The sequence below is a fragment of the Cricetulus griseus genome, chromosome 3 (genome assembly GCF_003668045.3).
Source record: "Cricetulus griseus strain 17A/GY chromosome 3, alternate assembly CriGri-PICRH-1.0, whole genome shotgun sequence".
Taxonomy (NCBI): Eukaryota; Metazoa; Chordata; class Mammalia; order Rodentia; family Cricetidae; genus Cricetulus; species Cricetulus griseus.
Window position 1 is genome coordinate 229,395,566 of NC_048596.1, and position 72,089 is coordinate 229,467,654.

General features: G+C 36.7%; 1 protein-coding gene and 1 pseudogene across 2 annotated transcripts; both read left to right on the plus strand.

The window, feature by feature from the left end:
- Window positions 1–24,890: 24,890 nt before the first annotated feature.
- LOC100770388 (aldo-keto reductase family 1 member C21-like) lies at window positions 24,891–50,616 on the plus strand. Of its 2 annotated transcripts, XM_027405088.2 has the most exons (9): window positions 24,891–24,974; window positions 28,561–28,728; window positions 29,011–29,127; window positions 29,774–29,851; window positions 30,074–30,196; window positions 36,899–37,008; window positions 37,259–37,424; window positions 47,680–47,762; window positions 50,574–50,616. In XM_027405088.2, exons 1-9 carry the CDS (start codon window positions 24,891–24,893, stop codon window positions 50,614–50,616), a joined length of 972 nt encoding a protein of 323 aa, XP_027260889.1. The 2 variants fall into 2 exon arrangements, with proteins under 2 accessions (XP_027260889.1, XP_027260890.1); XM_027405089.2 differs by lacking the exon at window positions 29,774–29,851.
- A 1,124-nt stretch (window positions 50,617–51,740) lies between these two features.
- On the plus strand, window positions 51,741–59,503 carry LOC100756485 (annotated as a pseudogene).
- The last annotated feature ends 12,586 nt before the right edge of the window (window positions 59,504–72,089 follow it).

The window sequence follows — 72,089 nt, forward strand, 5'->3', positions numbered from 1 at the left end:
AACAAAACAAAACAATGAAATCTTGAAATCCACAGGAAAATGGATGGAACAAGAAGAAACAATCCTGAGTGAGGTAACCTAGTCACAAAAAGATAAACATGGTATGTACTCACTCACATATGAATTTTAGACATAGAGCAAAGGATTACCAGCCTACAATCCTCTTCACCAAAGAAACTAGGAAACAAGAAGCACTCTATGGGAAAAATTCATGGACCCCAGGAATGGGAAGGGGCAAGAACTCCTGAGCTAATTGGGAGCATGAGGGTAGGTTAGAGGGACCTGCCAGAATTTGAGGAGAATAGGAGAGAAGAGGAGGAAATAGAGGAGCAGAAATATTGAGTTCGGAGAACAATAGAGGAGAGCAGGATGAGAGATACCATATTAGAGGGAGCCATTATAGGTCCGAGGTGAGATGTGGCACTAGGGAGATTTCCAGAGACCTACAAGGATGATACGAACTGACAATCTAGGCAATGGTGGAGAGGATAACCTAAACACCCTTCTCTATAATGAGAATGATGACTACTTTTTATGCCATCCAGTGGCTGATGGAAGCAGAGGCAGACATTCACAGATATACACTGAACTGAACTCTGGATCTTAGTTGCAGAGAGGGAGGAATGAATATCAAAGGGGTTGGTACCAGGCTGGTGAAACCCACAGAAACTGCTGGCCTGAACAAGGGGGAGCACATCGACCTCAGACTACTGTCTGGGAGGCCAGCATGGGACTGATCCAGATCCCTGAACATGGATGTCAATGAGGAGGCCTCTGCAACTCTAGAAGGCCCCTGGTAGTGGATTGGTATTTTCCCCTGGTGTAAGAAAGGACTTTGAGAGCCCATCCCATGTGAAGGGATGCAGTCTTGGCCTGGACACATGGGGGAGTGCTTAGGCCTGGCCCAGGATGATGTGGTGGACTTTGGGGAGCCCCCCTCGAGAGCCCTACACTGCCTGGGGAGTGGAGGGTGGATGGGGTGGGGGTAGGTCAGGGGTGGGGGAGGGGTGGGGGAGAGGTTGGGAGAGGGAGAAGGGATTGACATGTGAAACAAGCTTGTTCCTAACTTGAACTAATAATAAAAAGGAAAAAAAAAAGAATTTAGTTTTGATGCCTCTGCTTTTTAATGTCTCAGTTTATGCTTATGTCTTAGTTCATAGGAATGTGATGTAACATGGACTTTAGAATATAGTGGAATTGTTTATGTCCAGAAGACCTTTCAAAGCATTCGTACCACTATGAAAATATTTAGTCATTTTTTTATCAATAAGGGAGAATTTTATAAAATGAAACTTTTAGTGATTAGCATGATATAACTGACACTTTAATTTACATAAAATATAACAAAATGTTAAAAATATTTCCCTGCAGTTGTATAAATTAAAGCTACATAAGAAAGAAAGAGATAGAGGTTGACATCTAGGTTCAACATCTGGCTTCCACTTGCACCTGAACCACATAAATAGGAGTGGTTAATAACTAACACATGCGCGCGCACACACACACACATACACACACACACACAAGAGAGAGAGAGAGAGAGAGAGAGAGAGAGAGAGAGAGAGAGAGAGAGAGAGAATAGTTTTCATCATGAGTTTATTAATTCTATGAAACATATTATATTATTTGCCATTGATAAAAATTTTGGGGTCTTGAGCAATGTCTTAGTTAATTCATAATAAACACATATGAGTTTACATAGCTAATTGGATTAAAAGAAATTCAGGAAGAAGTGAAATATTTTCCCATGTGAACTAGTTTTAAATAAATAGAAAAATATCTTTGTATCAGGTGAAGTAAAAAGTGTAATGATTTGTTAGAATTTGTAAAACCAACCTGATTTTCATTACTTAACTTCTGTGGCTTTGGTGTACTTTCCATTGTCTAAAGCTGGTCAAGTCATGTTTGGGGCAAGCACTGAAGAAACTTCAGTTGGACTATTAATTTCCAAATGACTCTGAAGGTAGGTGATTTGCATCATTAAAAATACTTCATCTATGATGTCAGCATGATTGTTTGTGCTCTAAGCTGGTGTAAAATTCTATGAATCTACACAAACTCAATTTTCTTTATTTTAGAAATTGCATTATATTAAGAAAGAGTCCGAAACAATGACTAGATTTGGGCTTTTAATTATAATTGAGAAATGCCTACATTTGTTATTTCTTACCTATATATTACTACATGTTCCTTTAGTTTTTGTGGAATAACTTCCACTGGTGTTGGTTATGTCCTCAATGTAGTTTGCAGCTGTAGGCAATAAGTATTTCTCTAACCCTCTGTGTTTTCAGCAGAATTAATTTTTGAAAGGGTTGTGATCAGATTGTTCCTTTGGTAAAGTACTTTCTGTGCAAGAAAGAGAACATCAATTTGATGTCCACAATCTATGTGTGGATGTTCATGAGTAATCCTAGTGCTGGGGATGTAGAGGATGGGGGGTCTCTATGTCTTACACAAATCAGCCAGCTTAATGAAAATCATGAGTTCAAGGCCAATGAGAAATTGTCTTAAAAATCAAGGTGGGAAGATGGAGTCAGGGCAAGAATAGAGGAGAAAAAGAAGAGATACCATCATAGAGGGAGCCATTATAGGTTTAAAGAGAAATCTGGCACCAGGGAAATGTCCAAAGATCTACAAGTTTGACCCCACCTAGCAATCTAAGCAAAAGAGGAGAGACTATCTTAAATGCTCTTCTCTGATAATGCGATTGATGACTACCTTATATGCCATCCTAGAGCCTTCATCTAGAAGCTGATCAAAGCAGAAGCAGACACACACAGCTAAGCACTGAGCCAATCTCCTGGAACCCAGTTGCTGAGAGGGAGGACTGATGAACAAAGGGGTCAAGACCAGGCTGGAGAAACCCACAGAAACAACTGACCTGAACAAGAGGTTGCTCATGGACTCCAGACTGATAGCTTGGAAACCAGCATAGGAGTATTCCAGACCCCTTGAGCACTAATGCCAGTTTGGAGGTCTGGTTAATCTATGGTGCCTCTGGTAGTGAATCAGTATTTATTCCTAGTACATGAATGGACTTTGAGAACCCACTACACATAGAGGGATACTCTCTCAGCCTAGACACACAGGTTTAGGCCCTGCTCCAAATGATATGACAGACTTTAAGATCCCCCATGGAAGGGTCACCTTCCCTGGGGAGCAGAAAGGCGATGGGATAGGGAGTTGGTGGAGGGCAGGGGAGGAGCAGAGGGAGAGGGAACTGGGATTGACATGTAAATGAAGCTTGTTTCTAATTTAAATAAAAAGGAAAAAAGTCTAGGTGGGTAATTTCTTGAGGAACAATGTCAGACAATGAACACTGACCTCTCATTCATGTACATACTCATACATGAATACCTGCACAAACCTGTATTGTTGTACATACATATGCATATACATATTGAAACCAACAAAAGTAACCTTATTTGACCATTTGTTTCTTCATTGTTTATTATAATCTTTCATGAAGAATATGATGTGAAGAGCATCGATTGTTCCCTTGGGTTAATAGAGAAATTGCTTGTATTCATGGCAATGTTGTTGTCAAAGTGAGAGGCAGTAAACAATTGCACAGATCAACTAGGACACAACACTAAAGACCAAGAGATGTAGTATTTATGAATAACTATAATATATGTATGAATATAGACCCCCACCACATAAGGCCATTCCTTGCAATTCTACATTTACAGCTCATATCAAGTATACTTTCAGAAAACATAATCCATCTGATGGAAGACTATTTCAGGCCTATCTCTACCTGTGATCATTGTTGCTGCTGGGAAATGCATTTGTTAAGAGATTACTTTAATCTTTGTTTCTTTTCAAGCCAGGAGCAGAGTATTTTCCTATATATAAACATGGGAAAGCTATATTTGACACAATGGATTTCTGTGATACCTGGGAAGTGAGTACTAGATTAGGCAATAAAGAAAAAAATGCACAGAGGGAGACACTTGTCAGAACTCCACTTGTGAGAGTGGAGTGTGCCTCCTGGGTTGTAAAACAAATCATCTATATTAGGGTTGATTTCCTTACCATCTGGGGAACATGCATTATTGTGGTGTAATAGTTTGAGGAAGTAGCTTGGAGAAATGATATTATATCAGAGTTTCTGGGTTCCTGAGGAAAGCACAGAGTCCTTTGGTTAATGTTATCTTGTTCTTGTAACTTTGATTCTTCTTATGACTAAATTGCAGTTAGGTTCATTTTCATTTCTTCACAGCGTGATTTCTAACTTTTATATATTGTACATATACAAGTCTGTCTCCAAACAATTATTCTATCTATTCGATCACAATCCATTTCCTTTCCTGGCCATGGAGAAATGTAAGAATGCAGGACTTACCAAGTCCATCAGGGTGTCTAACTTTAACCACAGGCAGCTGGAGATGACCTTGAACAAGCCAGGGCTCAAGTACAAACCTGTGTAAAACCAGGTTAGAACACCCACTCTCCTTGTTTTTCATTCCCCTCCTCCTTTTCCTTTTCCTCCTCCTCCTTTTCTTCCTCCTCTTGTCGCCCTTGTTCTTGTCAATGGTTGATAGGTACAGTTGTATTGTTCATCTTGGTTTCATGGACCATCAGATGCTGACAGCATAGTTTTTATGCATAGGACATAGACAACATTGAATTCTTTGCTCTGTGAAGTCTCGGTGGAATGCATTGACAGATTCTTTCCTTAGTTATATCTAAGGTTTTAGACAGAGATACAGATGATCAAGGTAGACGGTAGTCATTAATCACACTCCAAAAGAAAGATGAACTTATCTCTGGCATATGAAGAGTGAACAAGAGTTAATGGGCTTCTTATCTAGGCACAGTTCTCTAAGGAAGTGTGACTGTGCTTAGATAAGACCTAGAAAGCCTAGGTGATTAGTAAACAATGATGCTGTGACAATAACAGACATGCTGGTCTGGGTTCCTGTGGAGTTCACATGCCTGAAAGATTTTTCTTACCTGGTTTCTGGCTTGTGGACCAGGTTTTAGCTATATTAGAAACTACTGCAGACTTTGAATCTCATGCAGGTTAGAGGCTGGGAGCTTCCTGCTAGTGATGATGTTTTTACATATGTGAATTAACAACCAGGACTTTTGAGCAATACTTCAGCTGGCTTTGTTCTCAAGGATATTTCAATTTCTTCTCACTTGTGGCATTAAATAAATTGAGAAATACATTTGTTTCCGTGATTCCATCCTTTAAGTGCGTCTCAGCAACTTTCATTGGACAAGTAAGAGTTCTATATAGGAAATGAGAACTTATGTCCATACTTGGTATATCATGACTAAGCACTGTATGTCATATTATATTTTAAAAATTAATGTGCTCTATATCAATTATATTTACATAATTTTTATATAAGCAAATTTAGAGCACTTATAAAATTTGAATTTCTGCTACAGATCATTCACATTTCTTCACCCCTCCTTAAAATGTTCACATTTCACCAGGTTGCAAACTACAGGTACATATATACATGAAATATGTTGCTTCTGTTATTCTTTTGTTTAAAAAGAAGAAAAGAGAAATGCTGAGACATGAGACATGTTGACTATAAGTTTATTATAAGGCCAGGCAGAGTAGAGAGTCTAAGAAGAGGAGAAGAACAGGGTAAATGGCTGTCCGCCATGGCCAGTCGCCATAGAGAGGCAGAGAGAGAGCATAGGTGAGAGAGAGAGAGTAGAGAGGAAACAGCGAGGAAGCAGAGAGAGTAAATGGGCAGGGATCTGTCATTTTAAAGGGGTCCTCTGCACCTGCGTGCAGACTCAGTTCCCATGGAACCTTGGGCTGACCAGGGTACTGCCTGTTCTACCAGGTAACAGGGGCAGGCCAGCATAATGCCTGAACCTTTCAACTTAGTCTTTCAAAATTGATCGCACGTATGACTATCAAACTCTGCTTTTTAAGTGTTGTAGGTATCAACATGTGCACTTTATTGAAAGATCCTTGTTTTGTAGCAAACTTGTATAATCATATTATGTCTGAATGTTTTATTGTACTGATATTAAACATTTTTAACTACAAATGTCATTACTATTCTATGACCCTTAAATTGATGTGATGCCCCACCGTTGATGACCATTTGACTATGTGGTAATGCTAATGTCAGGCAGATCTCTTCTGTTAAAAATATAGTAATCACTGTGACATAGCTGTATAACAGGAATTCATATATCATGGTCCGTTTTTACATACTATTTGGTAACTCATCAGTGATTTTTGCCAGAGTTGGTTATTATCACTCTTACCTACTCTGCTTATATACCTTACTGATTGTCTACTTAAAAAATCATTTGGAAAGTAGAGGTTGACACTCTACAAAATTTTGCTTATTAGATAAAGTTAATAATTTTAGTTAAAATGTTTCAGGAGTTACTATTATAATTACCACCAGTAGATATATAGTTTTATATTTTCTCTCTCTCTCTCATCTCTCTCTCTCTCTCCTCTCTCTCTCTCTCTCTCTTTCTCTCTCTCTCATGCACATTACTATAAAATCATTGATTTTTATTTACTGCATGTATCTGAGTTGTTTATTTTCTGTTACTGCTGTTATCTGCCAAAATATCATTTTTGAGAACTCTACCAAATTAATTGTTTCAGCTTCTAGGCTTTCCCCCAGGAATGTGTATCAAGTTTTTATTTTATTTTACTGTTTAAAGTCAAAACTCTAAAAGCCATTTCCCTGGCCCACATTTAGACTAAATCTTGACTCTTATAGAGAAAACAGTATTGACATCTAAAATTTTTTGACAATTAGTTCATCTCAGGTTTATTACTTTTTATTTTTCCCAGGAACATAGACATATAAAGTTTTTTATTGTTTGATAATTTCATATATGCATGTGAAATATTTTGATTAAACATGCTCCCAACCTCCTTACCCATAATTCCTCCCTTATTTCCTCCATTTTTTTCTCCCAACTCCAAAACCCTGATGGATAAATCACAGTTAGGCAAGGTCCTGAGAGCCTTGGCCCCAGAATGTTTCTTGCTACTGCTGTGTTTTTGCATGTTTGCCATTGACATTTCTTTCCTGGTATCTGGCAAGGTGTGAATGGGTATGGGGAGATTCCCACTGCCTTTAATTTGGTATGATCATCTCTTGGAAATATTTCATTCTACTGGGCACTTTTACTTGTGGATTTTTATGAAGATGATTTCCTCCTCAGTTGTATTGAAGCAATGATTTTATACAATACCAGTGTTAGTTTAGATAGGATTTTGATTATGGGGGATTTTAATAAATATATTAAGGAATTATGATAGAATTTAGCTTATTGGGAAAATTAACATAGGTAAAAGTAAGATAAAATGTTGTCCCTGCCTCTGACAAAGCAGAGGCTGCAGAAGATAAAAAATAAAATAAGAAAGTGTCACACAGCTAAAACACAAGTTTCTATTGAGAATCCATATAGACTGTGGTTTAGATTAATGATTAAGAAAAACAATTGAGCGGGGTGTTGGTGGTGCCACCTTTAATCCCAGCACTTGGGAGGCAGAGGCAGGCAGATCTTTGTGAGTTCGAGGCAAGCCTGGTCTCCAGAGCGAGTGCCAGGATAGGCTCCAAAGCTACACAAAGAAACCCTGTCTCAAAAAACCAAAAAAACAAAAAAACAAAAAAAAAAAACAATTGAGTCTCAGTAGCCTACCTAGGTTAAACTCTTTTAATTTTAATGTCGGAAAATGTATTCACAGATTGTGGCTTATAGCTGAAACAAAGCATTGAAAATAACTTAAAGTTAGACTAAGATGTTTTGTTAAATCGTTTTGAGGTAAAAAAAAAAACAACAACAACAAGAAGACAATCTAAAGTTTTAGAAAGGCACATAGTTGAGCGAGGGAACAAGAACAAAGCAGCTCAATTATTAACTAATGGCCTTTCTTCCTTGGATCGATTGGTGACCAAATGTAATGGTTAATTCCTTATACCCATTTTTCCATCAGTTCCCTGTTATATAAAATATGTTGATGATGGGTATGCACTCAGGGATTTAAATTAGAGCTGATTGGTTCTTTTTCATGTAAAAAAGTTTAGATTTGTGATTCTTCTAAGATTTCTTAGAAGATTAGGTTTGTAGATAAATAAAAAAAAAGATTGGTCCTTTCTTTGTAACTGCAAAATGCAGCCTGCCAAAACAAAACAAAAGAAAAAACCAAAAAAGAATGGCTGAGAAAGATACTGTGCTTGCTCATACTCTGTTCATCTATAACAAGCTGCTTGGACATGAATATATGTGGGTTCTTAGGACAACTTGCTTTTTACGTGTAATATGTAAAATATTTAATAATGTAAGGGCTATGGAAAATATACGAAAGTCAGAAGGAAAGCATCAAGAGAATATGTGTGTTTTCTTTTCCTTATCCCATCTATCATGCACTGATGTCTTCGCGGCTGTGATTGGAACTAGCCAAACAACTCCTCAGTGGGGAGTGTGGGAAAGGAAAGGCTAGCTATCCAATGATGTTAAAGAAAAGACAGAGAGACATCTGATCATAACAGGAGGACAATCAATTAATAATGAAGGTACCCAGTTTATTGATGCATCATTTTAAGTAACCATCCAAAGGTGGGGACGATGGCAGAAGACATCTATTATCATGTATAAAGGTCTGATAGCAATTATTTCTCTTACTCCCAAAGACACTCCTTTGTGGCAATACTCAACCTTCAGGCACCTTCATCCCAGCATGTATCACTAGCCTTCAGGGTGGGTATGTTCACCCTTGGCTGAAGTCTATTGTTATTTGGATAGGAGTCATTCTCCACCAAGACCAGTACATGCATCAGCTATTAGCTGACATCTAAAAGACAAATAGAAATTCTGGGCTCTCCTGAACTCCTGGTAGGGTAGAATAGATTTCCAAAATAGGGGGCCCCAATTCCCCTCAGATAAAAATGTTTTAGTATGCTGACTCTGTGGATTCTCTTTGAGTCCTGCACTGCTGGAGGCTGGCCCTCAAGGCAGTGGTAGAGAGAAAAAGGAAAGGAAATGTTATGGTTAAGTACTTATGTGTTTGTGTGTTAAGCTGATAAAAGATCATTGGGCTGGTTATTTTTTGTCAACTTGTCACAGAAACTAGAATCACCTAAGATAAGGGAATTGCCTCCATCAGATTGGCCTGTGGGCATGTCTGTAGAATATTTTCTTGATCTCTAGTTGCTTAAGGACCCAGAAAACTGGGTGATGCCATCACTGAGAAGGTTATATCTGGGTTAAATAAGCAAGATAGTTGTGCAAGCTAGTAAGTAATGCTAAAAACTGGTCCCTGTCTCTAGGTTTCTGCTTTGGCTTCCATTATTAATGGAATATATGCTATGAGATAATATAAACACTTTCTTCTCCAAGTTGTTTTTGGTCAGTGTTTTATCACAGAAACAGAAGTAAACTAGGTTAGGTCATGACCAAAATGGATGCTTACTTGCTATTTAAGAGTCACTATCACATCAAATTCCTGTCTTAGATTTAAGGTTTACAAGAACTGTAGGCTTACCATGTGGCTTTGGATGAACATATTGATTGCATCAGTGATATTAGGCCTATTTTGTGGTCTCTACTTTACCATCCAGGGGTGAAGGAAGCTGAGGCTGGAGCTGCAGGCTGTTTCCTATACTGATTTCCACAGTTTCTGTTTCTCCATTTTTTCAACTGTCCTGTCATATCTCAGTTTACTTCCTCTCTCTGTTCAGAATATAGTCTGTCCTTTTCCACATGGATTCTTCTTATTCACACATTTACATAGAAGTAGCATGGAGTCCAACTCCTTACAATGGAAAGGCAGCATATTTCTTTTTAAATACTTAAAAGGCAAAGTAAAGAAATTAATTTATTTTGTACAGTTTAGTCCTTTAACAAATACTCCTTACATTCTCTATTCATATTTGGTCAGTATTCCATTGCAGTCTGTTGTGTTGCTGTAAGGGAGTGTAGTAATTTATAAAGGATAGGGTTTTATTTCTTATAAATATGAAAGGCAGAAAGTAAAAATATATGGGATAGCTTCTGACACTGTACTACATGCTAAGTCTATGAAAGAAGAAGCTTCCAGAAGAGAGACAGAACTGCAGAGAGAATGTGGAGACTCAAGCCTTTTTAGCCCTGACATTAATTTATTCATGAAGGTTGAGCCATCATGCATTAGCCATGTCTCCTGAGGCCTCAACTAACAACACTGTTGCATTTGGGAATAACTAGCTCCTGCATGATTTTTAGGGGTAGGAGGTTATATTACTCAGAGTTTTTCAAATTAACAGTACAGACAGAATATTATCTACTTGAAAATGAGTTTATTTGATTGACTTATGGAATAGGGCTGGGTAGTCCAACAATGACTGGGTGCTTACAGGAAAGGTTGAAACTGGTAGCTGCTTAGCCCACAAAGCTCAAGAGACCCAGTTCCAGTCCCAGTCTGGCATTGAAGGCCTGCAGGATTCATGGAGAGCTCACTTTGGAGGACTAAAGAAAATGGGTTCTACCATCAGTGAAGGAGAGCAACAGCAGCAACAGTAAGTGGATAGAGGCACTCACCAGCAAGGACAGAGGCATGCAGGAAAGGGAGCCCTTTGCATTTGTCAAATATGAGAAACTCCTGGAAGATGTAATATGCTCCAGGAAGATCTGCTTCCATCAGCTAACTTTTCCTGGAAATGTCCTCATATACACACCTAGAGGTATGTCTCTTCTTTCAATCAAGTTGCGAACCAAGATTAAGCACCACAGCTTTACATTCATATTCCAGCATCCTTCTGGGTTTCAGAGTTCCCATTTGCACATGTGCAACACTTTGATCCGTTCCAATAACTCAAAGATCTTATCTCAGTTGAGCAATGATGCAAAAGTCCAAAGACCAGAATATCATCTTATAGAAATTATATGATGGTAAAATTCAAAACAAGATTGGTCCCAGGTTGATAGCTTTCTGGCTTATGACATTAGTTAACAAATGATGTGATTTCATAATACAATGCTGAGAGATATAGGGCAGATGTGGTGTTCTAAATGGGAAAATTGTGAAATAGAAAAGAAACTGAACCCATGTACAAGCTTTGACACGAGAAAACACATTGAAGAATAATGGAGAAAATGCTTTGTAACTTGAGCACATTAAGGCAGCAACTGTGCCTCCCAAAGGCAGGAAAAAAGTTTCTGCCACTCTTCTGAGATGGGACTACACAGAACCTCCATGAGATGCTGAGGTTTGGGGACTTTTTGTTGCAGCCCTATGTTAGGTAAGTCATAGAGACACAATTCTCCGAGGACTGTATTTCATTGTTGCTAAGCATTCTAAGTGCTTACAAGCTTTAAGTACTGTTGAAAATGTTAATTTTGTATTGAGATTGTGTTAGGACTTTATTGTATATGCTTACAATTTTCTTCTCCCTGTTGTTTTAATTTGTGTAATCCCTAGAAGCTGGCAATCAAATGGCAACAGAGACTTTCTGCTTATTATTGACAACCTGGAGAAAAGAACTCTCACGCTAGCAGCCACTTCTCAAACAATGAACAAAAGTCCCTTCATGAAAGTTCAACTGATTAGAACAACATATTGTAATCATTCTGAGAATAGTTCAGCTCCAAGGCCTACTGCAACTTAATCCATGACTCTTCACCAGGTAGCCTTTGCTCAATGATAAACACTGAAAACACCTGCACTATCCTCAGAAGGCAGCATCTCAAGCAAGATATGCCCTACAGGCAGAAAAATGAAGGAAGAAGACAGAGATCAACTGACATATTTCTCAGACACAATAAGTACTCTCTTCTTTAGAGGTGCAAAATTACAAGCTGCTTTGGATACCAGGCATTCAGATACTGTGAGGCTAGGAGTTGTGATGCTAACATGCCCTAACTACTGTTATATTTAGCTCCTGCTTAGAGTTAGTGTTTCTTATTTTCATTTTCAATTTAAACAATCACTCCCCTCTTATCTTTCTTCCTTGGCTCTTCCATGTGCCTCCTCTCATATTGATAGCTGCCTTTTTGATTATTATTCATAAATAGTATATATAAAATTTTACATATTTTTCATCTATTTTATACATGGACAAGTATATAAATACAATCCGTTGAATCCATTTATCTTGCTTGTGTATGTATGATTTCAGGGCTAACAACTTTGTATTGAATAACCAGTTAGAGGGATAATCCCTGGGAGAGGTTAACTTTCCATTTCTCAGCAGTTATTAGTGGTTTGTAGTTCTTTGACTGGGCAAGACTGCTGTGAAATTTCCCCCTTTCATGATAGCATGTCAGTTGATATTGCCATTGTTTAAGTTTGTTTGTGCAGCCCTTTCTAAGAGAAATAGTCATACAGAAAACTTGCTGGTATTTTGGCTCTTACTGGTTTTCTTTTCTTTTTATTTTTTGGCCTCCTCAGTTCCCTGAGCCCCAGATGCAGAAGATATTCTGAAGATGTATCCTGTGGGACTGGGCTTCCCACAATCCATAGATCTTTGCATTGGGGGCAGTTGTGTTTTTTCTATAATTTGCCGAGAAAGAGGTTTCCTTAAAGGGCAACTGTACAAAAATTAATCTGAGTGGATATATATCGCTATCTCTATCACTCTCTCTCTCTCTCTCTCTACATATATATATATATGTATATATATACATATATATATATAACTGATATATATATATATATATATATATATATCAGTTTTGATATTAAGCAATAGTGAATGTCTTTATGTATCTTATTTGCTCTCTTTTCCTGGATCTGCTTTATTATGCAGTAACACACTATCTTCTTAAGTTCTAGCATATGGCACATTTTATATTTTTCCTCTTTTGAAATTTTCTCTTAGGAAATATCCTACTTTTAGTCAATTAGACTGAATTGTATCACTGTGATACTTCTCAACAATGGGTCACAGCATTGATAGAGGTTAGCTGATTGGAGACAATTATCACTGTGAATATACTGTAATTTGAGGGCAGTAGTGAAAATGAAATTGTGCCATTTGATAATTTTATGTGAATGAGTAAGTATTTGGGAGAGTCTGATTAACACCCCAGTATTTTGAGTCAACACTGACCTATCTGTGTCCTAAAGACTTTTGTCCCATGAATCAATCAAAAATGTAGTGCTGTACTGATAAGATATGAAGTAAAGGAGATATTTCTGAAGTGAAGTTAGGGTCCTAAAAGCTACTCTGATGGGAGATGCCCTCCTGTATGCTGTGACTATATGTTATTTGTGTTTTTTGTGAATAAATGCTGATTGGTCAGTAGCCAGGCAGGAAGTATAGGTGGGGCTACCAGACTAGGAATGCTGGGAAGAGGAAAAGGGAGAGAGAGTCACAAGAGAGGTGCCATGTATACACTGAAGGAGCAAGAGGGCTGGGCATCACCAGTAACCCAAGACAATGTGGAGATACACAGATTAATAGAAATGGGTTAGTAATTAAGAGAGAGCTAGTCAATAAAAAGCCTGAGCCATCAGCCAAGCAGTTTACAATTAATAGAAGCCTCTGTGTGTTTATTTGGGTATAAACGGCAGTGAGACCTGGAGGGACAGAAACTCCATCTTCAATATAGGACACAAATCCTCTATAATATAGAGTCTATGTAGTTGGCATTTTACATTTCTTACAATTCTATCAACTATCTCTTCAACATTGAGCTTATTTTCTGTGCTGTGTGAAATTTTTAAAATTTCATGTAATCCCCTTTGTCAATTCTTGGGATTTTCTTCTCTCTCTCTCTCTCTCTCTCTCTCTCTCTCTCTCTCTCTCTCTCTCTCTCTCTCTCTCTCTCTCTCCCTCGTATTTTTCTAGACAGGGTTTTTCCATGTAGCTGTGGCTCTCCTGGAAATTCCTCTGTAGACCAGGCTAACCTTAGACTCACAAAGATCCACCAACCTTTGCCTTTGGAATACTGGGATTAAAGTCATGCATCACCACAGCCTTGCAGGGATTATTTCTTATGCAATTGGATTAGTTTTCAGAAGGTCATTATTTATGTTGATATCTGTGCTGATATCGTGACATATTTTCCCTATGATTTCTCTGTAGCAGTTTCAAAACTTGTGCCTTATATTAAAGTCAGTGGATCATTTTGAAATGATATCTTTGTATTGAGACAGAGGGATCTAGTTTGATCCTTTTACATGCAAAAATACAGTTTCCTTAGAAATATTTATTGACGAGACTATCCATTCTGCAATGTACACTTTGATGGCTTTGTAATAATTAGATAGTGGTGATTGTGTGGGTATAATTTTGAGGTTCCTCATCCATTTCAATTATTTAGCTGTCTGGTTTCTTGAGTGCTTACCGATATATATATATATATATATATATATATATATATATATATATGAACTCAATGATATAATTTGATAATAGGCCTTATGATATTGTCACCACAGTTCTTTCTGTAAAAGGGGTTGCTTTAACAGTGGGATTTGTTTGTGGTTACATATGAATTTCAGGATTTTTTTTCTAGTTCCGAGAACAAGGCCATTGGAAATTTTGATCGAGATTGTATTGAATATGTGCATTGCCTTCTGTACAACAGACATTTTCCAATATTAATTTTGCCAAACCATGAGCCCAGGATATCTTCCCATCTTCTGTACTTCAAAATTTTGCTGCAAATTTCTTTCACGTCCTTAAGCTAATTCTGATTTTTTTAAAAAAATATTATAAATGGAATTATTTCTGGTTTCACTCTCTTTAAGTTCTCTGTTGTATATAGAAAAGCTATCAGTTTTTGAATGTTGGATGTATATAAATAGGGCACTCTGCTGAAACTGTATCAAGTAAGAGTTTTCCAACAAAGACCTTAAAGTTTCTGATGTATAAAAATCACACAATCTCCAAATGGCAATTGTTTCTTCCTTTTACATTTTATTACTTTCATGTTTCCCTTTTCTTATTGTTCTAGCTAAGATGTTGGACACTGTCAATAATGAGTGGAAAAACTGTACACTTTTACCTCTTCTATCCTTTTTTTTCTTCCTTTTCACCTATTCTGCATTTTAAAGGAAACACTCTCAGACTTTTCCACTTATGATGTTGCCTATGAGTTGCTATATGTGGCTTGTACTATGTATGTTCCATCTACTTTTACTTTCTTTGGTACTTTTATAATGTAGAGACTTGTTATTCATTGACTTTTATATAATTTATGTTCTTAAATGTATTTGTGTACTAAATTACACTTACTTATTTGCATGTGATGAACCAATTAATCATGTCTAGAAATAAACCATATTCTTCACAGTGTATAATCTTTGTAACAAACATTAAGGGTTTGTTATCAAGAAGTTTTAAAGTATTTGGCATGCATGTTCATCAGAATATAAGTCTATAGTTATCTTTCTTTGTTTTATCTTCATCTAGTTTTGGCATCAAGGTAATACTGGAATCATAGAATGAGTCTTATAATCCTCATTCCATTTCTATTTTATGGACCAGTTTGAGGGATGTAGGTATTACCTCTTCATTACATGTTTAATAGGTCTGCCCTTTGGTTTGTAGTATAGTGTATCTCTTAGGTTTCTTAGGACTTTATTTTAGATGACCTATCTAAACATGACCATGGTTCATAGATATCATCACCATTACTAAATCAAGTTTAGTAATTATTGTCAATGTTTGTTTTGTGAAATTGAGTGTCACAATATTTGACACATTGTAATTTATATTTATGGATGGGACATGGGCATTGCCATGGCACAGTGTAAAGGTCGAAGGATAGTTTGCGGGATTGAGTTCTTTCCTTGTACCATGTGGACGCCAGGGAGGAGCATAGATCGTCAGGCTTGCATGATGGCATCTTATCCATTCACCCACCTCATCTTTCCATGTTTAATCATCTGCTATTATGAAATAACATGTTATTTTATATTACTCTAATTGAAATATACTTCATCAGCCATCTAAATAGCTATGCTAGCCTATTTTATACTTCTGTTTACTTGGAGATTTTCTTTTTAATGCTTTGTCACTTAAGATACAAGAATCTGATCAACAGTATTTATCCCTAGTATACAATTGGAATTTGGGAGCCCATTCCACATAGAGGGATACTCTTTCAACCTAGCACATGTGGGAGGGCCTAGGCCCTGCTCCAAATGATATATCAGACTTTGAAGATTCCCCCATGAAAGTCCTCACCTCCTCAAGAAGCAGAAAGGGGATGAGATAAGGGATTAGTGGGGGCATGGGAGGAGAGAAGGGAGAGGGAACTGGATTGACATGTAAAACAAGTTTGTTTTTCATTTAAATAAAAAATGGAAAAAAATCTGATCAAGAAATTGTTTCTTAGGATGAAAAATATATCCAATCAGTCAGTCTGTCTTTTCATTGATTGATTAAGACCATTTACATTTAAGAATATTCTGGAAAATTTTAATAATTACTGTGTATCTGCTCATTGTTTCTCTTGTTAATTCTTTTATTTATACCTTGTTCATATCATAAGATTTCTAGTTTACTCCATGGGACATGATAAATTTCTCATCGGCTGCCCTTTTTTTCAACCACCCCTCTCATTAAATATATTCTTTCCTCTTCTCTTATGATTGAGACTGTCTTTATTACTCATTCATGTATACATTGCACTCAAGTACCCTATGCAGCATCAGCTTCCTTTCTCAATCATGTATGGCATCTGCTTAATTATCATATGCAGCTTTAACTTGATGCATACAAGCTGCTTGTCCTAGAAACATCTTATTTTTCTGTCAGTCTGAAAAAATATCCTGCTAAAACAGTAATCTTGGCTTACGACAGTTTATTTCTGAGGCTTGAAGTATGTATCTCCATGCTGTCTTGGTGTGGTGCTTTGAAAGAAAATGGCCCCCAAAAGGAGTAGCAGTGAGACAGTCCATTTCTTCTTGCCTTCCCTGCCATGAAGATAATGGACTGAACCTCTAAACTCTAAGCTGCCACCTCAATGAAATGTTTTTCTTTATAAGAGTTGCTATGGACATGGTGTCTCTTCACAACAGTAGAAACCCTAAGGCATTTGGCTTTGATAAGAGAGTTGATGGTATTCTGATAGTTCTGCTTGCATAGGTGAGTTGGTGATTTTTCCTTACATGATAGTGCTGTAATTTTGTTTTGTGTTGTTGGCACCTTGACTATACAATGTCACTGAGAGTTTTCTCTTATTATGTCTATGTGGTGTTTGAAATTATTCACCGGTTTAAATGTCTATTTGTTTCCATAGATCTGGAGAATGTCCAGATAGAGTTTCTTTGATTAATCTTCCCAGGTATCATTTATTTTAACTTTTTCTTTTATCCTATGATTTGGTTTTGTCATCAAAGAAAGTGTGACTATGTTTATTTTTTTCCTTCATCAGTGTTACAATATAATATTTATTTAATTTTGTCCACTTATTCTTTCTTCTTTTGATTAATTGAGTCCATCAGAGATATTGCCCTGTCTATCATCATCATCATCATCATCATCATCATCATCATCATCATCATCATCAATTATTGAGACAAGGTCTTGCTATATATACCTGGATGTTCTAGAACTCATTGTGGAGACGAAGATGACCTCATACTCACAAAGATCTGCTTACCTCTCTCTTCCAAGTGCTTATATTAAAGTTTTAAACCCCCACTTCCTAGATATATATATATATATATATATATATATATATATATATATCCTTTTGAGTTTTTTCTAACATCTTTGGCTTTTTTTCCTCTTAAATTCTCAAAAATTGCTGAAGTCATCTTCCACTTTTTCTGACTTTTCTTATGTTTATTGGCTTGTGACAATGAAATATTATCAAATTATTTCCTACATTTTAAGGAACTGCAACTTTTGCTGGACCTCACAGCCAAAATTAATAATACATCTTAAGGTCACTTAAAGACTCAAGATTGTCATTCTACTATGTAGCCAGACTGTGTGTTTTGACTGCTTTTAAGAGTATAGTATAATTTATCAACTTTACTTGCCTTGGTTTTTCCATGTAATCAACATTTGCAACCTAAGACAGTGTATAGTTACAATCTTTAGTTAGTCTTCCATGAACCTGAGCTAGATAATGCAGTTTTATAATTTTCTTAAAGCAATAAATATGGAAGTTTAAAGAAACTCTTAAGATCTACCATAAAAGTTGAAAGCAACTTTTATGGATATTGATTGATAAATATTGATGTTTGTTATCTGAGTCAGGTAGAATCAGTTGGAGATAGTGATCCCATGTAACTATGTTAAATATTTCTGTCATGTATACCATCCCTTCCCCATGTCATGTATACCATCCCTTCCCCATGAGTTGTTTTTGTGATGTTCAATAAAGAGAATGAAGCCCTCTGTTAAGGGCAGAAAAGATAAATAAAATACACACACGAACATGCACATACACACAAGATATACACAGGCTCACCACAGGCACACAAAGGCAGAATAGATGTTAACACAGGGACAGACTCAACCCTCCGACAGGCACCAATCCAGACTCATGCAATAGAAAGAATGTAGAAGACACAGGGAACATGTTGTAGAGAGTTCAAATCTGGACTCCCTCTTGGTTATATAATCCAAGGGGAACTGCTTTTATTTTTTCCCTTAATATGATACTAATGCATTTTTGGTAACTCAGAGTTAATCACTAATGTGTATAATCCATATAGTTATCATTTAATCCATTAGCAGATATTTTCCCTACAGATAACTTTGTTCTCCATACATGAGAATGAATTCATCTGTTCTTTGTTTCCTAATCACAACAGTGATCCTTATTACCAGAATGATTTAAGCCTTTATCTGGCATTTCATCAGTTGCAATATCAGTAGTTAAGGATTTTCAGTAGTTGAGAAATTGCTTTTGGAAGGGTCATGCTGTCCTGTTCCTGTTTCCTGCACTATCTTCATGTTCAGTAATTAAGGAGGTGTTTTTGGAAGGATCATGCTGCCTTGATTTTCTTTTTCTTGTATTATTGTGGTATATATATATATATATATATATATATATATATATTATATATATATATATGTTACTTATTAATCAATATTTTTTTATTCCAGGAGACCGAGGGCAGAAATGGGTACAAGGAATTATTATCTTTGGTCATCAAGCAACCCTAATAAGAAAGGTACATCAACTACTGATAATTGGTTGCTTTGGCCTTGTCCCTGACCATTAAGAGTTATTCTCAAGTATGTGCCTTTCTAAAACTTTAGATTGCCTTCTTGTTGTTTTTCACCTCAAAGCTATTTAACAAAAACACCTTAGTCTAACTTTAAGCTAATCTCAAAGGTTTGTTTCAACTATGATGCACTCTGAAACCTGTGAACACATTTCCTAAACTTAAGATTAAAATAATTTAAACTAGCTGGCTGCTGGTTCTCATTTTTTAAAAATCATTAGCCTAAGTCACAGTCTATATGGCTTTTCATTAGAAACTCATGTATTATAGCTGTGTGACACTTCCTTATTTTTGGTCATCAAAACTTTATTTAAACTAACATTATTATTATCAATTAGACAGTACCATCCAGTAGGAAGAAATCATCTTCATAATAATCCACAGGTAAATATACCTACTAGAATGGGTTGTTCCCATTCACACCATGCCAGATACTAGAGAAAAATGGCGTTGACAAACAAGTAAAGGCACAGCAGACAGAAAATACATTCTGGAGTTTGTGGTGTTGGGGCCTTGTCTATGTGAGAGTCACCAATCAGGGATTCACCTCCTGGTGGGCTGACACCCTGAAATCAACTTCCATCAACTGCCACTCTGGAATGGCTACCAGCAAGTAAGGTTGCTTACTAGCCTGCCCTCCATTGTTTGCTCATTTTGGTTTCTTATATAATCCAGGATCAACTTCTCTGGGGTGGTACTACCCAAAGTGGGCTGGACTTTCTGTATGGATCACTAATTGAGAAAATGTACACAGACTTGCCTACAGGCCAATTTGATAGAGCCACTTTCTCAATTGAGATTTCCTCTTCCTAGATGATCCAAGGTGGCTTCAAATTGAGAACACACTAACTAGTACAGAGTGTCAGTATGCACTTACCTGCCATGGCTGCCCTGTGAAGATCTGTAGACAACCTGGGAGAGTCCCTTCTCCTCTTCTACCATATGTGTCAGGTGGGGGGCCTGGCAGGTATCACACAGGGAAGTGAACTGAATAAAGAGATAAGAATGCAAAGCTTCTTCATCAACCTGGGTCAGACTTCTGGGAGTCTAATACCAGGCAGTTCATCGTCGGTAAATGTAAAACACGGTGCAACTTAGGGGAAAGATTTCTAGGCAGAAATGAGTCCAATCAGTCCAATTCCAGATGCAAAATAAAGTTTAAGGTGTGACTACATAAGGACTTTTTAACAAAGTACATGTGACCACATACTATACCTAAAAGGCCTGGAACCTAATGTAGTCTCTGACTGATAGCTTCGAGGTCAACAGGCCATAAAGTACATGTGACATCTACCCTAAAGATGTATAATGATCTAGTGAGGGAAGAGTCTGAAACAACAATTTGGGGGAATTAAGGTGATGTCTATCCATTCACATATCGAAAAGGTCACTAGGTTGTTAAGAACATCCATTCTCAACTTTCTGGATGGAATGTAGGTATTGATTTTTATTATTGCTATTGAGGAGACATCCCTGAATGTTTAACATCTTGATTCTTTTAGTGCTTCTCAGTGAGTACAAGGACCTCTGTGCTCCTGGCAGTTTAAAAAATGAAACCCAGGTGACGAGACTGGAAGTAAGCACACCATTACAACTCATCAGCTCAAGGACTGCAAAATTAACACACACAAACAACAAAGTATCTAATAAACAAATTACTAAAATAGGTTAAATTGTTGGATAAATGCAATATTAATATACATGTGTTGAATTACCAGCACAGTTTATTATACAGTTCAGATGTTAAGGACAGATTTCATGGTTTACCATTTCAAATGTTAACATGGGCGCTGGGAGATAGCTTATTTGGTAGAGTACTTATCCTAGAATATGAAGACATGAGTTCCATCTCCAAAATCACATTCTAAAATGTGGGTGTCATGGTTCACCCTTGTAATCTCAGTGCTGGCTAAAGAAAAAGGCAGCTCCGTGGAGTCCATTGGTCATCTTTCCTAGCTTGCATGGAACATTCCAAGCCAGTGAGAGACTTTGTCTCATGCAAAATGAGAGACAGATGACAACTAAGAAAGAACATAAAAGGTTGTGCTCTAGCCTCCAATTGCATGTTCTTGAAGTCGCCAGTACACACACACACACACACACACACACACACACACACACACACACACACACACACACTCACACACACACTCACATTTGTGAATACCTGTACATATTTACATCTGCCCACAAATGAGTCTCCAGTCACATACAAACTAGTAAATAGGCTTCTGTTGTTCATTCTGGCTAAATGTCATCATTTTGACTTTTTGTATAGTGTAGACAATCTGGGGTTTATCATTGTATTAAGGAAGTAGTCTAAGATAAGCGGGTGATTATAAAGTCATAAACTGGAACAGCGTCTTCTGACTTTAGTTTTAATATGTGATTGTGTGTAAAAAAAAAGCTCTGTCAATATGCACAATTAATCTACCCCATGTGCCTTTCACTTTGCTAAATAAACAAGTTCATTTGAAACCATGTTCATAGGCAGTTCATTTGTTTTTGTATAACTTAAAGAAAACCTTAAGAGCTCACATTAGTCTGGTCAACTCATACAAAAGGTCAAAGAGGTAATGTGTTGTATTACGCTTTTATTATTTTTCCAATATGGTGTTGCCTATTTAGCATTAGTATCTTTCTATCTCCTCTACTTCCCATAAGGTTTTTATACAATTATGTTTTCTGAATAAATTTCTAACAGGCACACAACAGCTCATGGTCTATAAAGGACCCCTTAATCATAGAATGTTTTTTCTTGTCACAGCAACATCAATCTTTCCCTGAGTACCTACTCTGTCTACTGTTAACTACCATATTTATAGTATATTTTGTATGGGAAAAGCCAGCATAGGAGACTAATTTATTGGCTTGTTGAACTTTACTCTTTATAATCCAGAACTTGCATAAGAGTACACTTTTGAGGAATGTACCAAGGACTTCAGTACTCTGGGTTTGCAGATGAACATGGAAAGAATACCATACTCACTTTTCTCTAAATGTTCATTGGAATCCACTGGAAAATGTACTGTTCTGAGATCACTGAAAGCATCTGCAAGGGTATATAAATATTAGAAATAGATCAAAGGACTGCCAGCCTACAATCCACACCACCAGAGAAACTAGGAAACAAGGAGGACCCTAAGAGAGAAACACATCCCCCAAAGAAGGGAAAGAGACAAGAACCTCTGAGCAAATTGGGAGCACAGTGGGGAGAGAGGAGGGAGGTAGGAAAAAGAGAAGGGGAGAAAAGGAGGGTGGAGGAGAACAGAGGGATCAGCAAGACTGAGACAGGGGAGGAATAGAGGAGAGCAACAAAAGAGACACCTTAGTAGAGGGAGCCAGTATAGGATTAAAGAGAAATCTGGCACTAGGGAAATGTTCAGTGATCCACAAGGATGACCCCAACTAGGAATCTAGGCAGTAGCGGAGAGGCTGCCTTTGATGTCCTTCCTCTATAATGAGATTGGTGAGTACCTTAGTTGCCATCCTAGAGCTTTCATCCAGCTGATCGAAGCAGAAGCAAGTTCCCACAGCTAAGCACTGAGCCATACTCCCGGAATCCAGTTGTAGAGAGGGAGGAGAGATGAGCAAAGGAGCCAAGATCTTGTTGGAGAAACCTACAGAAACAGTTGACCTGAACTAGTGAGAGCCCAGGGACCCCAGTTGTAAAGCTGGGGAACCAGCATTGGACTGAACCAAGACCTCTGAATGTGGGTGCCAGTTAGGAGGCCTGGGCAGTCTATGGGACCTCTAACAGTGGAGCCAGTGTTTATCCCTAGTGCACAAATGGACTTTGGGAGCCCATTCCCTATGGAGGTATATTATTGCAGCCAAGATACATGGAAGAGAGCCTAGGCCCTCCCCCAAATGATGTGGCAGACTTTTATTATCTCCCGTGGAAGTCCTCACTATCTTTGGGGAGTGGGTAAGGGTTGGTTTTGGGGGGCTTGGTGGGGAGATATGAGAGTATGAGAAGGTGAGGGAATGGGGGATTGATATGTAAAATAAGATTGTTTTTAAAATAAAAAATATGTTTATATATAAAAAAGAAAATGTAATGTCTTGTAAGTCTCTGAAATGAAAATTTTTCTGTTACAAACTTTACCATTTTTCTTGATATTTCTATTCAGATGACTAGAGATTGTATGGAGCAACTCCAAAAGCTGGGAGTGAGATAAATAGCAGTGTCCTCGTTTATTTTATTCTTGCTGTGAGAAAATATTGACCAAAAGCAATTTGAGGACAAAGGGTTTGTTTGACTTATGGGTTATAGTCCATCCTGGGGGAAAGATAAGGCATAAACTGAAGCAGAGGCCATAGCAGATTGCCGATTACTGGAGTGTTTCCATGCATTGTTCAACTACCTTCTTTAACAACCAATGGGCATTTCCCAGGGATGGCACTGCCTACATTGGCTGAGACCTCTAATAGCAACCATTACCCATATAAATAATCTTCCAGCACGCCCACAGGTAAATCTGATAGAGGCAAACCCTTAATTGAGGTTCACACTTTCTAGGTAACTCTGTTTTGTATCAAAACAAAAACAAAAAATAAAATCAGAAAAAAACACTAACTTTTAATGTAGTTGATACCGTCCTTCACTTGGGAATTGATCTACTTCAAGATACTGCTATATCACTTGTGATAGTTATTCTTAGTTTTCAGCTTGAGTACATCTGGAATGAATTAAAACCCAAGTGTCATTGTCAGGGCTTTTCTTTTTCTTTTTTCTTTTTTCATTTTAGCCTATTTTTTATCTTTATTTATTTATTTATTTTTGGTTTTTCGAGACAGTGTTTCTCTGTGTAGCTTTGGAGCCTATCCTGGCACTCGCTCTGGAGACCAGGGTGGCCTCAAACTCACAGAGATCCGCCTGCCTCTGCCTCCTGAGTGCTAGGATTAAAGGCATGAGCCACCAATGCCCAGCTTATTTTTATTTTTATCATAGACACACACGTATCTTTTTTAAAAATATTCATTCCACATTAAGCTTTATTTGATGAGTATTTTATGGTAAGTACAAGTAATTCTTTTTTTCTCCACTTATTTATTTGAATTAGAAACAAGATTATTTTACATGCCAATACCAGTTCCCCCTCCCTCCCTTCCTCTCCTGCCCCCTCCCAACTAACACCCTACCTACCCCATATCTTTTTGCCCTGCAGTTCTTTTGCATATGTATCATGGCTTCCACTTGAGAGTTTTTATAGTATTCCTGAGTGTGCAAGTGAGTGGGTCTCTAGATAGATGTTTCTTGTGCTGTTTTGCACTCTTTTGCTTCTGTTTGTTTTGTCTTATTCCAACATGTTAGTTTTTGTTTTATGTTACGTTGTTATCATATCACATCATTATATTTCTTTGGAAGCTTGTTTATTATCTAATGAGAGACAGAAATGGGGTGGATCTGGATGGGAGAGGAGGTACTGAGGAGTAGAGGGAGGGAAAGAGGATAGCAGGATTAACTGTATAAAAATCTTTTCTCTTTTTTCCTTTTTTAAGATTTATTTTTATAATTTTTTAATTATTTTACATTCCACATTAAAAATCTTTTTTTTTTCAGTAAAAAGGATTCTCTTTTTTATAAATACCTTAAGTGGCTCTCCTTTTAGCCTCACTTATGGAAATCAGCTTAAGTCCTCCCACGTGTCATGGACTATTCTTTAGCCTGGAAGGCAGAGGAGGGACTCCCATTTCTTGAGTGACCTGTGAGAGAGAACACCAGGCAGATCCAGTTTATCCTGAAGAATAAAAGAGGATGAACTCCAAGATTCAATGTATGAAACTCAATGATGGGCACTTCATTCCTGTGCTGGGCTTTGGTACTGCTGTACCTGAAAAGGTAAAAACAGTAATGTTGGAGTCGAGGGTTCTGAAGAAATGGAACCAGAATAAGGGCAAGTGTACCTGACTTGCAAAGTCACTCTCTTCTTAGTGATGCTGGGCTTCCTGGATTCTCACTTCCATTCTGATAGGCTGCCCATTTAAAAATATGGATTATATGGCTTTTGTTAGTCTTTAATTATACACAAAATTCCAACACTAGTTCTGTGTGATAAGAATGGCTCTTCATTTTCTCTTCTCTTGAGTGGCTTTTACCTTTTAATTACAGGGTATGGGCTTTGTGGTGGTGAAGTCTCAAATTTCAATATGATTTTATTTTTTATATTTCTCCTGTTGTTTCTTATGCTTTGAGAGACATATTTAAAAGGCATTGCCTATATAGATGCTATTATCTAATTCTCTTTGTCTGTTGTACCATTTTTATTATATGTGATACATGGAATCCATTAACATGCCCATAATTCTATACATAGATAAAGAAAATATAATATGTCACTCCTGGTTGACTATCCAAGGACATCAAGTAAACTCATTGCAGAAATATTTGTTAACTAGTCTCTGTTGTAACACTGTTCACAATATTTAAGTCATGAATCCAACCTAGGTGCCCAACATCAAAACAAATGTAAAATATACATATACATATGCATTCAACCACAATGATGACTGAGAGTATGTTGTTTTTAAGAAAATGAAAATAATTACATAAAGCAAATAAACCTGGTCTCAAAGGGACTAACATCATTTTCCCTTAATTAACAGCTAATTGATTTTATGAAGATATACATGTTCATGTGTGTATACATGTCTTGCATAAATTGAATTTTTAGGTTAACAAAGTAGATTAATATGGAGAAAAAGAAAAGGAGATAGGAAAGGAGAACACTGTTGTTTGGAGCCCATGCTCAACAACATTATATATACTCGTATGAAAATGTCCCTATTACATGGTACCATATGCAGTGGTTGTACCCATTAAAAGTTATTTTAAAGTATAAATAAGAAAATATATCATCTATTCATTGTGAAAATTTCATTCTTAAAAGAAAATGGTTTTCTTTCATTTGTAGTGATATAGATCTGACTATTGTACCATTCTTATTTCCTGTGAAAGAAAAACAGCTACTTATTCTGCCTTAGAAGAGGAAACTGTAGCAACTCAACTTGAATGATAAACATTTATCACTAGAGACTGAGGCTAGAAATGACAGGGGGTGAACAATGATCAAGAGAATTTGTGGATTAAAAAAGCAATTAGATAGAAAGAGTAAGTTTGTGTGTTTCTCAGTTTGGAGGAAGAATGTGGTTTGCAGTAACTTAACAAGTATGTTTCAATATCCAAAATGGAGGAAAATAAGGAAGGCAAAAGTAAGGAAATTGTGGGGCATTCCAGATGTGCTGTCTCTTTTTATTCAGGGTATATGGTCACTGAACATGATTAGTATATGAAATTAATACATATTAATCAAAACAGAATTTTTAAAAGAATCTAGCTTTAAAGAAACATGCTGATGTTCAATATTTCATACATTCTAACACTTTTTTCCTATTAAGCTACAAATTTGTCTACATAAATTATATATGAAATAGGTAAAAATAAAATTGGCTATAAGCTTCCTCAATAGGAAGTTGATTGTAACTGGAGAGGTTTTTTTTTACTCATTTTTTTTGTTGAAGGTATTTTAAACTTTCATAAAGCCAATTTGTAAAGATATTAGTACAATAAGGTTTCTAAGATGAGATATGTGAGTCATTTAACTTTGGTGTTCTACTTAGAGTTTGACTTTGTATCTCATTTTATTTATAGGATATGGGCTGAGTAGATGTCCCCATGTGTTATTTTTGGGTATCATTCTGCAAACATGCCAGATTTGAACCTTTAATCCCTCTCAGCCATTCTAATGCTGTTGTTATTCATTTTGATTGTGGGACTAACTCCAACTCCAGTAACTATTCCTGGTGCAAGAGAAATAACCAGAAATAAAATTGCACAATGTTCTAGCAGAAATGTGGATTCAACATGTTGGATTTAATACAAAATGGTGCAAACAATTCTTTGTAATGAAAGCATGGAACTGGAGAGTTCACTTGCCTGCAATCAAAGCTGCTTTCCAGGAATTTGCTTAGCCTGACCACAGATGTGTGTCTATGTACTAGTTCCAGAGCTTTGAATTTACTCTTTTGTTCTATATATTTATTCTTTTTAATTTTGCTTGTTCTCTCCCTTCTCTCCTCTTCTTTCTTTTCCCTCATTCTCCCTATCCCCCTCTTTCTCTCTTTGTGAGTGTGTTTGTGTTAGTGCTTGCCATAGTAGCATTGTGGAGGACAGAGACCAAAAGCCTTAGGTCATTTCTTTTCCACCTTGTGGTTCTCAGAGACTGAAAAAATGTCTTCAGGATTGTTGATAAATGTTTAATTTGTTCAGTCATCTCGATAGACTAAAGTCTTTTTTAAAGTTTCCAAAGGACAATGAAGAAGAACAATGGTAAGATTTGGTTAAACTGTGGAGGATAGTAGAATGAAACGCAGGAGAAAATTGGTAGTACCTAAGGCATTCAAAAGAAGCAAAAGGTAGTGTCTAGAAAAGATAGCAGGTGTGCCATTGTGTGTTGTAATTTTATTGATAAAAAGAAGAGCACTGATTTTGTAATATGTGGGTGGCAATTGTACTGTCTGGACAAGTAATTTGATTTGGAGTCAGGATTTGAAGATCTTTGAATGGAGGCTCTAAATAGTATTCATTTGAACATTAGAACACAATTTTTGAAGTATGTATTTAGGGAAATTGATGAGTGCTATCTTGTTTTCTTGAGAGAAGGCTCATAGAGAATATGCAAGATTTAAGTTTGTAGGAAGAAACAAAGGATGAGAATTTAAACTATCTCAAAAGCTAGAGAAAGTTTTATTTGATGCCAGAGAATGTCAGTTCTCAAGTTGTGGCCACACTTTGATCATGGCACAGGACCCAGTCACTCAATCACCAGAATTCAAGAGAACATAGCTGATGTCTTTTAAGCTATATTTTTGTAGCAAATGATAGGGAAGAAGAAAGAGAGGGACATTAGTGACAGACTAGGGAAGTTAGTTATTTTTCCTAAATTAGGTGTTTTTGAAACTGCATGGTCTGTTTGATTTTTGCAATCAGCAATTTTTTAGGGACATGGATAGCTGTTTGTTTTCTGAAATCATCAAATAGCTGACTTGCTAGAACTTTGAACTCAGTTTTATGGCCTTAACTTGGGGGTGATGGGCATTGCCTTACAACACATTTAATTTTTATGTCAATTGTAGCATATTTTCCTGTGTAATTTTTTGTTTTGTTTTTACTGTTCTAATGATTCCCTATGGCAAGTCCTGGGTCCTGTGATAATGAATAACCTATGATTGCCAAAAACGGAAGCAGTTCCCCAATTGCCTTACTCTTGTTACCCCATAGAAAAATGTCACAATGAACTTAGATGGAGTCTGTCTTTACTATAAAAGATGTGGGGAAAAGTTGATACCAGACAGGTTACATTTTCTGCCTGAAAACATTCTGACTTAGGCCTATCTATCTATAAATGGCACCTGTTGTTTCTCCTCAGTTTTCCAAGAGCAAGATTAAGGAGCCCATCAAAATAGCTATAGAAGCTGGCATCTATCATTTTGATTGTGCTTCTATTTATAAAACTGAAGAGTATGTGGGAGAGTCCATCAGGACGAAGATTGCTGATGGCACTCTGAGGAGAGAAGATATATTTTACACATCCAAGGTACTATTTACAGAATGGATCTGTAACATAATATTGATGATGACAATTATTATTGCTTGATTAAAATGTTGGGTATTGAGTATTTTGCAAGATTAAATCTTAATGAAAATGAGATATATGCATGTCTGGATCATAGTAAAGAACATCTGGGAAGAGAAGTGGAGTATTCCCCCTGTGTATATCAATTTCAAATAAGTAGAAAAATGTTTCTGTGTTAGGTAAAGTAAAAGAACAAGTTACTAGAATGTATTGATTCCACCAGAATTCTATCTTCTACTGTAGGTTTGGTGTAATTGCCTTCGTCCAGAATTGGTGAGATCTTCCTTGGAACAGTCACTGAAGAAAGTTCAGTTGGACTATGTGGACCTATATATCATGCATTTCCCAATGGCCCTGAAAGTATGTCATTTGAATCTCCAGAAATACTTGATCTAGAATAGTTTATAATCATGATGGTTTAATATTGTGGTAACTACATGTTCTGTGCATCTAAAATAGAACTTCTGCTAAGGTACAGGGATCATAGTAGAGGATAGGGCAAAATAATTGTAAGATTCAGAGGAGTAGAAAGTTTTCTGTGAGATGGAATCTTCTAGAGATAACAGGGAAGCTATGTTCACAAATTCTTACCACCATGCCAACTAAAGAAGACCTGAACAAGGACCAGGATACAGGTTAATGTGGGAGAGGAAAATCTCATGAGGCCTCCACACTAGACAAAGAACTACAGGCAGCTAAAGAATTAGAGGAAGAGAAATAGTCTTCTACAGGGAAGAAACCTAAATTGGTCATCCATAAACAATTATAAAAGTCAACTAGGACACTCTACATTGACCCAGAGATGCAGTATTTTTGAACATATATAATGCATTAAGAAAAATAGAATTCTAGTATCCAAGGGGATTTCATACACTTTTTCAAGATACATGACAAATATAATTATGATCCACCTATCTTATGGAAGTTTAGTTCTCAGTACCCCCTGTACATTGGTTGGAAAAATGCATTTGTAAAGATGTTACTGTAACATTTTCTTCTCTTCCAGCCAGGAGAAGAGGAGTTTCCAGTGGATGAACATGGAAAATTAATATTTGACACAGTGGATCTCTGTGTCACCTGGGAAGTGAGTACTGGGTTGAGAGAGCACAGGACGGAACGCAATGAGAGTAAAGGTTTAGCCACAATTTCATTCATGGGAGTGGGGTATGTATTATGTGTCAAAAAACTGAGGCTATTTCCAAGGACTGTTTTAAGAGCTAGGGTAGCATGCATGAATTAAATGTAATAGAAACAAAGTGGTAATGCAACCCCATAAAATATTTTGTAACTATGCTTTCTTCTTTAGGCCATGGAGAAGTGTAAGGATGCAGGACTGACCAAGTCCATTGGAGTATCTAACTTTAACCGCAGGCAGCTGGAGATGATCCTTAACAAGCCAGGGCTCAAGTACAAGCCTGTGTGCAATCAGGTGGGAGTCTTCTCCTTGTCCCTTCCTTTGTTACCCTACTGGTCACTGGTTGGTAAGTACTCTTCACATTCATCTCACCTTTGTGGAAGAACAGAAGCTAACAGCAGAGTATTTATGCATAGGATATTTATGACAGTTGATTGTGTTTTACTCTCTTAAGTCTTAGTGGAAAATGTTCAAAGATACTTTTTTAGCAGATTTTAGAGAGGTATGAAATGATCATGATAGACTGTAGTCATTGAGCACACTTAATGAAAGGTGAACTTATACCTCATATATTAAGAATGAACAATGATTAATGTGGGGGCTTCTGTAAGGAACTGTGATTATATAAGACTGAGAAAGCTTAAGACATCCAGCAAACAAGGATTCTGTGAAGTAACAGATGATGATTGTGTTTCTGTATGGTTTATATTCTTTGTTGATTATGGCATAAGACTTGGCTACATTAAGAATTACAGTAGACTACAATTTTCATTCAGGTTAGGAGGAGGATGTTTGTTGTTTGTGGTGATATTAGTTGAGTATGTAAAATTAATATTCAGAAACTTTGAACACTACTTTAGCTGTCTTTGTTCCTGACCATATTTCAATTTGCTTTTTGGGTTTGTGTCATCAAATGAAGTGTGAAGTGCTTCCTTGTACCTGTGGTTCCATTCTCTCAGATATTTATAACAACTTGAAGCAGACAATTTAAAGTCACATATAGGAAATGAGGGTATATATTATTTATGTTCTTGGCATATAAGGAACAAATCACTAGATATTCTAATATTAAAATAAAAAAATAATGTGATGTTAATAATTTTTATGTGATTTTATGATTAAAGCAAGTAAGAAATTTGAATTGATAGTACAAATTTTCTACATTTCTTCATATATGTCCAAAATTGTTGACATTTTGTGAGACTGCCAATCATAATAATGTGTATGTGATTACATACTGATATATGTGTGCAATATGTTACAAAACTTTTCAAAGTTAGATGCAGGTATCATTACCAACCTCTAGTGACTTTATAAAGCTTCTCCTAGGAATGAAGACACATGTTTTTTATGGTTGGATTTGTATCATGAGAACCAAGTTTATAACATTCCATCCTATATGTTTTCTTTTCTTGTGTATGTGCTTATGGTGTACATACAGTATGTGTAAATGCATATATGAAGGCCTAAGGCTGATGTCAGAAGTCTTCTTCTACAGCTTGTTCTTTGAAACGCGATCTCTCATTCAAACCCAATTTTAATAAGGCTAGTTGTAACATGAGTTCTAACAGATCTTAATAATAAAAGCCAGGAGTCACATAGAGGGGTAAAAGCTCAAAGGTCAGAGAGACGAAGGAGTAAGTCACAGCATGTCTTACCTTGCCAACTTCCCAGTTGAAAAGACACTGAGTTCCTGTTTCTTCCTGTCTATATTTCTTTCTCTGCCCAGCCATCTCACTTCTTGCCTATCTGTTACCTAGAGGCAAGCTCCACCCTCTGATCTTCAGACATACTTGATTTGTACAAACAAGATATTATCACAGCTAGTCTTGCTAGCTGTATTCTGTGTCTATGTCCTCAAAGACTAGAAATATGGGCAGAGCAGTCTGCCCATCTCAAGTTTATATACGGCCTTTGGGTCTGAACTCCAGACTTCCTTCTTTGCGTAGCAATTACTTTAACCATTGAGCCATTTCTCTAGATCTCATGCTGCTATTAATTACTAATTCACAGTAACATTTCCATGTTCTCCAAAATCATCTTAGTTAGTTGTTATGATAAGTTTTCTGACTTGCTAAGTCCTGCAGCCGTTGAGCCCCAAGTAAACACACTGATGCTATTTTAGTTAGAAATCTGTTGGTTGGTGATCAGGGTTTCTTATTGTCTAGCTTTGTCTTAATTATTAACCCATTTTTATTAATCCATGTATTTCTATGTGGCCTTGGCTTACCTGAGAATACTAGACCTGTAACTCCTTAGCCTGCTACATAATACTGCTCAGTATCTCTGCAGGGAAGAGAACAATTTCCTGTTTTCCCTGCTTATATCCTGATTCTGCCTAGCTCCATCACTTCCGTTGGGCCAATCAGCCAGTCAGTGTTTTATTCATTAACTGGTAAGAGAAACATGTAGACAGCAGAACATTCCCCATGATCTCATCTTTTCTGTCTAAATAAAAAGGGTATTAACTTTAACATAGTCAAAAATGTAACAAAACAGCTATCAAATAAGAAATATAGTTAACAATATGCAGTCCATTGACATTTAGCAAAATTTAATGAAAATATTCTATCATCTATCCTATCTTTGTGAGTCTAAAGTCTTATATGTAACTTATTTTTTATCATAACTAAGGAAAACCATAATCATAACTATCTATCTTCAACTTTATCAAAGACCACAGGAGGATAATATATAAACTCTAGAATTGACAGAGACATCTCACTGCCTGGTCAGTCACCCAAAGTTCCTCTGGATGTTGGAGCATCCGTCTTCAAGCCCATAGGTCACAGTGTGTCTGCCAGACTTCTCAGTGCAGAAGGAAATTTTAAACTGTTCACCTACATTGGCAGTTTGTCAGTCCTTTTTCTTTGTGTCTTATAAAATATCTGGCAGACACTTCTGTGAAGCAAGAACCCTTCAGGACTGTTCCATTTTGTTTTGCAAGTTCAGCAATCACTTTCCTGCAGGTCCTGTATATCCACTTTATAAAGCATACAGTCAAACAGTCTATAAAAGAGCAGTTTCTTGCCAAAATGGCTAGTCTTGCTATATCAAAAGCAAACTCCATAACAAGTTTCTTTGATGCACATCTTCCTCTCTGACAAAATTGGTGTTTCCAGGAGTAGTTGTCTCACTGTCATGAAAAACCCTCATTTTAAATGCCATTTTCTGAAGGTCTTTGAAAAGATTGAAGACTATCTATTCATCTCAAATATATCTCCATATATCTAAAAAAACCTAACTAAGTTTTTACTATTATAGGTGACTAGATATAATCTGTATTTAATTATACATTGCATTTTAAAAGACCTGTATAAATACAATACCTAAACAGGAGGAGAAATATACATATAGGAAAACTGACCTTAAATTTGTATTGATAAATGAAAACCCATACCAATGCAAAATATTCATTTCTATATCATTTCCCCTTTTATTCTTTAGAAGGAGATTGACTGTGGTCATTAACCATTTATAATCAACCCCATTTAAATGAAAACAAACATTTATAAACAATATTTAGGAATGTGGCTGTCATTCTCTCCAAACTGCTTCCTGCTGTTTGGGGCACTGAAATACCATGGGGATCCCCAGAAAACACAGAAAGCTTTCGAAGTCCTTGTTGTAGTCTGCAAGGCTGCATCATCTCAGCTGTTTTAGATGTTGGTTCACCTGGACCATTGCTTCAGGGAGTCTTGCTTGATCAAACTATATTAGTCTGGAAGGAATCCACACCTTTTGTTTTCTGTGGAAACAAAAATAAAGCCTCTTTTCCAAAGTAACATGTCCTTAAATTTAAATTTGAAGTCAAGGCATTTTTAAAATATATAAGTTGAATAAATCCAGCAGCATTTATAATCAAATATCTGTTACTAGCTTTTGCTCTTTTTTCAGCAACCAAAAAATTCAAACAATACAATAGCATATAGTATCCAGATCCCCTGTGTATTTTCTATCTGTGTGTGGCTTTTATGTATTACTCTCTTTCTTTTCCTTTAGTTGTTTTTTTCATTTTCGGAGACAGGGTTTCTCTGTGTACATTTGTCTGTCCTGGAATTCACTCTGTACACCAGACTGGCCTTGAAATCACAGAGATATGCTTGCCTCTGCCTCCTGAGTGTTGGGATTAAAGGTGTTTGCCACCACCACAGCTAAGTATTTCTTTCTTTCTTTTTAACCACTTTATCCTGTTTCTTTTCTCTCACAGTGTATGTATACTTTTAAACAGAGTGTAAACCCTTTAGAGGTTTTACTATTTCGGAATCTGTTTTTACTGTAAACCTATCTTTTTCTGGGCATGAGTCTTTTATCTGCTAAGCAAAATTGTTAAAATTAAAACAGTGACTGTTTTAGCCTCTGGCTTTCCAACATGTTGGGGTTAAGTTTATTGCCAGCACTGGGAAGTGTCCTCACCACCTTGGTCTATGCTGCTGTCAAGAAGCTTGCTGCTGGCTTGGAGATGTGGTCACTGCCACCGCCAGCTGCCCATACATACCATTAAGTTTTTAGCAGGGCCTCTTAAAAGAGGTGTGCAGTTTTTTCCACTTATGTTAAGTCAGGAAGACTCCCTAAAAGGAGCGAGTGTCTGCTTGTCTCTAGCAAAACAGAATCCACGAGAGAAAATGCTTTAACCAAAAAGCCATGTTTGTCTCTGTTCTTTTGTTTCTAAAATCCGTTTTAAAGCTTTTGTCAGGTTTATATGGCAAGTCATTCCTCATATTAGGCTCCATTTTTTTTACAATAACTTTTCTTGTCCTGCCAAGTCCCACAGTCCTTGAGTGCCAAATAAACACACGGATGCTATATTAATTAAAAATCTGTTGGCTGCTGATAGGGTTTCTTACTGGCTATCTCTGTCTTAATTATTAACCCATTTCTATTAGTTCATGTATTTCCATGTGGTCTTGGCTTACTGGGGAATCCTGGACCTGCAACTCCTTATCCTGCTCTGTGATGACTGCTCAGCATCTCGGCAGAGAAAAGAACAATTTCTTGTTTGTCCTTATTTATATCCTGATTCTACCCAGCTATGTTACTTCCTGTCTGACCAATTGGTAAATCAGTGTTTTATTCATTAACCAATAAGAGAAACATAAACACAGAAGAACATTGCCCATCAGGTAGTTCTTCTCTCATCAAGGTAAAACGATTTTTATACATCTTTCCAAAATATTTTTCCAGCTATTTTATGCATTCATATTGACCAGTGCTTTTTAAAATGATATTTAGGAAGAATATTTAAAGTACTGGATTAATTTCAATATTTATGTTTTACTGAAGGATAGCTTTTCTATCACTATAATCTTGTATGACTAAAAGTTAAGTTTGAATGGCTTATTACACTAACGTTAATTTTTTTTGCCAAGTAACCATCCTCCTGATAGCCAATGTCCATTTGGAAGTCAATAAAGTATCATATAGTGTTACAGTGTCCCATTGTTGGCCATGTTCCATTTGACTGTGTGGTAATGCTAGTCTCATGGATGTCTATTTTTTCATCATTATTACTCCATTGCAATTACTGTGACATGGGGGCATAATTGTTTATAAGAAGGAATTTATACATTATAATGAACTGTCACATAATATTGGAGAATCCATGAAAGATTTTTGCCTAACTCAGTTACTTTGTGTCAGTTTAACAATGCTAATTCTCCCTTTTAGCTGTGCTGTTACTTCTTGTCTCATTAGCTACTGAAGAAAATTCACATAGTAAATCTAGTTCCACCATAGCTATTTGTAAAAGTTATACCTTTAGTTTCCAATATTCTTAGAAAGGAGTTGCTATAGTAACTACAATAGATAGTGACATGGAGTTTATGTTTTCTATGTCCAATTACCTATTTTTGTGTGAGCATTCTTAAGAAATTCTTGATTTCAAATTACTTCATTCATTTGAATAAACTCAAATTGAAGGTCTGTGCCCAACTGGCTATTTCAACCTATAGATTTTATAGTTCATGCTTTATTTACTATTTAATACTCAAAACTTAATATATCTATTCTCTATTGTACAGCTATCCTCTGTCATGATTCTACAAAGAGGAATTGTGTATTTGCACACAGGATTTTGTGCAAAGGTTGATTTAACTCAAAATGATTATTTCAACTCCTCCCAGGAACATAAGACATTAGAATTTTTAAAAATAAAGTTTTGGGGAATTGAATGGAAATTATGGGACTAGGGAGTAATGGGGGCCGAGAGTGAATGGAGTCCATATACAAAGTACAGTTATATAAACGTGGCTTTATGAAGCTCAAATGTGCAATAAATCTATCAATGAAACATATATGTCATGGGGCCAGTGAGATGGATTTGTGAGTAAATGTATTTGTCACCAAGCCTCAAAATCTGAGTGGGATAATTTACATGGTAGAAGTAAAGAATTCATTAGCCCAAGTTGTCCTAGGAGCTCCAAAAATATTCAGTGATGTATGAGAGAGAGACAGAGACAGAGACAGACAGACAGACAGGCAGACAGACAGACAGACAGACAGACACACACACACATACACACACACACACACACACACACACACACACACGAGAGAGAGAGAGAGAGAGAGAGAGAGAGAGAGAGAGAGAGAGAGAGATTCCTCAGTATCCTAAATTCTGGACAGAAATAGAGCCATGCACAAATCCAGTAATTTCTTTTAAACACTGAAAAAATTGTATGTGTTCTGTTGAAAATTTTTATATGCTCCCTGGTTGAAATCCCCTAATTATCCTTTATATTCCTTTGTCCACTCCCACAAAACACCCTCTACTTCTTAACAACCTCTGTTTTCAGTTTTTTAATGACCCACTACAATTAATCAAAGTTTCTTGCATCAGAATGGGTAGGGGGTTATTTCCTTAAGTCTTGATTTTGTTATAGTCAATTCATACGTTGTTATACAGAATTTCCTTTTTAGCTTATTGTATGTTAATATTTTTCTTTATATCAGTGCGGTATTTCATGTAATATGGTATCTTTATTCATTCCTCTTCAGGTAGAATGTCATCCTTATCTCAACCAAATGAAACTTCTGGATTTCTGCAAGTCAAATGACATTGCACTGGTTGCCTATGGTGTTCTGGGAACACAACGATATACAGGCTGGTAATGTGGTCATTAAAAATTAAACAGAAATTAACAATTATTGTTGACATACCTGTAGTCCTACAATTCTAAGTTCATACCCATGTGATCTTGAAGCAGAGATAATTTGTTTTTTGGAGAGAATGAAAGATGATATCAGTGTTACCAGTCCAGGAAGACACTTGGGAAACTCCACATTCCTTCCTGTACATTTGACACTTCTTTACATGCTTTAGATTGAGGAATTTAGCCTTCCTACTTATCATCCCAGGGTGGACCAGAACTCCCCTGTTCTCTTGGATGAACCAGTTCTTCATTGCATGGCAAAAAAATACAATCGAACTCCAGCCTTGATCGCCCTTCGCTACCAGTTGCAGCGTGGGATTGTGGCCCTCAACAGCACTTTCAATGAAGAGCATATCAAAGAAAACATACAGGTGATGCATGAGACTGTGGGCTTCAAAATAGTTCACACTCTTTCTCATATAAACTTCATTGGAAACTCAGGATCCTATATCAACCTAGTCCTTCTACCTTGTTTCCCATGCTTTTTTCTTTTATATATATTTGAATGGTTTTATTCTTTTCTGTGAAATCACCATAGTTTTTGTTGCCTTACAGAATTAGAATTGCATTGAAGACAGATTTGTTTGGGCTTCAACATTGCATTGGCAATATATTTAGTAAACTTTAATGAATGAAATGCCCCTTTGTCTTCTGAAATGCTCACTTGGACCACATAATTTTAGATCTTTAAAGTATTTTTTCTATATTGCATTTTTCTACACACATATATTTTGACACTTAGGTATTTAACCTCTCTAAATTTAATTTTCTGTCAAGTTTCTTCAAACCATGTAGACATTAAATTACTTTTCAAATAGGAGGCCATTTACTTTTATCATGAATATTTTTATGAATTAAAGAAACGACCAATTTCCATGTATAGGCTCCACATATAAAACATTTATGGAACTAATCATTCTGTGGTTAGATTTTTTTGCCTATCTCATCTGACCTCATATAGATTTTTCTGCTCTCGGATGTGTTCTGTCATATCTGCTCCAAGATGTAGATTACATTGTTTGTAGTGGAGCCTGTTTCATCTGCATGTACTCCCTTGACATCTTTCTCATGTAGAACATTTATCTCATCTTAATAGTTCTTAATTCTTCTTCCAATGAGCCTAGGCTTTATTTCATTACTTTGCAAAATTCCATGTTAGTTTTCTATGTTCTTGGCAAAGATTTCATGTGTGGTTATGTTCTAATCTAGATCAGGAATACCATCACTTCTAGCATATTCTACTGGCAAAGTGTACTACAACCAGGGAAGTATCAAAATATGGGAAAAGCTTCTTCCATATCCTAGTGGAAATGGAAGTACATTCACAAATTAGAGTAGACACCGGAACATTATTATTAGGACATTCTTATACTCTTTTATACTATATATATATATATATATATATATATATATATATATATATATTTAATTCAAGTTAGGGAACAGGCTTGTTTCACATGTAAGTCCCTTCTCCCTCTCCATCCCCTCATCCCCATCCTTCCTGTCCCACCTCCAACCTACCCCCAACCCCATCCACCCACCACTCCCCAGGCAGGGTAGGGCCCTCAACAGGGCCTCTGCAAAGTCCACCAAATCTTCCTGTGCTGGGCCTAGGCCCTTCCCCATGTGTCCTGAGACAGAGTGCATCCCTTCCTGTGGGATGGGCTCTCAAAGTCCCTTCTTACACCAGGGAAAAATGCTAATCCATTTCCAGAGGCTCCCTGGAGTGCAGGGGCCTCATTATTGGCATCCATGTTCAGGGGGCTGGATCAGTCTTTTACTAGCCTCCCAGATAGCATCTGGGGTCGATATGCTTTCCCTTGTTCAGGCCAACTGTTTCTGTGGGTTTCTCCAACCTGGTACAGACCCCTTCGATGTTCATTCCTCTCTCTCTTCAACTAGGTTCCAGATTTCAGCTCAGTGTATTTCTGTGGATGTCTGTCTCTGCTTCCATCAGCCACTGGATGAGGGCTCATTTTAGGGGAAGGGCTTTTAGGTTATCCTCTCTTCCATTGCCTGGATTGTCATATCGTGTCATCCTTGTAGGTTTCTGGAGATCTCCCTAGTTCCAGATCTCTTCTCGGACCTATAGTGACTCCCTCTAGTATGGTATCTCTCATCCTGCTCTTCTTCCTCTATTATTCCCCCTACTCAATATCTCTGCTCCTCCATTTCCTCTCCTCTATTCCTCTTCTTGTGCTCTTATTGTGGCAGCACCCTCTCCCCTACCCTCATGCTCCCAATTAGCTCAGGGGTTCATGCCACTTCCCATTCCTGGGGTCTATTTATCCCTTAGAGTCCTTCATGATTCCTAGTTTCTTTGGTGAAGAGGATTATAGGCTGGTAAACCTTTTCTGTATGTCTAAAATTCATATATGAGTGAGTACGTACCATGTTTGTCTTGTGATTGGGTTACCTCACTCAGGATGCTTTCTTCTAGTTCCATCCATTTACCTGCTAATTTCAAGATTCCATTGCTTTTTTCTACTGAGTAGTACTCCATTGTATAAATGTACTACATTTTCTCTATCCATTCTTCAGTTGAGGGGCATCTAGGTTGCTTCCAGGTTCTGGCTATTACAAAAAATCCTACTATGAATATGGTTGAACATATGTCCTTGTTGTATGAACATGCACTATTTGGGTATATACCCAAGAGAGGAATGACTGGATCTTGAGGTAGATTGATTCCCATTTTTCTGAGCAATTGCCATACTGATTTCCAGAATGGTCTTACAAGTTCACACTCCCACCAGCAATGGAGAGTATTCCTTCTTCTCCGAATCCTCTCCAGCGTAGGTTGTCATTGGTATTTTTGATTTTAGCCATTCTGACAGGTGTGAGGTGGTTTCTCAGAGTTGTTTTGAGTTGCATTTCTCTGATGGCCAAGGATTTTGAGCACTTTCTTAAGTGTCTTTCAGCCATTTCAGATTCCTCTGTTGAGAATTCTCTATTTAGTTCTGCACCCCACTTTTTAATTTCATTGTTTGGTGTTTTGGTGGCTAGCTTCTTGAGCTCCTTGTATATTTTGGAAATCAGTCCTCTGTCAGATGTGGGATTGGTGAAGATCTTTTCCCATTCTGTGGGTGGTCGTTTTGTCTTACTAACTGTATCCTTTGCCTTACAGAAGCTTTTCAGTTTCAGGAGGTCCCATTTACTAATTGCAGACCTCAGTGTCTGTGCTCCTGGCGTGATGTTCAGGAATAAGTCTCCTGCGCCAATTTGTTCAAGGGTCATTCCACTTTCTCTTCTAGAAGATTCAGTGTGGCTGGATTTATGGAGAGATCTTTGATCCATTTGCACTTAAGTTTCGTGCATGGTGACAGGTATGGATCAATCTGCAATTTTCTGCATGTCCGAATCCAGTTGTGCCAGCACCATTTGTTGAAGATGCTATCTTTTTTCCATTGTATAGATTTAGCACCTTTGTCAAAAATAAGGTGTTCGTAGGTGTGTGGGTTAATATCTGGGTCTTCAATTTGATTCCATTGGTCTATCTGTCTATTCTTGTGCCAATACCAAGCTGTTTTCAGAACTATGGCTCTATAGTAGAGCTTGAAGTCAGGGATGGTGATGCCTCCAGAAGATCTTTTATTGTAAAGAGTTGTTTTGGCTATCCTGGGTTTTTTATTTTTCCATATAAAGTTGAGTATTGTTCTTTCAATGTCTGTGAAAAACTGTGTTGGGATTTTGCTGGGGATTGCATTGAATCTGTAGATTGCTTTTGGTAGGATTTTCATTTTTACTATGTTAATTCTACCTATCCAGGAGCATGGGAGATCTTTATATTTTCTGGTATCTTCTTTAATTTCTTTCTTTAAAGTCTCAAAGTTCTTATTGTACAGGTCTTTCACTTTTTTGGTTAGTGTTACCCCCAGATATTTTATGTTGCTTGTGGATATTGTGAAAGGTGATGTTTCCATTTCTTTCTCATTGGGTTTATCATCGGTATACAGTAGGGCTACAGATTTTTTTGAGTTAATTTAGTATCCTGCTACATTGCTGAAGGTGTTTATCAACTATAAGAGTTTCTTGGTAGAGTTTTTCGGGTCACAAATGTAGAGTATCATGTCACCTGCAAATAGTGAAAGTTTGACTTCTTCCTTTCCAATTTGTATCCCTTTGATCCCCTATTCTTGTCTTATTGCTCTAGCTAGAACTTCAAGTACAATATTGAACAGGTATGGAGAGAGTGGACAGCCTTGTCTTGTTCCTGATGTTAGAGGAAACGCTTTGAGTTTCTCTCAGTTGTAGTTTGATGTTGGCTATTGGTTTGGTGTATATCGCGTTTATCATGTTTAGATATGTTCCTGTTATTCCTGTTCTCTCCAAGATCTTTATCATGAAGGGATGTTGGATTTTGTCAAAGGCTTTTTCAGCATCTAGTGAGATGATCATGTGGTTTTTCTTTTTCAGTTTGTTTATATGGTGGATTACATTGATGGATTTTCATATGTTGAACCATCCTTGCATCCCTGGGATGAAGCCTACTTGATCATGGTGGATGATTTTTCTGATGTGTTCTTGGATTCGGTTCACCATTATTTTATTGAGTATTTTAGCATCGATGTTCATGAGGGATATCGGTCTGTAGTTCTCTTTCTTATTCTTATCTTTGTGTGGCTTGGATATCAAAGTGATTGTAGCCTTGTAGAAAGAGTTTGGCAATATCCCATCTGATTCTATTGTGCAGAACAGTTTGAGGAGAACTGGTATCAGCTCTTGTTTGAATTTCTGGTAGAATTCTGCAGTGAAGCCATCTGACCCTGGGCTTTTTTTGGTTGGGAGGCTTTTGATGACTGCTTCTATTTCATTAGGGGTTATTAGTCTATTTAAACTGTTTATCTGATCTTGGTTTAATTTTGGTAAGTGATGCTTATCCAGAAAACTGTCCATTTCCATTAGATTTTCGAATATTGTGGAGTACAGGTTTTCAAAGTATGACCTGAAGATTCTCTGGATTTCCTCAGTGTCAGTTGTTATATCCCCCTTTTCATTTCTGATTTTGTTAATTAGCATGCTCTCTCTCTATCTTTTGGTTAGTTTGGCTAGAGGTTTGTCTATCTTGTTGATCTTCTCAAAGAACTAACTCTTTGTTTCATTGATTCTATGTAATGTTTTCCTAGTTTCTACTTTATTGATTTCAGCTCTCAGGTTGATTATTTCCTGGCATCTATTCCTCCTTGTTGAGTTTGCTTTTTTTTGCTCTAATGCTTTCAGTTGTTCTTTCAATTCTCTAATGTGATTTTTCACCAGTTTCTTCATGTGGGCACTCAGTGCTATGAACTTCCCTCTTAGCATTGATTTCAGAGTGTCCCATAAGTTTGGGTATGTTGTGTCTGCATTCTCATTAGATTCCAGGAAGTCTTTAATTCGTTTTTTTGTTTCTTCCTCAACCCAGGAATGGTGCAATTGGGTGTTATTCATTTTCCAAGAGTATGTAAGTTTTCTGCCATTCGTATTGTTGCTGAATTCTAGCTTTAATGCATGGTGATCTGATAAGATACCGGGGGTTATTTCAATTCTTTTGTAGCTATAGAGGTTTGCTTTGTTGCCTACTATGTGGTCAATTTTAGAGAAGGTGCCATGTGGTGCTGAGAAGAAGGTATATTCTTTTGAGTTTGGATGGAATGCTCTATAGATATCCGTTAACACCAGTTGGGTCATAACTTCTTTCAGATGCTTTGTTTCTTTGTTAAGTTTCAGTCTGGTGGTCCTGTCTAGTGGCGCAAGGGGGGGTGTTGAAGTCTCCTACTATAAGTGTGTGTGGTTTTATGTGTGGTTTGAGCTTTTGTAATGTTTCTTTCACAAATGTGGGTGCCTTCGTATTTGGGGCATAGATGTTCAGGATTGAGACTTCATCTTGATGGACTTTTCCTGTGATGAGTATGAAATGCCCTTCTTCATGTCTTTTTATTGATTTTAGATTAAGGTCCAATTTGTTAGATAGTAAGATTGCTACCCCAGCTTGTTTCTTGAGCCCATTTTATTGGAAAATCTTTTCCCATCCTTTTACTCTGAGGTATTGCCTGTCTTTGAAGTTGTGGTGTGTTTCTTGTAAACAGCAGAAGGATGGATTCTGTCTTTGAATCCATTCTGTTAGCCTATATCTTTTTATGGGTAAGTTAAGACCATTGACATTTAGGGATATTAATGTCCATTGTTTGTTGGTTCTTGTTTGTTTTGGATTTATTGTTGGTGGTGTCATTGTGTGTGGATTTTGCCCTCCTACTTCTTTTTGTGTTTGGTAAAATTAGATTATCTATTGCCTGTGTTTTTGTGAGTGTAGTTATATTCGTTGGGTTGTAGTTTTCCTTCCAGAACCTTCTGTACTGCTGGATTTGTGGATATGTATTATTTAAATCTGCTTTTGTCATGGAATATCTTATTTTCTCCATCTATAGTGATTGAAAGTTTTGCTGGGTACAGTAGTCTGGTTTGACATCCATGCTCCCTTAGTGCTTGTAGGATATCTATCCAAGACCTTCTGGCTTCAGAGTTTCCATTGAGAAGTCGGGTGTGATTCTAATTGGTTTGCCTTTATATGTTACTTGGTCTTTTTCCTTTGCTGCTCTTAATATTTTCTCTTTATTCTGTAGATTTGGTGTTTTGATTATTATGTGTCGGGGGAACTTCTTTGTGTGGTCCAGTCTGTTTGTATCCTGTAAGCTTCTTGTGCTTTCATAGGCATATCCTTCTGTAGGTTGGGGAAGTTTTCTTCTATGATTTTGTTGAATATGTTTTCTGTACCTTTGAGCAGTGTTTCTTCACCTTCTTCTATACCTATTATTCTTAGGTTTGGTCTTTTCACGGTGTCCCATATTTCCTGGATATTTTGTGTTAGGGATTTGTTGGACTTGAGGTTTTCTTTGGTTGATGAATGTATATCCTCTAGCAAGTCTTCAATAGCTGGATTCTCTCTTCTGTCTCTTGGATTCTATTAGTTATACTCACATCTTTAGTTCCTGATCATTTATCCAGTCTTTCCATTTCCAGCATGGCCTCATTCTGTGTTTTTTTATTGTGTCTAATTCAGCTTTCATGCTTTGAACTGTTTCAAGAGCTTCCTTCACTTGTTTGGTTGTTTTTTCTTGGGTTTCTTTAGATTCTTTAAGAGATTTGTTTATTTCTTGAATTTTTTGGTTTGTCTTTTTCTCCATTTTGTGTTATGTTTTTCTTGCTTTTTCTTCTATTTGTTTAAGGGATTTTCTTGTTTCCTCTTTAAAGGTCTCTATCACCTTGCTGAGATAATTTTTGAGGTCCATCTCTTCCTCATGCACTGTGTTGGGCTTTTTCAGATATTGCTGGTGTGGAGTCCCTAGATTCTGGTGGTGTCATATTGGTCTTTCTGTTGTTGAGCGAGTTCTTATTCTGTCTTCTTCCCATATCTTTTTCCAGTGAGTGCAGGTGGGATCTCTCTCTCTCCTCTTGTTACCTAGTAGTGTGTGTGGGCCAAGAATTCAATGTCCACAGCTCTGGATGGTCTTGCCTCCCCTGGTAGTCTCCTCACTCTGAAAGAGTTAGGCCTCCATAGGTGTCAGGTGTGTGTGGGCGGGACAGGAAGTAAGAGTGGGGTGTTTCCAGGATCTGGGAGTTCCTCACTGCCTGGGCAGGTCTACCTCAAGCAGGAGCAGGCCCAGCCAGATCTGGGTGAATGGCGCTTTGGACAGGAGTTGGGTAAGAACAGGGAGTCACTCACCTCGTTGTGATCTGTCGTGGGAAAGGGAAGGAAGAGTGGCCTGTACCCAGATTCAGGGAGCTCCTCCCTGCCTGGTCGTGTCTACTCCAAGCATGCACAAGCCTGGGGAGATCTGCGTGAATGGCGCTTTGGACAGGAGTTGGGTAAGAGCAGGGGGTCACTCACCTCGTTGTGATCAGTCGTAGGAAAGGGAAGGAAGAATGGCCTGTACCCAGATTCAGGGAGCTCCTCCCTCTCTGGGAGTGTCTACTCCAGGCATGCACAAGCCCGTGGAGATCTGGATGAATGGCACTTTGGACAGGAGCTGGATAAGAGCAGGGGATCACTAACCTAGTTGCTGATTGGTTGGCGGAAAGGAAAGGAAGAGTAGCCTGTACCCAGATTCAGGGAGCTCCTCCCTGTCTGGGAGTGTCTACTCCAAGCATGCACAAGCCCAGGGAGATCTGGGTGAATGGTGCTTTGGACAGGAGTTGGGTAAGAGCAGGGGGTCACTCACCTCATTGTGATCAGTCGGCGGAAAGGGAAGGAAGAGTGGCCTGTACCCAGATTCAGGGAGCTCCTCCCTGCCTGGGCATGTCTACTCCAAGCAGGCACAATCCTGGGGAGATCTGCGTGAATGGTGCTTTGGACAGGAGTTGGGTAAGAGCAGGGGTCACTCACCTCGTGATCAGTCGCAGGAAGGGGATTTTTTTCTTTTTTTATTAATTTATTTTTTACATTCCAATCCCAGTTCACACTCCCTCTTCTCCTCCGGCTCCCCTGCCCCCTGCAATCTGCTTCTCAGAGATGGTAACATAGTTAAAATATAATTACACCACTTTCCTCCTCTGTTTTCCTTTCTCCATCTCATTCCAAGTTCCCTATCTGTAACTTCTCTCATGCCTGTTCATTGTCAAATTGATAAGCCCTTATTTCCCAATTATTTTTGTTACAAATATCTGTATGCATGTGTTTTATATGCACCAATGTATATATTAAACATGCTGAATCCATTTTTGTCGATGGTACAAATAAATCTTTAGGGATGACCACTTTGTAGTGAACAATCAATTAGGAGCATTGTTCCTGGGACAGGCTAAATCTTTCCTGTAGTATTATCATATTTTTATTGTCAATCTGTTAACTATGCTTTTGTATTTTGAAAATACATTGGTCTCAGCTTCTAGAGTGGATTCTGAAGCTTTATCTAAAAATCTCTACTTTTCTGATTTTCATTATGTATTAACATGAACAGGAATTCCTTCTCAATATACTCAGATTCCTATTAACTTTCTTCTGTGGTTGACTGATATTAAGCACTCCTGTGAGGAACACACTCATATTCTTCTCTATTATTTTGAAAATGTCACCTCCTGTTCTTTCCACCTCATTTTTGTGTTCCAGTGTAATTGCAATTTAAAAATGGATAACAGAATTCATCATTAATGGGTGATGAAGGTCTATCTCTCCTCACTCTTGTGGTCAGTTAACATATTTTATCTAATGAGAAATGAGTTTGGCTCTCCCAAATGACAGTGATTCTTACTTCTGCTCTTACTTCAACATAGCTTGATAGTATCTGGTGTTTGTCCTTGTTATATTTCCATATTTTCAATGGAGATTTTATTTTTAATTTCTAATAAATACCTGTGTACATCCTACAAAGGGGAGTCCAGCTATGCAATTGCGTCCATGAGCTAGTGCTGTTCCATTATAGTGTTACTGAAAAGTGAAAGAAAAAGTGGGAACTTGAAACATCTAGGACAGCTAAGTTTCTTGTGTATTTTAGGTATTTTAGGTCAAGGGAGTTTTCTGGAGTTTGGGGTTGAGTTTGTTTTGGGAGTCATTTTGGGTTTCATAATGGCAGTTTACTTTGAAGTTGTCATTTTTAAAGTAGGCTAACCTTAAACTGGCAATGTAGTTGAAGATGACCATGAACTTTAAACTTTTTGCCTTTTATAATCCAATTTGTAGTATCAGGTGGCTTACAGTTTTTCTGTAATAAAAAGTTTAGAATCAACCTGATAACTTCCAACCAGAGTGTTTAAGTTTGCATTTTATATCATTTCTGTTTATTATTTTAGAGAATATGAGTTGTGGTGGTATTGTGCTGTCAACATGATTATTTTACTGGAATTCCCTCTTATGTAAATGGTATTTTACATTCTACACTAACTTCCATAACAAGTAGTCTTCTTCTATTCTGTCTCCTTTATACCTGGTTTTTCTTGATGTCCCCTTTTTGTATTAAAAACTTTCAATATTCAGGTTATTTTATATCCATGTCTGTCGATTAAATGAGTAAGTCATGTTATGATGGATATTTTCATTTCGTCATTCTTTCTTAGTATTGATTTTGAGATCAATACCAGTTATTTATGGATCCAATTGTTTCAGTATGTCAGTAATTATAAATCATCCTGTTGATTAAGCTACCCAAACTGATTAAAGACGACCTCCTTCAGGACAGTTCTTAACTCATATATAAAACATCATTATCATTAGTAGAATGCCTATTTAAGTAGTGTTCAAAACCACATTCTTATGTTTGACCATTCTTTTTCAGATGTGGAAATAAAACTATATAAATGATGTTTATTGAATTGAGTGACACATGTAGAAAATTGTACTCCAGGCTTAGATCATCTAAGTAATGATGCTTTCTTCTTTAAATCACATCAGCTATGCTTCCTTCACACCTTCCATTCAAATCTCCTTTGCCTGAATATTGTGGGTAGATTCAATATGTGGAGGGATTTTTAGTGATGCTGACCCTGGTATTCAATTTTCACTTGAGTGGTTTGCTTAATATCTTTGTATTTTGTGAGATCCAAGGGTTTCAACATTTTTGTCATCATACTTCAGTCTCTTGCATTGACAATGTGCAGGTTCACAAAAATGAAGTGTAAACATGTAAAAATGTTTTACATTTCCTATCCATTTGGTAGGTTTTTGAATTCCAGCTGAGTTCAGAGGATATGAAAGTCCTTGATGGCCTGAACAGAAATCAACGATATGTGACTGCACTGATGTAAGTAACTTAGGCAATGTGTTTTACTTTATTTTCAAGAGGAATGCTTTTAAAGTTATCTTGATAAATATAAAGAGGGAAGAGGCAATCTGAGCCCATGATTAGGAAAACGAACTTGTGGAATTCTTTCTAGTCTGTACAGAGTTTTGACTTTATTCACAGCATCTGAATAAGCAGACCCACAATTACCTTAATCTGTTGTATCTGAAGGTTTGTACTCTTTCAGGGAGTATGCTGGGTATGCCTGCATCACTGCTGAATCTCTATCTTCATTGTGGTGATAATAATCTGTATGCCCTGCAGATATGCACTGTGGACATTTTGAGGAACACATTGAAACATTTACAATATCAATATCATGCCACCATGTTATTCTTTCCAGGGCTTGCTTAAATCCAGATCCTACTAAATGTCTGAACACCAACCTTGTAGTCTATATCATCACCTGCATATGAAAATGTTCACTGTATTAATGATTTTTAATAATTTGAAAACCCTCATGTCTTTCTGATGTGCTTTTGTTCAGGAACTATATGTTCTAGTTTGAGAACTGCTGTCAGGTTGCATGTAATAATATATTCGGTACTGATTTTCTGAAATATAAAACAGTTGATGTAGAGAACTAAGAAATTACAGAGAAAACATTTATGGGCCAAGGAAATGTAGAAACATACCTCAGTCAGTAAATAATTTGACTTGAAGTTGCAAAGACCTGAATTTGACATTCAGAAACCATAACTAAAATTTGGAGGCAGCAGTGTGCTTTTCCAATTCACTTGTTCCAGAGGCAAAAACACACAAATTCCTGGAGCTTCCAGGCTAGCCATCCTATGTTAACTGGTGAGTACAAAGTAAATGAAAGACTATTCCTCAAAAGAGGTGAATGAATTTCTGAGGATTGCACCTAAGTGTTTCTTATGGCCCCTACATTCATGTGAATAATTGTATACATGCATATGCATCTACAATCACAAATAATGCCTCGAACACATATACAGGGACATATACATATTTATTAAAATTATGGAATAGTATATAGATCCATTTCTAATGCTAAAGAGAATTTATATTCCAAGAATGCCGTGTTTTATCTATCTATCTATCTATCTATATATATCTATATCTATCTATCTATCTATCTATCTATCTATATATATATATATATTTGCAACAAGATACATTGTACATGAAGAAATGTAAGAAAAATGTATTTTAACTCCACATGGGAAAATTCATTCAAAACAAATAATGTGATATTGTGTGAAAATTATAAACAAAATGCAATATTGCACATAATAAAATTTTCTATGTGCAGTTTAATTTTAATAATATAATGAAAATGAATAAAGTAGTAAATATTTCATAGAGACAGAACTATTATTCATATTATTATCTTTGATGAGTAATCTTTTAACTCTTTAAAACCTTTGTGCCTATTTTTTATAGTGATCTATGTTATTCTTGGAGGTGATATATTATCTTGTACTAATATTGTTTTTATTATTGAATCAAAACCACTGTATTTTATTTTGTAAGAAGTTAATGAATGATTGATCAATTATGAGATTGAAATTAAATGTCACTGTAGTAAACATTCCATTTAAGCTAATATTTCTGAGAATGAAATGTTAAACCTCACATCCACTCAACACATTTAATTTGGATAATATATATTCCAAAATAATATATATATATATATATATATATAATGCCATTATTCCACCTAATTTTTCCATATCATAATTATTTAGAAAATATTTTATTGGGAATTTAACATGCACAATTATTTGTGTTTGATCATATTGTATTACTATGACAATGGACTTTTTTTATTTTGTTTTTGTTTTGTTTTTCGAGAAAGGGTTTCTCTGTGTAGCTTTGGAGCCTATCCTGGCACTTGCTCTGGAGACCAGGCTGGCCTCGAACTCACAGAGATCTGCCTGCCTCTGCCTCCTGAGTGCTGGGATTAAAGGCATGTCCAATCAGCTTTACTAGGAAATGTTCACTGCATTGAGTTATTTGTCTGGTTCAAGACCTCTGGTTCCTGGCACACCATCTCACTGGATCCTCAACAAAAATCCTCTGAGATATCCTTGGCCACCCTGAGTCATGGAGATCTTGCGCACCCCTAGTTATCTGGACTGACCAAATCACCTACCACCCAGATCCACACACACAGCCAGGCCTTGGTTTGTCTAACCCTAACATCTACCACATCTAGAACCTGCTGGAACTAATGAAGGGACTGGTCCTGTGGAATTATATCTGTTGGATATCCTTGGGAGTGTTAATATAAATGGCTAGATATCTTTTTACTTAAAGATATATTCTTTCTTATTTGTGATTTAAATTTTTAAGCATTTGGGTTTTGCTACATGTGTTCTGACCACCACATCCATGCCACAAGCCATATAAGCCACAGGAGGTCATAGATTCCCTGAAGGTGCAGTTACAGATAATTTTGAGCCACCATATATGTGCTGTGAATAAAACCTGAGTCCTTTAGAAGAAGAACCAGTGTTTTCAATAGCTAAATCATCTTTCCAATATGTTTGATTTGTTGATAGACCCATGTTTGAACACTTGAGTATTCATTTTCTATATGTTGAATAGTGAGTACATCAGGATGATATGAAGCAATCATTTATTGTTTTCTTTAAAAGTAGAAAGCAATGTTGAAATTAAGAAAAGAAAATTGTATGCCTTACGAAAGAGAATCATATACTTTAATGCTAAAATGAGCTACATAGAAATCACTCCTTCTAGAAACATAATGATCAAATGCATGACATATTTTCTTTGTCTTTGTAGCTTTGATGGCCACCCTAATTTTCCATTTTCTGATGAATACTAACATGTGTGGATGTCTGTTGGATGGTTCGATCATGGGAGACTCCACAGGTCCTGATGTGTTGACTTGCCACTTCTACTCTAGCAATTCAGAAACTCCTGGAACTATAAGAGTTCCAGAAACTCCTGGAACTAAGAGAGAAAAAATAAAACATTGCCCCATCTGAAACCAAATAAAGGACACAAGTTTGTGTGTGTATCCATGTCTTTCAAAAATTGATTTTTTGAGCTAATGAAGTGGATTAATGTGGAAGAAAAGAAAAGGGAAAGGGATGGAGCACACTGTAGTGTGGGGAACATGCTTGACAATATGTACTTGTATGAAAATGTCCTTATGTGACATAGTAGCATATACAGTGGATATACACAAATTTATTTTAAGTATAAATAGGAAAATATATCATCTATTCATTGTGAATTATTTATCCATAAAAGAAAATGGTATTCATTCATTTACAGTGGCATAAATCCAACTATTGTAAATATTCCTATGATTGCCTACTAATACATAACAGATATTCTTATTCTGGCTCAGAATAGGAAACTGTAACAAGGCATCACGACTAAGAAACATTCATCACTAGATATACTGAGGGGGTGGATAATGATCAGGAGGGATTGTGTAGGAGGTATGAAAAAGCAGCTGGATTTAAAGAGTAATTTTTTTGGTTCTCACTTTGGAGGAAGAGTGTTATTTGCAATAAGTTAACACATGCTTCTCAATATCTGGGTGGGAACAGAATACAAAAAGCAAATGTAAGGAAATTATAAAGTATGTAAGATGTGGTCTGTCCTTACTTATTCAGGGTACATGGTCACTAAACAAGATAATTACATAAAATTACTACATAATAACCTAAACAGAATTTTGAATAGATTCTAGGTTTAAAGATTAGAAGCAAGTTGATGTTAAACATTTCATACATTCTCAAACTCTTTTGCTATTAAGCTACAAATTTGTCTACATAAATTATGTACAAAAGAATTAAAAAGAAACCTAGTTATAAGGTTCCTTGATTGGAAGTTGATTGTAACTGGAGAGGTTTTTCTACTTATTTTTTTGTTGAAGATATTTTATGCTTTTAAAAAGCCAAATTGTAATCATATTACTATAATAATGTTTCAAAGATGAGAAACGTGAGTCATTTAACTTTGGTGCTCTGCTTTGAATTTGACTTAGTATTTCATTTTCTAGGATATTGACTAAGTTTGATGTTCCCTTGTATTATTTTTGTGGCTGTTGATGTTTTCCAGAGGTATCACTCTGCAAAAATTCTGGTCTTGAATCTTAAACCCAGTGCTGTTGTTATGGACTTTGGTTGCAGAACTAACTCCATTAATATTCTTGGAACAAGGGAAATTACTAGAAAGAAAAACAGGACAATGATCTATCAAAACAAGGAACTTAGGAACAGTATTTATGCATACTTACTCTGTATTCAAACATGTTGGATGTAAAGCACAATGGTACAAACAATGCTTTGCAATGAAAGTGTGGAACTGGGGAGTTTACTCGCCTGGAAGGAAAACTGATTTCCAGTAATGTGCTTAGCCTGACCACAGATTTTTGTCTATGGACTAGTTCCAAAACTTTGAATTTTGTTCTAAAAATTTATTACTTTTAATGGAGTTTGTTTCCTATCTTCTTTTCTCTTCTCTTCTCCTGATTTCTTCTCTTTTTCTGTCTCTCTCTGTGTTTCTCTTTCTTTCTGACTCTCTCTCTCTGTCTCTCTCTCTCTCTCTCTCTCTCTCTCTCTGTGTGTGTGTGTGTGTGTGTAAGAGAACATATGTGTGCATTGCATACTTGTCATAGTATCATTGTGGATGAAAGAGATCAACAGACTTAGGTCATTTCTCTTCCACCTTGTGGTTCTCAGGGAATGAAAAAAGGTCATCAGGATTGTTGATAAGTATTTAACTTGCTCTGTCATCTCAATGGACTAAAGTGTTTTTAGAGTATCCAATGGACAATGACAAGAATTGTTTTAATTGTGCAGGAAAGTAGAACAAGAGGCATGAGAAGTTCAGGAACACTTCAGGAATTCAAATAAAGGAAAGGGTAGTGTCTAGAGAAGGTAGCAGGTATGCTATAATTTTATTGATAAGTGACGCTGAAACTAGAAATCAAGCTACCAAATAATTCAAGTTAAAAATGAGGTACAGATCTAAACAGAGAATTCTCCACAGAACAATCTCAAATGGAAGAAATACACTTAAGGAAATGCTCAACATCCTTAATCATCAGAAAAATTCAAATCAAAGCAACTCTGAGATTCCATCTTATACTGATCAGAATGGTTAAGATCAAAACCACCAATGACAGCCTATGCTGTAGAGGATGTGGAGAAAGGGGAACACTCCTCCTTTGCTGGTGGGAATACAAACTTGTACACCCACTGTGGAAATCAGTATGACAATTTCTCAGAAAATTAGGGATTAGCCTACCTCAAGCCCATGTAATACCAACTGTTAGGCAGGTACCCAAAGGAAACACATTCACACCACAAGAAAATTTGCTCAACTATGTTCATAAAAACATTATTTGTAATAGCCAGATCTTGGAAACAGCCTAGATGCCCCTCAACTGAAAAATGGATAAAAAAGTGGTACATTTACACAATGGAGTACTACTAAGTGGTAAGAAACAATGACATCCTGAAATTTTCAGGCAAATAGACAGAACTAGGAAAAACAACATCCTGAGTGAGGTAACCCAAAACCCTAAATACAAATATGGTATGTACTCACTTATAAGTGGATACCAGACATAAAGCAAAAATTACCCAGCCTACAATCCACAATCCCAGAAAAGCTAGAACCCTCTACCAGAACTAACCAAATAGGCCAAGCTCCTGGAGTACAATTGAAGTGAGGATGGATGAATAATATGAACAAAGGAGTCAAGAACATGATAGGGAAACCCACAGAAACAGCTGACCCAAGGTAGAGAGAGGTCACTGACTCAGGTCTGACAAATTGGGAACTTGCATAAAGACTGGACTAGACTCCTTTAATATATGTGACAATGGTGTGACTGTGACAATATATGAGGCCACTGGTAGCGGGTCCAAGATCTAACACTAATATACAAACTGACTTATTGGAGGCCATTCTATATGGAGAGATACCTTGCCCAACCTAGACACAGGAGTGTGTGGGGTGGACAGATGCCTTGGTCCTGCCTCAACTAGATGATGGGACAGACTTAGTAGACTTCCTAGGGGAGGCCTTACCCCCTCTGAGGAGCAGATGAGAGGTAAGTAGGGGGAGTGTGGGAGAAGAGGAGGGAGAGAGAACTGGTATTGAAATGTAAAAAATAAATTAATAAAATATAAATGAAAAGAAAAGAGGGACTTGGGTGATTTCATCTGACAATGTCATTTCCAAATTCAAGTAAAATGTACATGAGAAATGAGTATATTACAGAAATTATGATATATTTACATGCATTTTTACACATTTTGACATCAGAAATTTAGGTAAAAATGATGAGTTCTCTCCAACAACAAAACCCCCCTATAGCATTGTCACTAAGACACTGCAGTTTCATGGGATCAGCCGCCATCCTATTCCTTTCTACAGAAATTTCAATGGAGTACATAGTTTGTAAATAATGCAGGATTGAGAAACATAGATTCTAACAGCAAAAGACTAAAACTTAAAATTTGAGACCAGTATCTTTTCTCCTAGATAACTTTCTAACATTCTCATTACTCTGAAAATTTTAGATACTTTTATCAATAAGAGAAAATAAGATTAGATTTTGGATGTTAAATAACATATAACTAATCTAGCAAACAAATAATGTTGAAAATATCTTCATATAGTGACATAAATTAAAAATTACATAAGGCAGAGAGTGAGTGAAATAGGCATCCAAGATTGACACATAGTCTCCACATGTAGATACTGAATAAACAAAACATACACATTTGCAGACACTCCAGCCACTAACCACTACATATTGAGTTGACCTGTTAAGAATATTAGATTATTACTGTGTATTTTAAATTCAGTGAAAGATAGTATTGATGATTAACATTATTATTGCTTGAGTAAAATGTTGGGTTTTGAATAATTTCCAAGCTTAATTCATAATAAACATATTTCATGTGCATGTCTAGATCAGAATAAAGGACATCTTGAAAGAAGTAGAATATTCCTCCTGTGCATAACAATTTCAAATAAATAGACAATCTTTCTGTATTAGGTAAGGTAATAGAACAAATTATTATAATTTATTAACTTAACCTGAATCCCACTTTCTACTGTAGGTTTGGTGTAATTGCCTTTACCCAGAACTGGTGAGATCTTCCATGGAACAGTCACTGAAAAATGTTCATTTGAACTATATAGACTTGTACCTCATGCATTTCCCAATGACCCTATAAGTACTTTGTTCAAGTCTCCAGAAATGGGTCATTTAGGTTAGTTTATAATTATGGTGGTTTAGTAATGTGGCAACTCTAGGTTCTGTGCATCTAAAATAGAACTCCTAATAAGGTTCAAGGATCATAGTAGCAAAGAGGGCAGAATGAGTGTAAGATTTAGAGGAGTAGAAAGTTTTCTGCCAGATGGAATCTCCTAGAGATATCAGGGAAGCTATGCTCATGAAGTCTTAACACCATGTCAACTAACAAAGACCCAAACAAGGACCAGGATACAGGTTAATGTGGACGAGGAAAATCTCATGAAGCCTCAATACTAGACAAAGAACTACAAGCAGCTGAGTTAGAGCAAGAGAAATAGTCTTCTACAGGGGAGAAAACCCAAATTGGTTATCCACCAAGTGGTCAGCCCTAAACAATCATAAAAGTCAAGAAGGACACTCCATGTATCCCAGAGATGCAGTACTTTTGAACATATATAATAGGTGTAAGAAAATAGGATACTACCATCCAAGGGCATTTCATATAACAACATTCAAAATACATGATAAACACAATGACATTAAATATGATCCATCTATCTTATGGAAGCTTAGTTCTTAGCACTACCTTTACCTAGAAGCATTGTTATTGGTTGGAAAAATGCATTTGTTGAGACATTAACATTTGCTTCATTTCCAGCCAGGAGAAGATAAGCTGCCAGTGGATGAACATGGAGAATTGATATTTGACAGAGTGAATCTCTGTGCCACCTGGGAAGTGAGTACTAGGATTACAGAACATAGGGGAAATGCAGGAAGAGAAAAATCTGGCCACAATTTAATATTTGAGAGTTGGGTATGTCTTCTGTGACAAAAACTGAGTCTATTTCCAAGGGTTGTTTTAAGAGCTGGTGTAGCATGCATGACTTAAATGCAATAGAAACAAAGGGGTAATGCAAACCCATAAAGTGTTTTGTGGCTATGTTTTCTATTTTAGGTCTTGGACAAGTGTGTAAGGAGGCAGGACTTACCAAGTCCATTGGAATGTCTAACTTTAATGGCAGGCAGCTGGAGATCATTCTCAACAAGGCAGGGCTCAAACACAAGCTAGCCTGCAATTGGTTTGGAATCCTCAGCCTCCTCTTCTTGTTGTATATTCCTTTGTTTGCCTTGTTGCCAATGGTTAACAGGTACTTTTCTGCACTTCATCTTTGCTTTGTTGAACATCACAAGAAAATAGGGGAGTGTTGATGTTTAGGATATTTGCAACAGTTAATTTTTTTTTGAAGTCCTCTTTGAAGACTTAGTGGAAAATATTGGCCTATCCTTCTTAGTAGATTTCACAAGGGTACAGAAGATCAAGGTAGACTTCAGTCATTGCTCTCATTCTCTACAAAAGGTGAACGTATACCTGATATAATAGGAATGATTAATGGTGGAAGATTGTAAGGAACTGTGCTTAGATAAGACTGAGAATGCTTGAGATGTTCAGCATGTAAAGATGCCATGAAAGCAACACATGATGCTTGTCAGTGTTTCTGTAGGATTCATATGCTTTGTTATTCATGTGCCTTTGGTGTACAAGCTTGTGAAGGCCTGGGGCTGATGCCAGATGTCTTCCTCTACAGCTTGTTCTTTAAAACATGGTTTCTGGTTCAAACACATTTTGAATAAGCTACTCTTGTTAGTTGAGTTCCTTCTTGTATCCTATGTTTCTGCCTTAAAACTTAGAAATATTGGCAGAGCAGTCTGCCCTTCTTAAGGTTATGTAAGTTCTTGGGGTCTGAACTCCAGGCCTTCTTGTGTAGCAATTGCTCTAACCACTGAGCTGTCTCTCTAGCTCACTCTGCTGCTATTAATTATCAATTCACAGTAAGATTTCCTTGTTCTCCCAAATCATCTTATGTAGTTCTTCTCTCTTCAAGGTAAAATTATTAATTACACATCTTCCCCAAATATTTTCCCAGCTCTTTTATTGTTTCATGTTTGTCAGTGATTTTCTAAATGACATCTAGGAAGAATATTTAAAGTACAGGATGTTTTAATAAAAGATAATTTTCTACCACTGTATGCTTGTATAACTAGAAGTTGAGTTTGAGTGGCTTATTACATTAATGTTAAACATTTTTACCAGGAAAACATCCTCCTATATCTGATGTTGATATGGGAATGATATGTCCCATTGTTAGTAATACTCCATTTGACTATCCGATAATGTTAGTCTCAGGATTATCTCTGATATTTTAACATTTTTCCTCCATTGCAATTGCTATGACATGGGTGAATGATAATTTAGAAGCAATCCATACTTAAAAATGAACTGACATAATATTTGATTATCCATCAAAGATTTTTTTCCTGAGTCAGTTACTTTGTTTCAGTTTGACAACTGTCCCTTTCAACTGTATTGTTACTTCTTGTTTTATTGTGTACTAAAGAAAATTCACATAGTAAGTCTAGTTCCCCTACAGCCAATGGTAAAATTTATATGTTTAGTTCCAATGTTCTTAGAATGGAGTTCCTATAGTAACCACAATTGATAATGACATAGAGTTATTTTTTCTTTTTCTATGTCAAATTACCTCTTTGTATGTGTACAGGGTTATGAAACTATTGATTTTGAATTACTTCATTTATTTGAATTAATTTTTAGTTTACAGTTCTTGCTAAAATCAGCCAAATTTGAGCTTCTATCCAACTGGCTGTGTCAACCTGCAGACTTCATAGTTTGTGCTTTATTGTATTATTCAAAGCTTAGTCAAAATTTATTAAATCCATTCTCTGTTCACATCTAGGCAATGCCATACTTCTGCATAAAGAATAATGAGTACTTGCTCCTAGGATTGTGTGAAAAGTTGATTTATCTCAAAATGGTTATGTTTTTTAACTGTTCCCTGGAACATAAGACATTGGAAATGTTTGAAATAAAAATTTAGAGAATTGAATGAAAATTATGGGAATAGGAAATAATGGGTATTGAAAGTGAATAGGGTAAACATACAAGATGTGGTTATATAAGAATCACTTTATAAAACCCAGCAGTACAATAAATGTATTAACGAAACATATACATCATGGGGCCAGTGAGATCGATTAGTGAGTAAATGCATTTGCTGCCAAGCCCAAAAACCTGAGTTTGATCTTTCATATGGTAGAAGTAAAAAACTGAGTCACACAAGGTCTTAGGACCTCCAAAATAATACACACACACACACACACACACACACACACACACACACACACTGACTTAGTCTCTTAAATTCTGGAATTAGAAAAATAAACAAGCTGGGTGTTGGTGGTGCACACCTTTAATCACAGCATTCAGGAGGCAGAGGCAGGCAGATCTCTGTGAGTTTGAGACCAGACTGGTATACAACAGGACAGCCTCCAAAGCCACAGAGAAATCCTGTCTCAAAAAAGAAAAGCCAAAAAAGAAAAACAAATCAAAGATTATCTTTTAAACACTTAAAAAATATGTGTCTCCTGTTGAAAAATTTTACAAGCTCCTTGGTTAAAGTCTCCTAATTATCCTTTATTATTCCCCTCTGACACACACACACACACACACACACACACACACACACACACACACACACACACACACACATCCCTTCTGCTGCCCAAGAACCTATATTTTTGAGCATTTTAATGACCCACTGCAATTGATCAAAGTTTCTTGCATCAGAATTGATAGAGGGTTATTTGCTTAAGTCTGGGTGGTGTTCTAGTCAATCCACAATTTGTTACACATGTTTTCCTAATTTAGCTTTTTATATTTTAATACTTTCTTTATGTCAGTGTGGGATTTCATGTTATATGGTATATTTATTCATCTTCAGCTAAAATGTCATCCTTATCTCAACCAAATAAAACTTCTGGATTTTTGCGAGTAAAACGAAATTTTATTGGTTGCTTATAGTGTCCTGGGAACACAACAATATACAAGATGGTAATGAAGTCATTAAAAATTAAATACTATTAACAATTATTGTTGTCATGCCTTTAGCCTTGCATTTCTTTTTTTGGCCATTTAGATTATTTTTTTCTCCATTTTAAAATTTGAATTAGATCCAAGATTGTTTTACATGTCAATCCCCATTCCCTCTGCTTCCCCTCCTCCCCTGCAGCCTTGCAATTCTATATTCATACCAATGTGATATAAGTTCATACTAACATGATCTGGAAGCAGAGATTACTTTGACAAGTAATAGAAAATAAAAGATGAAATTGATGTTATCAGTCCAAGAGCACACTTGGGAAGCCCCATCATCTATGGCCATCTTCATATATATTTTAAACTTATTTACATGCTACAGATTGAGGGATTTAGACTCCCTACATCTCATTCCAGGGTGGACCAGAACTCCCCTGTTCTTTTGGATGAAGCAGTTCTTCATTCCATGGCAAAACCAAATACAATCAAACTACAGACTTGATTGCTCTTTGCTACCAGTTGCAGCATGGGGCTGTGGCCCTTAACAGCAATCTCAATTCAAAGTGGATCAAAGAGAACATAAGGTGATAGGTGAGGCTGGTAGCTTCACAATTGTTCACACTGATTTCACCCTATGGACTTTGTTGTCAACTCAGTATTCTGTGTCAGCCTAGTCCTTCTACCATGCTTTATCTTGCTTTTGTATTTTGTATATGTTTGAAGGGTTTTATCCTGCTTTTCAATAGAACCATAGCTTTTGATGCAATATAGAATTAGAATGAGGTTGAAGACAGATTCTTAGGCTTAGCATTGTGTTGGAAATGCACCTGGTGACCTTAAGTGAATGAAATGACCCTTTATCTTCTGAAATAAGGCACCTGGACAAGATAATTTCAGGTCTTCAAATTATTTGTGTTCTATATTGTATTTTTTTCTGCACACACATTTATTTTGACACCCACATATTTAAACTCTTTAAATTTGATTTTATGTCAAGTTTCTTCAAATTCTGTAGGCATAACTTCATTTTCAAATAGAAGATCATTTATTTTAGCCAAGAATAGTTGTATGAGTTACAAAAAAACATTTCAATGTCTGGCACTATATATGAAACATATATGTAACTAATCATTCTGTGGTTAGAATTTTTCTCCTGTCTCATCTGACCTCAGAGAGGTTTTTCTGCTCCTGGATGTGTTCTGTCATGTCTGCTTCAAGATTACATTGTTTGCAGTACAGTGTGTCTCATCTTATGTAGTTTGTTGGCCTCTCTTCCATGTAGTTCTTCTGTCTCTCATTGTAATAGTTCTTAATTCATCTTTCAACCAGCCTTGACTTTACTTTGAAACTTGGTACAATTCCATATTAGTTTCTGAGTTCTAGGAAAAGGTTTTCAAGTATGATTGTGTTCTTATCTAGGCCAGGAATACCATGACTTCTGGCATATTCAACTGGCAAAGTGCACTACAATCAGGGAAGTATCAAGACATGTGGGAAACGCTTCTTCCATATCCTTCCATATTCATAGTGCAAGTGGCTCTACATTCACAAATGGATGGACATTAGAAGACATGAAATGGACATTTATATAATATTTTATAATTTTTGTATATTTTAATTAGTATATAATTACACCACTTTCCCCCTCTGTTTTCCTTTCTCCATCTCCTTCCAAGTTTCCTATCTCTTAACTTCTCCCTTGCCTGTCCATTGTCAAATTGATAGGCCCTTATTTACCAATTATTATTGTTACAAATACCTGTATTATGAGTTTGTATGCACCATTCTATATATTAAACATGCTGAGTGCAGTTTTGTTGATGATACATATATGGCTTCAGGGCTGATCACTTTGTATTTGGCAACCATTAGGAGAATCATCTCCGGTAGAGGTTCCCTCTGTCAGTATTATATTCTTACTGTCAATCTATTAACTCTGTTTTTGTATTCTGAAAATTCAGTGGTCTTGGCTTCTGGAGTGGATTTTGAACCTTTATCTAAAAAGCTCTACTTTTCAAATTGTCATCATGTATTAAAATGAACAGTAATTCTTTCTCTAAATTTTCAGGTTCCTAATGATTTTCTTTTGTGGTTGACTGGTATTAAGCAATCCTGTGTGGAACACACTCATATTCTTCTCTATTATTTTGAAAATGTCACCCTCTGTTCTTTCCACCTCATTTTTAGGTTCCACTAGAATTGGTGTTTTATTTTTTTTATTTCAAATGTCAACCTGAACACACTTACAATTTAAAAATGGATAACAAAATTCACCATCAACCACTATGTCTCTTTTCGCTCTTGTGGTCAGTTAACATATTTTATCTATTGTGCTAATTTTCTGGAAATGAGTTTGGCATTCTCAAATGACAATGCTCCTCACTTTTGCTCTCACTTAAACACAGCTTGAAAATATTTGGTGTTTGTTGTTTTACATTTCCATATTTCTGTGGAGATTTTATTTTTTAAGTTCTTTTTTTTTTAAATTTGAATTAAAAACAAGATTGTTTTACGTGACAATCCCAGTTCCATTCTCCCTCCCGTCCTCCCCTACCACCATCCCCAACTAACCCCCTACCTATCACATATCCTTCTGCTCCTGCTGGATGGTGAGGCCTTTCATAGGGTGTCATCAGAGTCTATCGTGACGTTTGGGATAGGGCCTAGACCCACTCCCGTGTGTCTTGGCTCAGGGAGTATTCCTTTATATGGAATGGGCTCCCAGAGTCCATACCTATGCTAGGGATAAGTATTGAACTACTACAGGAGGTCCCGTAGATTTCTGAGGTTTCCTCACTGAAACCCATGTTCCTGGGGTCTGGATCAGTCCCATGCTGGTATCCCAGCTATAGTCTGGGGAGCAAGAGTTCCCCAATGTTCATATCAGCTGTTTCTGTGGGTTCATCAGCCTGGTGTGGACCCCTTTGCTCTTCACTCCTCCTTCTCTGCATCTGGATTCCAGTTCATTTCAGTGATTAGTTGTGGGTGTCTGCTTCTACTTCCACCAGCTGCTGGATGAGGGCTATCGGGTGGAATATAAGTCAGTTATCAATCTCATTATCAGGGGAGGGCATTTATGGTAGCCTCTCCTCTGTTCCTTAGATTGTTGGTGTTATCTTTGTAGATCTCCAGACATTTCCCAAGTGCTTGATTTCTTTTTAAACCTAAAATGTCTCCCTCTATTATGGTATCCCCATTCTTGTTATCTTCTATTCTTCTAATAAATGTCTGCATACATCCTGTGCAGGAAAGTCCATATATGCAATTGCTTTCACAAGCTACTACTGTTCCCTTGTGGTGTTGCTAAAAAGCGAAGGAAAATGGGAACTTTAAACATCTAGGGCAGTCAAGTTTCTTTTGTTCGTTTGTTTGATTGTTTCTTACGTCAAGGGAGTTTTCTGTAGTTTTGGCTTGAGTTCTTTTTGGGGGTGGTTTTGCATTTCTCATTTCTTTGAGATTGCCAATTGTGAAGTAGGCTGGCCTTAAACTGGCAACAAAGTTGAAGATGACCATGAACTTCTAAATTTTTGCCTTTTACAATCCAAGTGATGAGCTTATAGACATGTGTTATCACATCTGGTTTGACTTGGTTGGTTATTGTTTTTTCTGTCATAAAAATTTTAGAATCCACTTTCTAACTTCAAACCACAGTATTTACATTTGCATGTGATATCATATTTGTTCATTATTTTGAAGAATATTGTTTTTGGGCAGTGCTGTGCTGTTCAACCCATGATCATTTTATTTGAGTTTCCTGTTATACAGATGATATTTTACATACTACACTAACTTTCATAATAAGTAATCTTCTATTCTGTCTCTTTTATATATAAAAACAATTTTACTATTTTTGATGTTGCCCTTTTGTTTTAATACTTTCAAATATACATGATTTTGCACCTATATCTGTCAATTAAATAAGTAAGTTGGGGTATTATTCATATTTTTCTGCAATTCTTTCTTGGAATTGATTTTGAGATCAAGACTAGTGATTTATGGTTCCATTTTTCAATATGTTAATAATTATGAATTATCTTGTTGATTAAACTGCTCAAGCTACATTAAAGATGACCTCCTACAGGCCAGTTCTGAATTCTTTTATAAAATATTGTTAATATTAATAGAATGCCCATTTAAGTTATATTCAAAAGAACACTCATATATTTGATTGCTTTTTTCAAATATGGAAATAAAACTATTAAACACCGATTACTGAATTGTTGTAGCATATTTAGAAAATTGCAGTCCCGGTTTAGATTATCTAAGCAACGATGTTTGCTTTTTAAAACTATGTCATATTTCTTTCTTCCTCACCTTCATTCAAACCTCCCTTGCCTGTATATTGTGGATGGATTCAATATATGGAAGGGTGAGTGTGGATTGAGAAATGGCAGTTAAAGATTCCAAGGAAGAGACAGAGAAACAGAATAGAGTGAGAAGGGCAATCCAGTGAATACTGAATGCCCCAATTTTATTTTTCAGTATTCCTAAATACCCCAACCAAACAGAAGAAAATGGCAAAGACTTCTTTATCAAGATACAAAGAAGAAATAGACTTTCTTGATTAATTCTCCAAACATTTAGTAATTATGACTTAGACTAAATCTCTCAGTATCTGGTCTTGTGGGTTAAGAGAAACCACACCTCAGACCTAGTCTCTTGTTATTAAGATAAGACATCCATGCTTAAGACCAAACATCCTGCAGTAGCCATGCCTTAGACCTTTAAGTCTTATGATTTTAACCTTGGAAGAATAAAGATAGTTTTGAATTCTCTGACCTTAAGCCAGGACGAAGCAAAGCCATTTTTATGAGACCTGACAACTTTATTCACAGCACCTGGGTAAGCAGACCCATAATTACCTTAATCTGTTGTACCTGAAGGTCTGTACTATTCCAGGTAGTATGCTGGGAAAGCCTGCATCACTGCTGAATTTCCATCTTCATTGTGTTGTTAATAATCTGTATGCACTGCTGATATACACTGTGGATATTTTGATGAGTCCATTTAAACATTTCCAATATATCATGCCACCATGTCACTTTCTCCAGTACTTGTTTAAATCCAGATCTTACTAAATATGTGACCACCAACCTTGTAACCTATGTCAACACCTGCATATGAAATTGTTCACTCTATTCAGGAAACTTAATTATTTTATTTTTAATATTTTTAAAACCTGCATGTCTTTATGGTGTGCCTTTTTTTTTCAAAAACTAAATGCTAACTGGAGAATTGCTCTCATAATATGTTTACACACATTACATTCAGTAATGATTTCCTGAAATATATAAACAGGTCATTATAGAGAACTAAGGATTTATAGGGAAATATTTAAGGCCTGTAGTATGAATAATAAAACCACAGATAGATATTGGGGTTCAAGCTGAAGATCAGAGAAGCAAAGCAGCCAAGCTACCAGAGAGCTCTTACCTCTAACAAGACTGGAGTGATCCTGACCTAACTGTAGCTGAAGACTAATTGCCAGAGAATAAATTCTGAATGCACTGCTCCTCTTATATACCTCTCTAGTGCTTGGATTAAACGTGTGAACGTTGTTTCTCTTTTAGACTGATTTACTCATGTAGCCTGGGGTGGCCATGAACTCACAGACATCCATCTGCTTCTCTCTCCTGAGTCCTCGAATTAAAGGTATGTGTCACCACTGCCCAGCTTTTATGCCTGTGGCTATCTTTGCATTCTGATCTTCAGTGCCTTTATTAGATCATAAAAAATGTATCACCACAAAGGTTCAAGGAAATGCTGAAAGATGGCTTAGTCAGTAAAGCACTTGCCTTGATTGTGTTAAGACCTGAGTTTGATATCCAAAAACTATGATTAAAATTTGGGTGCAGTAGTATGCTCTTGTAATTCATGTGTTTTGCAAGAGAAAACATACAAATCCTTGGGGCTTGCAGGACAGCCATCCTATGCTAACTGATGAGTACAAGGTCAATGAGAAACCATGCTTCAGAAGAGGTAAATGCATTCTTGGGTTTTCACCTAAGCATTTCCTATAGCCTCTACATTCATGTGAATACTTGGGAACATGCATATGCATCTACAATCACATATAAAGACTCATACACATATACAGGGACACACACATATGGACTTAAAAACATGGAATATGATATACAACCTTTTCCATCACTATAGAGAATTTATATCCCAGAGATGCCTTATTTTTTATTCTATATGTAAGGGTATAGAATTTGTGACATATTACATTATAATGAAGGAAAGTAAGGAAAATGTATTCTCACTCCCCAAGGGAAAATTAATTCAAATGAATGATGTGATATTTTATGAAAGTTATAAACATAATGAAAAATTGCATGGAATAACAATTTTTAGATACAGTTTAAATTTAATTGAATACTGAAAATGAATAAAGTAATACATATTACATAAATATAGAACTATTATCATATTATTATTTTTGATGAGTAATCTTTTAACTCTGTATCACTTGTGTTCCTATTTTGTTAGGGTGGTCATTGGTTATATCATTGCAAATAAGATTTTGTCTTGGGAAAATATTGTTTCTATTACTGAATCAAAACCACTATATTTTATTTGGCAGGAAATCATTGAATGATTGATTAATTATGAGTTTGAAATTAAATATCAGTGTATAAACATGTCATTTCAGCCAATATTTCTGAAAATGAAATATTAAGTTACATATCCATTCAATACATTTACATTGAATAACGTATATTCCAAAATACTGGCACAAGTATAATATGCTTTATTCCATCAAATTTTTTATCATAATTATTTAGAAAAATTTAACTGAGAATTTACCATGCATATTTATTTGTGTATGTTCATATGGTATTATTATGAAAATGGGCTTTGTATTTCCTCACCTACCCTGCCCTCTGAATCTACTCCATTTCTGTCTTTCATTAGAAAAGAACAGGCTTCTAAGAGATAACAGTCAAACATAACAAAATGAAAAACCCACCACATCAAAAATGGACAAGGTAATCCAACAGAAGTAAAAGAGCCCCAAGATCAGGCACCAGAATCAGAGGCCCATATAGATGGAGGTTTTCTCCATTTATTTTGGTCCCACTGGACCAGTTTTCCTCTACCCACCATTTCCACAGTTGCTTAAGAAATAACCACTCACAGACTTCATATATAATTGTTTGGCCATTGACTTAGGCTTCTTAATTATTAACCCGTTTTTATTAATCTACGTACCTCCTTGTGGTCTTTGGCTTACTGGTGATGCCAGGTGTCGAGACTCTCTGGTGGCTACAGGGAGTCTCTTCTTTGTCTTTTTTTCCTCCTGTCTCTGTTCAGAATTCTCACCTAGCTAAATTCTGTCTGTCCATTGGCTGAAACAGTTTATTCATCAACCAATAAACGCAATACATACTTGTAGCATACCGAAGCACTTCCCACATCAGTTCAACTCATTTATATACTCAGAAATCTCATGAAAATACTAAGCTGAAATAAATCATATACATTAATGATCTTCTTATAGTTCTCAGAATCAATTAGAGCATAAGAAATAATGAAGACAAATGCAAGTTTAAAGAGTAAAAATTAAACATAAGTAATCTACATCTTCTCAAATATTTTTAATTTGTTACATTTATTTATTTGTATAAATGTTTGCGTGTGGGTCCATGTGGTGAAGAATCTGCTGGTCTCCATAGGTTCTTTCTATTATGTAGGTCTCAGGGATCAAACATAGATCATCAATTGGTAGCTAGGGCCTTAATCCAACTGAACCACCTCACTATCCCTCAACTACATTTTCAAATAGAATCTAGGTTGGTTTCTTGTTTTCAAAAATATAGAACATTTTTTCTTTCCTTGAGAATTTTTTTAACAGAGTATCTTTTTTGATTCTTTGGAAATGTCACATTTATGCTCATCCCCCAGTCCTCCTATATCTTTCCATCAGCCCTGCACTACTCAAAAAAATTTTTTTTACAAATCAAATAAACAACATATCAAGCAACCAACAAAATAGAACATAACAAAACAAAAAGAACCTGTTTGCTTCTTCCTCTTTCTTACCTCTCTCTTAGTTAGGGTTTTATTGCTGTGAAAAGACACCAGGACAACATTTAATTGGGCCGGTTTCTCTAGCTCACAGATGGAAAATGTGTATCATGTGGTCAGAAAGGTGAGGCATAATTGAGAATGGTGAACAAGGAACCCAGAATTACACTAAGCAATTTGGGCATAGACTTCCAAGGTTCACAGAATGAGATTCATTATAGGAAGCTTGTCAGAATAGGGTGAGGAATGTGATCTGCCATGTGGTTGCTCAAATTTGAACTTGGTTCTTCTGCAAAATCAGACAGTGCTGTTAGCTGCTGAGCCATATATTTAGCCCCCACAGATTTAATTGTTAATATAGTAAGTGTTCTGAAACAATTAAAAACCTATTTACTTCTTGCCGAGCGTTTGTGGCACACGCCTTTAATTCCAGCACTTGGGAGACAGAGGCAGGAGGATCTCTGTGAGTTTGAGGCCAGCCTGGTCTCTGGAGTGAGTGGCAGGATAGGCTCCAAAGCTACACAGAGAAACCCTGTCTCGAAAAAACAAACAAACAAATAAACAAAAAATCCATTTTCTTCTTTTTTAGAATAGGTGGAAATTTCACTTCTAGATGAGCATGAAAAGGACAATAATTTTTGAAGCACAATATCCAGAATACACTTTTCTGGATACTGTGGGATCATACTCATACATGCAAATCCCTACACATGGATATACACATGTACACATAATTTGAAAAAAAAAAGACAGTACCAGGACTTGATATGTCAAAACAGTACTCAACAAGAAAGTCAAACATGGCCCCTGCTTGACCAGAGGCCATGCTGTCTTTCAAAACTCCAGGTAAGCTGAATGCCTAGTGATCCCCCTCACTCTCTCTTTGCCCCCCTCCAATTCTCCCATTGTTCTTCATCATTGTGCACCAAATCACAAGGGTAGAGACCCCTTGCTTGAACAGAAGCCACCACAACCTTTAGAATTCCAGCCCACAACTTGGTTGGCAGCCATCTGCTTAACTCTAGGCCACTCCAGCCAGAAAATCAGAGAGGAAACAGAAAACTGTTGTGAGATATTTGATTGCACTATGAGACCCAAGACTGCATTGATAAAAATCAACTTTGGATCAGGGCACAGAGATGGCAAAAAGTTCACAGAAATTAGCCATAGAGAGAATGGAGGATACAGGAAGATGAATAAAGATATTCACAGGGAGGGACTTGGAATTTCATGGTCTTTTGATTTGGGATGGCTGGAGAAACATTGTCTTGCTAGGTCTCTGGCCAAAAAAAGATGGTCAGCTGGTTGCCCTTCTGCCTGTCTGAGCTAGCAGGTTTTCATGCCAAAATCTGACTCCCGGGTCTTTACTGGTAAATACAACAAAAGAAATTTAGTTGTAAATTACATTTTACAGCAGCAGCAGAGCCAGGGCTGGGCAGTGGATGGAGGTACTGAAAATCCCTCCTGTCTGTGGCCCGAGTGTCAGGGTGCTGACTGTGGGGACATGAGATATCAAAAGCCTTAAGGTCTAGCCTCAAGGTGCTCAGGGTTCAAAAACAGACTCTACAATAAGTATAGGATCCAAATCTGAGGGCTATAAAAAAAGAATCTTCTCACACCGTATTCTTTCTCTACATGTGCTCTTTATTATACTCTCTTTACTATTCTTTATTCTAATTCTTTTGTTCTAATTCTCTATAATTTCTTAGCTCTAACTCTCTGTCTCAATTCTAATTTTCTGTTTTATACTGTCTTCTTTATTTTCCTTCATATTTATTTTCCCTACATTCTTATCCTTTTACATTTCTGTTAATTTCTATCAGTTTCTCTCTCCAGTTGTTACCTCTTTAGTCTTCTCTTCCCAAATCTCTTTGTCCCCAGATGTTAGAAGCAAATGATAAGAATTACAGAGTTAGCTTTTCATTGTTCAGGAGCACATTATGTACACTAAGTGATAAAGTCAGAGACATCGCCATGGTAACATAAGGTCCCAAGGCCATAGGAGCAAAACTGCAACAAGATAGGGAGGGCACAGTGCCCAATGACAACTTTAAAACACAGATGCATTGTTAGTAGACTGGTAAGTGAAGAATGGCATATTTTTCTTAGTAACCTTGGCAGACATATGTGACTCTGACCTTGTGCAAACTGTAAAGTTTTCTTTTTATAAAAAGCATTTAATCTAGTTTGAACTTTCTCTGAGATGAAAATGAGCTAATTGTGTGCTATTAGCCTGAGCAAGAGAACAAGGCAGGCTGTTAAGTGTTCACAGTCCTTGTGGGACAAACAGATCCAGTTATGAGGTATGTCCCAGAATATATTCTATATGTCAAAATTACATAGTCAAAGAAGAGTCATCTTCTAGACTATCCACAGATATATGTGCCCAGCAGATACAATATTTTCATGAAATAAACACACAAGCAGTGGGAAAACACCCAAAACTATTCTAGGGAAGAAGTGAAGTTCTTAGGGAAAAATGAAGTGACTTAAGAGAAAAATTACAGATAGGAGCAACTGTTTTCCACCACCAGTGTGGTGATATATTGTTTATGATAGAATAAAGCTTGCCTGGAGATCAGAATGAAAAGGTAGCCACAGCTATAGAGGCCAGGCAGTGGTGGTACACACCTTTAATCCCAACAGCCACACTAGTTAGCCATAGAGCCAGGCCTTGGTGGCACACACCTTTAACCCCACCAGTATAAGATAGAAGAAGAGTCTTAAAGCAGGCAATTAGCCTCCAGCCACATTGATGACAGGATTGCTCCAGCCTTGGTAGAGCTAAGAGCTCTCTGGTGGTTTGGCTGCTTTGCTTTTCTGATCTTCAGTTGAATCCCAATATCTTCTTCTGGGTTTATATTATTTGTATTATTTGAACTACAAATTGCTACCCAACAGTTGGGGTATAAATCCATGAAAGAGCCTTTAGCCTGTGGTTTTGAATCCACTGGCTCAGGCCAGAATTGCATATGGGGCTCCCACCAGGAATCCCTGCCTGGTCAACAAGGTTTTCTTTTGTTTTTCCTCAAGTCTTTGAGTGGGTCAGGAATTTTCCTGTTGTAGGGTTTCTAAACAATCTTCAGCTGACACCCAAATTCCAGAAGCACCTGGGCTTCAAATGCCATAGGACGGATCCTCACCAATATCTTCCTCTGGGGTTATATGGTACATGCTACAGCCAGTGATGCCACAGCCTTGCCAAGTAGAGATACTCAATCAGGAATCATGCCTCTGAACTGTAGACCTGTTAAACACTAGTTAGAACCTGCTGTATCTTTCATGGCCTCCGACAATGGGGCCCAATAGAGTACTTAACATGTGAGTAGATTCAAGTGTAGCCACAAAGCTGATGGAAAAAAGAACTCAAATCAGAGGAAAAAACACCCACAGAACAAAGGCAAACTCGAAATTCATCACTTAGACCTATAATTATCCCAAACCTAGATTCCTAGAAGCCAGTATAAGAACAATATCAACAACAGCCTGGGCAACATGTCACCAACAGAGCCAGCTGTCCTACTACAGCAAACCCTGAATATTCCAAAACTGTTGATGCACAAGAAAACAACCTTAACACCAACATTATGGAGATTATAGAGTTTCTTAAAATGGAAATGAATAAGTACCTCAAAGAATCAGAGAAAAATATACACAAAAAATAAGAAGAAATCAATAATACTCCTAAAGAAAGCAAAAAAGACCCATAAAAATGACAATAGTTGAAGGAAATAAATAAAGCTTTTTAAGCCCTGAAAATGGGAAGAGAAGCAAAAAAGAAAACACACTGAGGGGACTCTAGAAATGAAAAATCTAAAGTGAACAGGAACTATAGAATCAAGCATCACCAGTAGAATACAAGAGATGGAAGAGAGAATCTCAGTCGTTAAAGATGCTATTGAAGAAATAGGTACATAGATCCAAGAAAATATTAAAAATAAAAAATTTCTAGAATCTAAAAATAACATGAAATATCCAGGCAATTTGGGATTCTATGAAAAGACCAAACCTAAGAATATAAGGAATAGTAGAAGAATCCTAGCTCAAAAACCCAGGAAATATTTTCAACAAAATTATAGAAGAAAATTTTCCTAACTTACAATGAACATGCCTATAAAGATACAAGAACCTTCAAATCATCAAATAGATTGGAACAGAAAATAAAGTCTCCTTGCCATGTAATAATCAAAACACTAATCATGCAGAACAAAGGAACAGTTGAAAAAGTTGCAAAAGGAAAAGGCCAAGTAACACATAAAGCAGACCTTTGTAATTACATATGACTTCCAAATGGTGATCCTAAAAGATAGAATGGCCTGGACAGATACCTTACAGATTTTAAGAGATCAAGCTGCCAGGAAAGACTACTATACCCAGAAAAAACTTCAAATCACAATAGAAGAAGAAAACAAGGCATTTCATGGTAACATCAAAGTTAAACACTACCTATCTACAAATCCAGCCCTACAGATGATACTAAAATGTACTAAATGGAAAACTCAAACCCAAGGAGAAGTATGCCTAAGAAAAAGCAGGAAATCAATAAACTGGCATCATCTAACTAAAGACATTATAACAAAATGAATTAACAGGTATCTACAAAACATTTACCCCAAACACAGAAAGAATAAAACCATTTCATTTTTTCTCTGTTTATCCAAAGGCATATTCAAAACTCTCCAATCCAACAATTAATCACCTATTGTTACAGGATTACCAACAATTACCTACAGAGCTGGAGACTTGTGACTAACAAATATGTCCAGATGGGTGAGTACCAACAGCACCCAAGAGATATCTTTGGCCCCAGGCAACAGGAAGCATTCTAAAATAGCACATTGCCCCCATCCCTGCTTCATCATTCCCCTTCCCATTTTCTCTCATCTTTTATAATAAACCAATTGGAGGAATGTTAGTTTTCAGACATTTACACCAGTCTGCTCTTCAAGGACCTAGCACAACAAGCCATAAGCAGAAACCAGGAAACTGTGACTTCTGCACCCACTGAGTAGAACAGTCTCCCTACACACATACACTATATCTCCGTATAAAAAGCAAACCCTTTTAACCCCTCTCTTCCTTCTACTCCTGCTCAGAGGCTGCCTCTGCACCCCCACCACAAATCTCCCAGGTTAGCTGTGTT

What these genes read in the sequence shown, in the direction of transcription:
- LOC100770388 (XM_027405088.2), top strand. Translation starts at nt 24,891, where the DNA reads ATGAACTCCAAGATTCAATGTATGAAACTCAATGATGGGCACTTCATT. An exon ending in ACAAGCCTGTGTGCAATCAG is followed by an intron (nt 30,197 to 36,898) that starts GTGGGAGTCTTC and finishes ATTCCTCTTCAG; the next exon opens with GTAGAATGTCATCCTTATCT. An exon ending in ATATCAAAGAAAACATACAG is followed by an intron (nt 37,425 to 47,679) that starts GTGATGCATGAG and finishes TCCATTTGGTAG; the next exon opens with GTTTTTGAATTCCAGCTGAG.